General features: G+C 43.5%; 1 protein-coding gene across 1 annotated transcript; it reads left to right on the plus strand.

Moving 5' to 3' along the window:
- The first annotated feature begins 12,793 nt into the window (after window positions 1-12,793).
- On the plus strand, window positions 12,794-57,164 carry LOC147439830 (SNARE-like superfamily protein). The gene is made up of 7 exons (XM_086485570.1): window positions 12,794-12,959; window positions 13,355-13,453; window positions 13,781-13,831; window positions 54,692-54,865; window positions 54,970-55,029; window positions 56,260-56,329; window positions 56,744-57,164. The coding sequence occupies exons 1-6, from the start codon at window positions 12,957-12,959 to the stop codon at window positions 56,299-56,301; spliced, it is 429 nt and encodes a 142-aa protein (XP_086341696.1). The 5' UTR covers window positions 12,794-12,956; the 3' UTR covers window positions 56,302-56,329; window positions 56,744-57,164.
- The last annotated feature ends 14,925 nt before the right edge of the window (window positions 57,165-72,089 follow it).

Below are 72,089 nucleotides of genomic sequence, written 5' to 3' on the forward strand. Positions count from 1 at the left end.
ACTCGTCTTGTCATTATATGGCCAAAGAGAGAAAGGGGAAGCCGTATACGAGCCGCTCTCCAATCAAAAGGACCATGCTAAGAAGCAACAACCTTTGTAGGTATGATCCATGGTGATATTCTTTAAAGAGAAACAATCAGAGAGTGTGAGAGATTTTGCAAGTATTTGTGTGTGTGTGTGTGTGTGTGTGCATGCGTGCAAGCTAGCAACATCTATTTGATGGGCATTTTATGACTCATTTTGAATGGCTGAAAATGTCAGCCACTCTCTCAAAAATAAACTAAAAGTGCCAAAGAAGTAATAAAATGCTACAAATTTGAAAGGGAAGAGGACTCGGGGTGTAGAGAGGGCATAACACATGACAATGTGTGCGTGCGCATGTGCGTGCACCCATACCCCATAGCGGGAGAGCTCCACCTCCCTCTTCGTCATATACCATGGGTCACCCCCTCCTCCCTTTACCACATGACCACAAATTTGAAAAGAAGTGGAGTTGGTGTGCAGAGAGGGTGGAACCAATGTTGTGTGTGTGTGTGTGTGTGTGTGTGTGTGTGTGTGTGCACATGCTTATGCATACATGCGCATGCGTATCCACCCATAACCCCTATAGGTAGAGATCCACGCCCGTCTCCCTCATATATCATGGATCACCCCGCCCCCCCTTACCACATGACCACATTTGTTACTTTGTGCTTTGGTCCTTTCTCGATAGATGGGCCACACATGTATATTAGATTTGTATCATAGGCTGACTTTGGCCTCTAATAGAAGTAAAAAGATCTTTCTTTATTTTTATCTCTGTGTGTGTGTGTGTGTGTGCGTGTGTGTGTGTGAAAGCTATAGGCATTTATGTGACGGGAATATTACCAGTTTTTGGGGTGTTTGGTTCGTTTTGAACGGGTAAAAATGTTAGCTACTCATGAAAAAATACACTAAAATGCCAAAGAAGTAATGAAATGCTACAAATTTGAAAGGGAAGAGGATTTGGTGTGTAAAGAGGGCAAAACCAAGAAAGTGTGTATATGTGAGTGTGTGCATGCACCCATACCCTCTAGAGGTAGAGCTCCATCCCCCACTCCCTCATATACCATGGATCACCCCCTCCCCCCGTCCCATAGGATCACATTTTGTTCCTTTGTACTTTTGACCTTTCTCAATAGATGGAGGACACTCACACATATTTATTTTGGAGAGAGTAGAAACTTGAAATTACAACTCACACACCTGACCCCGTGAGGTGGAGTATCCCAGCTAGATAAGCTAGTCCAAACCACCGCATAGACTTGGGGAACAACCCCTAGGGGCTACATGTCACATGAGATGTCAAGGGGGTTTCAACCAAAGACCTCGAACACAACAGGCTCTTGCTCTATCAATTGAGTTAGCACTTGTTGACACACAAGTATATACTTGATTTGTCTAATAGGCCAACTTGGCCTCTAATAGATGTAAAAGGATCTTTCTTTCTTTTCTCTCTAATAGTAGGTGTGTGTGCTTGCATGTGTGCACCAAGAAGCCTTGCCTTAGCCCTAGGTAGGTTGCCTTATCAAGGAGCCAGCAGGTGTGCATGTGTCTGTGTGTGGCAATCTTACCCTATCTTGGTTGCCAATGGCCGCATGGAAATCTCCTTCCCTCATATCAAAAAGGTAGAAGAATTGTCTCTAGTCATGGCAGAATATAATAAAATAGAAGTGGAACCTAATGAGTCAAACATATCCATATTTTGCATGGGGCTGGCCATACTTGTGTGAGTGAGCCTTCTCCACACACCGCACCAGGTAGGTTGCCTTATCAAGGAGCCAACATGTGCAAGTGTGTGTGTGGCAATCTTACCCTATCTTGGTTGCCAATGGCCGCATGGAAATCTCCTTCCCTCATATCAAAAAGGTAGAAGAATTGTCTCTAGTCATGGCAGAATATAATAAAATAGAAGTGGAACCTAATGAGTCAAACATATCCATATTTTGCATGGGGCTGGCCATACTCGTGTGAGTGAGCCTTCTCCACACACCTCACCATCAACAACTTACTACATCACATTGATTTTCAAATTAAAAAAGAGATTCCCAATTTATACATTGATTTTGGGTTTTGTCCTATAATAGAACAACGTGGACGATAAAGGTGGGTTGCATTGTCCTGTACCGGGTGGGAGGAGAATGATAATTACACCTCGACCTTTGCCAAGCTTAACCAAGCCATTCACCCGAGCGAGTTTGATCCCAACCGAATCGAGAAGGTCCATCATGACAACCGCAACAACCAAGGCACTCTTGTCTCCAAAAAAAGAGAGGCGTGAATAACACTTTTGTAGCAAGCTTGACTACTCAAGGGCATCAAAATCTAGATAATTGAAGCCTTGATCCTCGGTCAACTCAAAATCAAGGAAAACAAGAACTTCAAAAGGTGCAAGATGCTCGAGAAGCAGGTAAATGGGCCATCTATTGAGGCGGCAAGGCCATTATTGAGGAGTTGTGAGTTCCAAAAACTCCTAGACTGCCCTCCCCTACCCGACCTCCCCTCACTCCCTAAGTGACATATGTCACATTTTTGTTGTATCCTCATCTAGTCATGTTTCCAATGCACCCTCTTGATAAGAGGCACCATGTATGTTTTCTTGGTCCCATAGGTCATATTTGAGCTCCGAGGACGATGCTGAAATCTATCTATCTATCTCTCTCTCGAGTGGAAGATGGAGGAGAGGTTGCACCCCCCCCCCCTTCTTTCTCTCTCTCTGTCTCTCTCTCTCTCTCTCTCTCTCTCTCTCAAGTGGAAGACAATGAAAGTAATATTTACATATACGTGGAGAATGTAAGGTGGTAGCTACTTGGCCCAATTCAATGATTGCAAGTAGTGGGACTTCTTGGCCATTATACTATAGTCTAGATGCACATGTCCATGACTAGCGCTCTACCATGGGCCCTCAATTTTGTATTCATGTACATCTATAGGACACCACTGGAAAAATATTCTATATATTATTCTTTATTTTTCAACTTTCAATTGTAGCCATTTCACCATAATGAAAGTACACCGAAGGCCCAATGCCTCTAACGCTTTGTATTTTTAGCAGGCCAAAAAAACCTGTCATCCAATCTATCCATAGTATCCTATTTACACATTATCTACGATGACTATTATTTACACATTTACATCAATTCACACATTGAGTACTACGACAAGACCAACCAAGCAAGCCTAGTTATTTGAATTTTGAAGCTCGGGTTCTAATGTGGAGTTGAGAGTCAATTGATCATTCAAAGCACGCACTTTACCTTTTTGACCTACAAATCTCTCTCTCTCTCTCTCTCTCTCTCTCTCTCTCTCTCTCTCTCTCTCTCTCAATCATAACTTCTTCATCCGAACTCCGATTTGGGTGATCTATAACCTCGATCAAAGAGCACGAAGCCCTCTACGCATTGATGTAAAGACATAAAATTTCAAAGTTATGGAAGGAATTTTTGTAACGCATTTCCGAAGTGAACAGGTTCAAGAAAATTGACTCTCATCTCTTATTTTACATACAATTTCTTCCAGCACTCGCAAGGGTTCTTCTTCTTCAACAAGGCCCACAACCATTGTGGAAAATTATCCAAGATCTCCTAAGTGTGGAGATAGCAACACAACCACCCAACCAACGACATCAAAAACCATGATCATGGCATACTTGGTATCATTGCAAGAGACCGTAAACAAACAAGGCGAAGACTTACGAGCACTTGCAATGGAGAATGGCACACTAAGGGTACTTGTGGTTGAGAATGAGAATCTCAAGAGGACACTTGAGATGCAAACAACACATTTGATGCAACTTGAAGAGGAAATCAAGGAATGTAAACGCTCTCTTGTGGACTTGAATGCTTTGAAGGAGCGGATGAGCAAAGCAGAGCATGACCATGTATTGAAAGAGGAGAAATTTGACACCAAGAGCCGGGATGTATGCGACATGAAAAATGCATGCACAAACAAGTATTGGGCTGATGTATGTGGTAGCAATGTGGTTGCTAATTCCTCACTCATGCAAGATATGGCTCAAACAAAGAATGTTGAGAATGTGGATGTGGAGGAGTTGAAGGAACGAAAACGACGTTCCAAGAACATTGTTATTCGTGGAATTCCCGAAGAGAAGCTAGAGACACCTACTTCTCTTGCCATTGTTATTGAAGATTTATTCAAAACCCACTTTGGCATGTCCTGAGTTATGGTCTATGGAGCACATAGAGTGGGGAAGCAAGGAGCTCCTCGCTCAGGAGAACGGCCAATTGTATGCACCATGTCGGATGAGACCAAGCGAAAGATTATCCTTGATAATAGTTGGATCTATTTGAGGGATACAAAATGTTTTGTATGTGAAGATCGCACTATTAAGCAACAAAATATGTGTCGCAAGGCATATGAGGAAAAGAATAAGAAAAGCAAGGAGATCTCTCGTGAAGAAAATGTGCCCAAGGAGGAGGCAAGTTCCTCGAGCAAATAGGGATGCGTGGCCTATGAGACCGAGTTACAATTGAAAATATGCTTTTGGAATTGTAATGGATACCCATGGAATGCGAGGGTTGGCATTGATGAACTAACAAGCAAAGCCGATGTTGTACTTCTTGTTGAAACTTGGGAGCATGATACACAAAGGATTAACAGCTTGGAGAATTACAATGTACATTCACTGATGTGGTCAAAGAATCTTAAGCAACGAAGAGGACAAGGAGGGGTAGCATGTATGGTTAAGAAAGGATTGGAAGATTTTGTATCAATTGTGAAAGATGACAAGTACAAACGTTATGTATGGCTGAAAATTATGACACCAAAAAGAGCACCCATTTTTGTAGTTGGTTGCTACATTCCTCATCATGATTCTCCCTTTTATGCTTGCATGGATAGAGATCAGCCATTTTTTGATTTAGAAGAGGACATTGCTTATTTCAAAGGTGAAAGTGATGTTATTGTATGTGGGGATATGAATGCTCGCACAAAAACATTGCAACATGAGACTCAACAATTTGATATGCCATACATTTCAAGGGAGTTGGAGGAAGTTCACTTGTATGATCGTTCTTCAATGGATGAGAAAGAGCCGGATCACTATGGAAAGTTACTTTTACACATGTGTAATAGCACGGATATGCTCATTGCAATTGGTGTATCTTTGTGGAGCGGAACCAATGGATTTACATGTAGGAGATATAATGGGGATAGTGTGATTGACTATATGCTACTCTCCGAAGCCATCATGTATCGTATAAAGAGTTTCATGTTTGGCCAATGGAGCCCAAAATCTAACCATCGTACCCTATGTATTGACCTTTCACGTGGAGAAGCAACTAAGCATGATAATCTCAGCCAAAGGAAAGAGAAATTATCATTATGTATGGATTTCAAATGGGCATCAATGTACATTGAAATGGTTGAGCAAAATTTATCGATGAAGAAGCTTCAATATGATGCACCATTGGAAACTAAATGGGAAGCTTTCAAGAAAGTTATTTTTTCTTGTGCCGAAGAATGCTTTGCTATAAAGCATCTCCTTGGTATCAACAAAGATAGATCACACAAAAGGTGGTTTGATAAAGAATGTCAAGATGCTCGAAGGTCCTTGATAAAGCTTGATGCAACTATGGACAAAGACAACTATCAAAGTCATTTTCATACATACAAGGTATTGATTCAAAAGAAGAGAAGAAGATGGGAAGTAAAGCAACAACTTTTAGTCCAAGAAAAGGCACATGCATGTGGAAGACTTTGGAGAAACTTGAGGGGCAAGCGGGTTGAGAATTTTGGTAACTTGAGTCTTGTGGATATGTACACACATTGTAGGCAATTATATGAGCAAGCAAATGCTAAAAAAAAAACCATTTTATGGTTCACTCCCATGTATGCCTTCTTTTTTTACTATTGAGGATGTATCGGTGGGCTTGAAAAGTTGGCCACTTGCAAAGCGGGAGATCTTCAAGGTATCAAGCCGGAGATGATCAAATGGATGGGAGATTTTACCCATGAGTGGATGTGTGATATTTTCAACCTTGCACTTCAACATGGTATGCCTTATGATTGGAGTACTAATTGGGTTAAGCCTTTGCACAAAGGAGGGGATGTAAAGAATGTAAACAACTACCGGACTATAATGATTGGGTCTCTTATGGGAAAGTTGTTTGGGTGCATAATGGAGATGAAATTGAGTGGTTGGGTTGAAGATAACGACAAGCGTGCAAAGGGACAAGCCGGTTTTTGTCGATGCCATAGCACCATTGATCATCTTGTCACTCTTCGTGCTCTCACGGAGGAAAATCGGTTGAAAGGCAAGCGATTGTATTGTTGTTTTGTGGACTTTAAGAAAGCCTTTGATATGATTCCACGTAACAATTTTTGGAGAAGGATGGAAGAACTCCAAGTGCCAAGTGAGTTTATGCGGTTTCTCGAATCTATGAGAAGGTGATTTGTCAATTGCGCATGGGAAGAGGAATTTCAGAAATTCTTGTAAGCACTATTGGGGTTAAACAAGGATGTCTGTTGTCACCAACTCTCTTTGGTCTATCCATCGATCAATTGGAACAAATGGTACTTGACTTTATGCAAGAAGAAGGCATTGAAGAGGTCACTATTTGCAATGCGGTAATCATGCTTTTGTTGTATGCGAATGATGTAGTGCTTCTATCTCACACTTTAGAAGATGCACAACATCTTATGGTTGTCCTTGAGAACTTTTGCTTGTATAGTGGGTTGATTGTGAATGGATGCAAGACATAAAGAAGTGGTTTGGGACATGGGATGCATTACACTGGTACGTGATGCTTCAATTGACTCCCAAGTGAATGAAGCTTTTCTACAACGCGAATGTATTACGGCTTGGGAGAAATCCGGTGGGTCATGCTTCATACATTACACCACCCATATTGCCCCCAACTACAAAACCATGTTCTTTGCTGAAAGAGGAAACCGTACTCACAGTTACATGCTTGAGCCTATCCCCTTGTTGGCGATACACACTATCACAGCCATTCGGCTTGGCTCCCATTTTCTTCGATGCGAGATAGGGCGTTGGGGCAATGGAGAAGAGTCAAATCGATTGTGCACATTATGCTCACAACAAGTTCGAGAGTCTGAGTACCACACACTACTAGAGTGCTCAGCTTTTGGTCAAATCCGAACTTGCTTCTCTCACATTTTCAGCCATAACTTAGACCTACACACTTTCCAGCCAAAGTGTGGGCTCTCCATTGCGACTCTCATCACCACAATTTTGGAGCTTCGAGAGTCACTCATCAGCCATACACATACTACATCACATGTAACTTTGGTCCCATAGGTCATCTTTGACCTCCGAGGACGATAATAAAATCTATCTATCTATCTATCTATCTCTCTCTCTCTCTCTCTATTTCTCTCTCTCACAAAGGATTACAAAGTTTTGAGGAGTTTAGGTACTTTTAGTGTGCGAATCACGCGCACGCACACACAGAGCTTATATATCTTTTTTGACCCAATATATTAATATAAGCAAGAAAATGAGGGCCATGCACATTAGTTAAAGCCCTTCCCACACTCCTTATCTTCTTCTCAGTGCTTTTGTGGACCCATGCAACGCAATACTTCACTCTCTTGCGAGGTCTCTTGACATTCTCTCTTGTTTATGTTGGAAATAGGGTTGCAAGGAAACACACACAACTTGGACAAATGAAGGAAGCTCAAGGCACACAATAGAGAGTGTATTACTTAGTATGCAATGGAAGGATATGAGCCCTAGAGTGATGGACGTATACAATGCACGGGGGAAAAAACCTCCTAGTGAGGGAAAAAATGCATCGATGGTCCTAAGTGTGTTCACACACCTCACTACCACATGTATATGGTTACCAATCCCCCTTGGGAGTGATGCAGTGAACAAGAGCTGGCACATAGAGTATAGGGAAGTGCCAGCCCTGAGGACAGGATCAATCCACAAAGGGGAGCAAGCCCAAATATTTGCGAAAAGCTTCAAACTTCTCACAAGACAATGCCTTGTCAAAAGATCTGCAAGGTTATCCTGTGTTGGCACATAAGCCAAGTTGATCTCTTCTGTTGAGAGTCTCTCCCTGACATAGTGATAATGCACCTCAATGTGCTTTGTGGGAGCATGAAAAATTGGGTTCCTTGCAACTACCAATGCGCTCTGTCTGTCAGTGTAGATGATGTTGGCAATGTCTTGTCCAACACCCAAATCAGCCATAAGGCGTCTGAGCCATACACACTCAACCGTAGCTTTGAAGGCTGCCTATACTCAGCCTCACACCTAGAAGCAGCCATAGTAGGTTGCTTCTTGCTCAACCATGATATACATGAACTGCCGAGCATGAAACAAAAATTACTCGTGGACACTCGTGTGTCAAAACAACCAGCCCAATCTAAGTCCAAAAAAGCATGTAAATATGGCGGCAATGATCCCCCTTGGGATAAAACAACCCAAGATGTAAAGTGCCACTCAAGTAGCGAAAGATCCTCTTGACAGCCTACCAATGCTTAGACCCTGGGCTATGCATAAATTTGCTAACCTGTGAGACTGCAAACTGAATATCCGGCCTCATATTGCATACATAAATATTAATGATGCAACAGTCCCCAAATCTTTTATCTTGAAAGTAGCATTAAAATCAGCCTTAAATTCAGCAATATGTGCCTCATTCGGACTAGTGATCAACAAATCATCCACATATAGAACAACGATGAGAAGTACATCCCCCTCATGTTCTACATACAAAGTGCTTTCTGTTGGACTGTTACGAAAGCCTCGCTTGACCAAATGAGTGTCAGCTTTCTCATACCAAGCATGAGGAGATTGCTTCAACGCATACAAAGCTTTCTTACACTTGCTCTTCCTGCCCTTTAATGACAAAACTGCGAGGCTGCGCTACATAAACTTCCTCAAATATGTCACCATTCAAGCAGGCAGTAACAAGGTCTGATTGATGTACATCCCAACCAAAATGAGCTACCAATGCACATAGAAATGCACAATAGTCATACGACAAGTGGGAGAAAAAACCTCTTTATAATCTATGCCTTTCTATTGTGCATAGCCTTTTGCAACAAGTCGAGACTTATAGCAATCAATTTCACCATTTGGCTTACACTTCAACTTCTAAACCCACTTCGTACCAATGACCTTTTTGCGAGGAGGCAAATCACATAAAGTCCATGTGTCATTTTCTCTAAGTGCATCATATTTTGATTGCATGTCAGCCATTCAATTTTCATAATTATGTGCTTCATCAAAAGACAGAGATTCCTCAACATCACATAAGCTAGACATAGCCAAAGCATAACAATCTGATGCATAAGATGCATGGCGAGAACCTGAACAAGTAAGACTAGACAAAGGTGCATCCAATTTACTATCACGCAAAGTATGCACTAGCCATTTTGGCAAACCTCTAGCCTTCTCCTCATTCTCAGGCCTTTCCTCATCAAGTACATTATGTACATTTGCATCAGAAGCTGAACGATCTATCACATTTTTAGAAACCCCAATAGGCTGTACATTTGCCTCATTTGAATTTACATTCAAACTTCCACCATTGATGAAAAGAGGCAACAAACTATCATAAATGTCATGTGAGCTTACATTACTGTCTCTCGTACATGACAACAAAGGCTGAACAAAATCTTCCACAAACGCAACATCATGTGAAACACAAACACAACATCCCGTGAAACACAAACACAAAATCTTCTACAAACACAACATCCCGTGAAACCAAGATACACTTTGTTTGCGGATGGTACAACCTGTAGCCTTTTTTTTCAACACTATAACCAACAAAAATGCACTTGACAACCTTGTCATCCAATTTTCTGCAGTGTGTTCGTGGCACCAAAGCATAAGCCAAACACCCAAAAACGTGCATGTGGTCAATAGATGGCCTTTTATCATGCCATGCTTCATATGGAGTCATAGACTGCAAAGCTTTTGTAGGACACCTGTTAAGTACATAAGTGGCACACATCATAGCCTCAAGCCAAAAGGCATGTGGCAAAGCTTGACTTTTGACCATACATCGTGCCATTTCCGTAAGTGACATGTTTAGCAACACCATTTTATTGAGGTGTATACGACAATGTATATTGGTGTTTTATCCCACAACTAGCCCAAAATGCATTAAATTCATGAGACATATACTCCCCCACTCGATCGGAACAAAGGGTGCCCATAGTACATTTGGAGACGTTTTCAGCCATAGCCAAAGATTGCTTAAATCATGTAAACACTTCGGAATTTGATTTAAGCGGATATACCCATGCATGCCTGGAGTCATCATCAATGACAGACACAAAGTAAAGGTAATCACCCAAGGATGGAGTTTGCATGGGCCCACAAACATCACTATGCACAAGTTGTAACCTGCATGTAGCTCTAACCCATCCTTTGAAAACGTCGAACATTGCATCTTACCCAAATATACAGTCTTCACAAACATGCTTCACAGGTGCTTCAAGAGGTGGCAAAGAAGCAATCATATCAGATTTTTGCAAACACAGCAAACTGGCAAAATTCAAATGCCCAAAACGTGCATGCCAAAGTTTTGCATTTGAAATAGCCTTAGAATCCACAACTGCATTTGCAAAATTCTGCCCACACATGTCATACAAAGTGAGCTTATATAGACCACGACATAAAATTCCTGATGCAACAATCTCATTACCAAAACTGAGATCATGAACTGTATGTCTGTCATCCACAAATTTCACAACAAGACCAAGTCTAGCAAGTGCAGATATAGACAAAAGGTTTTTCTTGATCCCAGGTACATAAAGTGCATCAACAAGTGTGAAAAAACTGCCATTCGCAGCAATAAGCACAATCTATCCAAGTCCCTTGACCGGATAAGAGGCATTGTTGGCACAAGTTATTGAATTCCCATGAGGGACAACCTCTAGAGAGGTAAACAAGTCACGATGAGAGGTAATGTGCTTTATAGCACCACTATCAAAGTACCACACATGAGCATCTACAACAATTGATATACATGCATCATGGACAGAAGGATCATAAGTACACTCTGAACTAAAATCCCATTCTGCATCTACATCAACATCACAATCTGATTTCATAGAAGACTCTACAATTGCTGCACTTGTAGTGGAACCAGCCTCTTTATTCTTAGTCTCTTTTGCCTTCAATTTCGGACAATGCTTGATCAAGTGATCCTTAGCTTTACTATAATGGCAACACATCTTCTTTTTGCCCTTTTCACCAGAATTCCTAGACGAGGTGTTGCGAGCAGAAGCATTGGAAACAGGTGATTTGCCACTCGTCGAAAAATCATGAGAAGTGAGTACATTGCTGTTACCACCTTTTCTTTGAGAAGCAATAAAAGCCCGTTCAACTGCATACTGTTTAGCCCCGATTTTTCTTGAAAGTGACTCTTGTAACAACAATATGCATAATGCATCAAACTTGACAACTTCAGGATTTCTTTGGGTCATAAGTCTCAAGTACTAGCAAAAGTCTTGTAAGAATCTGGCAACGCATTAAGAACTGTCTGCACAAGGGAATTGTCAAAAATGACTTGGCCTACATAAATAAGTTGCTCATTTATATCCTTGATACCAGCAAGGAAAGTGTCTATTTCATCTTTCTCATGCATAATCTTCGACTCCAACTCTTTACGTAGAAATGCACTTTTAGCCTCATTGCGACTTGCATATAGACCAACCAAAATATCCAAGCCTGTTTTGTAGATTTTGTAGAGCAAATATGAGGAGTAATAGTGCGCTTCGTAGACAACGCAATCAGTGCATGGGCCTGCGCATCTCTTACATCCCAACGAGCTTGCTTAGCCATAGGCAAAACAACTCTGGCAACAACAACCCTGCCACCAAAACCTGCAACATTCTCAACATCGCCTGCATCCTCAGAACCAGGGCGTACATCAATGCCCTACACAACATTCCAAACGCCCTTTGACACAAGTACATGTTGCATCACGTAAGCCTACAATTGGGTAATTGTCCCCATCCAATTTATCCTCAGTAGCAAACATCTTGAACAAATCTATGTTGTTGTCAGCCATGGCGAATGCCTGCACTTGATGTTCAATCTTAGGATGATTGACTTGCTACCTAAGAAGAGGGAATCATTGTTTCAATTCACAAAGAGACATTTAAATTGGCCCAATTCTCACAATCATCTCCAACAATGGGTTACAATAAACAAAAACAATTGAATACGGGCACAATACAATTTGAGCTTCAAAATCTTCTTTCTTTTTAGTTTGTCAATGGGTCCCTTCCTTTAAGAGCCTCATATGACTTTAATTCCTTTCCATTTTATTGTTTTAGAATGCCATTGCGAGCTTTTACCTTGTTTTCCATCTCAATTAGACATTCACCCGCACAACGTGTGTGATAACAATCTTAATAGGTTGCACTAGGCCTCCTTTTCTTTATGCAAGTGCGTGACCCATCTTCCAGACGGGGGAGAGGGAGGGAGAGAGAGCCTCGAGGGACATGTGGCGGGCGGTGAGCTCTGCATCGTTTTTGCCAGCTCTCTATCTTTTTGTATATGTATTCTATTCTATAACGGCAGTGAAAGTGCCCTTTACACATGTCGAGAGCTGCGAGCTCAAGGCTAAAGTCCAAAACGAGCCTCTGTGCATGATAAAGAGGGAGAGAGAAAGAGAGAGAGAGAGAGAGAGGGCCATACTAGTATACAGAATATAGATAGAGAGAAGAGAGGAGAGGAGAGATTCAGAAAAAATTGTATAAAGTTTCTTCATTGGGACTATCTTGCAAAAAAACTCAACCCTTGTTAATCTCACCAATACTAAGGGGACCCGGCTCTAAGTCGCAGGACAAAAAAGTTTCATTACTTCGATGACAGCTTACGTTTCGGCCTGCCTCTGATTCTCTCACAACCGGGGCAGGCCTTGTTTGCTTGGATCTGTGGTTCATCGCGCTTCAGCTTCTTCTACTTCTCCTTCCCCGCCATGGTGAGCACCTAGCTTCAGTCTGGCAAGTTTGAAGTCAAGTCAGCTTCTCTTCATTCAGTCGAGCAAAGCTCATTCTCCGTCAAGAAAATGCCACGATTTTGATTTTGGTCCCTGTTGCTAGTAGATTTGCTATTCTTTGCCTGTCCTAGCGTTTCTTTCCTGCATTCTTGGGGTAGTGCCACGGAGATTGTAATCTGGACACAAGTGCGTTAAGTAATTTTGCAATTATATGGTATTCCGCATGCAAATTTTTAACTCAGGAGTGCGCACGTAATTTCCCACATTCCCGAGCAGATATATAGCTTTCTCATTGTGTTTGAAGCAAAAAATTTTCAGAGATGTTTTGCTCTCGCTTGCTTCACAGAATATCCTTTAAACATTGTGTTTTTCTGCAGATTCGGTTCATTTTGCTGCAGAACCGGCAAGGCAAAACACGGCTTGCGAAATATTATATTCCTTTAGAGGATTCTGAGAAGCACAAGCTAGAGTATGAGGTAAATAATTACATTTGTTGCTACTCTTTCACAGGCATGCCATCACTGTGCCCTCTGAATAAAATTTTAACGTTAAAGTCTTGTCTTCTTTCTGTAGCAGTTTTGGGCTCATGTCACGTTGCTTCATAAAATTAAGGATGCATTGTTTTTATCTAAAGTGGAGAATTGTAACCCAAAGTCGTAGCATGACCAGAAACATTTGGATCGAGGTTTTATGTTTTTGGCTGTCGTGTAGTAGTTGACTGCATAGATAGTTTTAGAATGCATGTCTGTAAGATTCATCCCATCTCGTGTTTTAAAGTTCTCTTTTCATACATCTGTTTGCAGGTTCATCGGTTGGTTGTAAACAGAGATCCCAAATTCACAAATTTTGTAGAGGTGAGTTATATAATCTGTACAGCATTGTGATGGGAGCTGCCTGTGCACTGTCATAATGGGAAGAAGATTGATCGCTATTTGTTGACTGACTCTTGCGATTCATGCTGAATTAGTTTGTGACACTTGGTCCTGGCATATTGGTCTAGTGTGATCCTCCTACATGTTAGTGTGTAGTTGGCGGGCTACTTTGTGTTAAGAGGTCAGATGCCTATCTGTACTGCCTTGCGTTCGGGATTCCAATAGGAGGGGCATGACCTTGGTAGCCTAGGGCTGGCCATCCTTGAGTTTCCTCGGAGTTTGGATTTAGTTTCTGACCATTTTTTGGTCACTTTTTGCAGGTTCTTTCTGTTGTATATGAGAATTGCCTTGTCTATAGTTTCTACTTTTTATAAGTCTGAAGGGTTATGGTTTACTGAACATTCGCTTAAATTTCTGTAACTAACCCCCTCTCCCCCCCTCCCTCAAGTTCTAGTCATCATGGCTGATGACAAGCCAGCTAGTTTTATATTCTGTCTGTGTGCATCTTTTGATTTTCATTTTTGACAGTGGAAAAACCTCTATGATATCCAGTAATCACAAACCATAGGGAAATGCATGTGTGTGTGTGTGTCTTTTGATTTTCATTTTTGACAGTGGAAAAACCTCGATATCTAGTAATCACAAACCATAGGGAAAGTCTCCGGTGATAAAGATTTTCAAATTGGAGGTTTAAATCACAGAGCTGAAGTAAAAGATGGGAATTACTGGAATGTGGAACTGTGACCCAAACCATTATAATAGGCCACCCACGCATCTCAGCAGATAGCCTCGCAGATGTAAACATCATCGACCACCTTTTTGAGACCAAGGCAAACTAGGGTACTGCCTCTAGCCAGCCAACTGGGTGTGCATTTTCATAGCTGAACAGGCCCTGTGCAGGTACGTGTACTTCGTATTCGTCTGGGCACAGCGGCGAAACATCCTCCTTGTGCTGATATGGGATATTCCAGAGCCATCATTGGAGGGGTCAGAGAAGGTGAAACTCACACCCCCTCTCAGTTCGTGGACGTGGAATCAATTCAGGAGTACTGAAGGGTGAGTATCTGTTGAAGAAGAGGTCTTGTGAAGATGTCAGCGGGGTTATCAGAGGGCGAATGATACACAAGCTCAAATAGCACCATCCAAAGTTTTCTCTCAAAGACTCAAAACAAAGTGATATTGTATGTCTATATGCTTGTCTTGGATACCGGACTCCTCGCAACATCTATCGACTGTAGTTGTCCGAGTGAGTCAGCAGTTGTCTTGGATACTGGACTCCTCGCAACATCTATCGACTGTAGTTGTCCGAGTGAGTCAGCAGTTTGTTGTGGAAAATCGATCTCCAAAAGCAACTGCCTTATCTAAGAATTCCCACACAGAAAATTGAGGTCAAAACATGCGTTTAGTAAGCAAATGAGAGAACTGGCCAGTTTCTGATACATGGTAGCGTCTGTCAAAGTGGCAGTGGAAAAGCTGAATCGGATGATGAATAGGGCAGCATCCGGGCATTAATAATGCTGTTCGTGTGTGGACAGCCACCTGCACTTGAACAACTCGTTAGAGATCTTACTCCGAATCAGCCTGAACGAGCAAAACAACCCTTTGTGTAGGGATAAGACCTGCTTTGCTCTTAGGCCTCAACCTACACGACACAAACTGCACATGGATAATGAGGGGGAGATAGCAATCCCTAGACAGGGAAAACATAGATGCAAAGCGACAAAGGAGAGAGCATAAAGAGAGGGTGGGATCCTAGATAGGGAAAATTGGGGAGGAGAGTTCAAAACATTGGAGGAGTGTGTGTAGAGGGTCTGGTTGTATATGGCTAATGCCATACAAGTGTTGAGGGCAAGGGTCACCTATATACGGTAAAGGGGTATTTGCTTGTCTGAGGACCCGCGGGGGGGGGGGGGGGGGGCTCTGAGAACCCGCGTGTGCTTGCCCACATGGGTTCCACCCAATAGACACGAGTGATGTCTCTCAGGGCTGCCGTCTTGAGGATGCTTCGTTATTTGCAGCGGAAGTGATTGATGGTGAATGCTCAGGATGAGTGCTCGGTGGGGACTCAAGGTTCCTTTTACTTCATGAGAGATGCACAAAGACTAGAGAGAGAAGAGAGAATGATATTGCGAGTGAAGGTTCTGTGAGTGAAAGAGAGAGAAAAGAGTAACACCAGATGGGGTCCCAAACCCCCCTCCAAGGGCCCCCCTCCCTATTGCTACAGAGGTATTTGCTTTAGATTGCACAAAATTCACATGCTGATACAATGGTCCTAGATGCTGAGATGCTGATCGGATCTTGCGGTAGATGCTTGGATTTGCAAGGCTAAGGGTTGGAAACTAAAAACGCTAGGGCTGATCTGGCTTGGAATTGCGATCTGATGATGAAGCGATGAGCGACCTACTATCGCCAATGTTGGCGGTGAGCTGAAAACTGAAAAAACACTGGCTGATCTGAGGGCTGAATCTGAAAATGCTGGCTGATCAGCTGTCTTGGGCTGAAAACTGAAAACAGTGGTATTGATGGTTGGATCTGCGACGGTACAACGAGGTTATGGCTGAAAACGCTGGTGCTGATGGGATGCTGTAGGCTGATCTGATGCAGAAGCACCGGAGATTCTTAGGTACTGCGGGTATTTGGTGCTGGTATTGAGGGTATTGACTTATGCTTGAGAAGTAACCTGCTTCACGTGCATATAAATACCTAGGTTGGGTATACTAATGCAATTGTGGGAACACCCTCTAGTGCCAACACCTAGCAGACACTAGCTGTGCTCATGTCCAATCAAAGGGTATGGTGTAACGGGAACGAGCACACGGAAAAGAATAGACTGAACAACTTAAAGCACTTCAAATAACCACTGAACTGAAAGAGATACACGACACACGAGACGTGGAGTGGTGGAGTTCCACCCTTAGAGGAGCACTAGCCCCAAACCTTGGCGTCCCTTTCGATATTTCTTTATATTGCTTGAACTCAGTACAACACTGGTACTCCATCCCTTGCACCTCCATGCAGGAGCGTGCTAGAGAATGAGCCCTTGGCTCATATTTAAAGGCCCTTGGCCCTTCAAAAGCAGTTTACATGAAAAGCATGAAGTCTAAAGCATTTGGTCCCAAAAACTGACGCTAAAAGCTGCCAACGTGTTTCACGGAATTCGTACAACTGCCACGTCATCAAGCGTAAAATGTGAAAATCCGTTCATGTGCCACGTCAACATTGCAAACGCAATGTGTGGGTTGTTCATACAGGCCTGCCGCATCATCATCCACTTGCACTATTTGTTGTGTGTGTGTGTGGCATTGCCAACGTAATGTGTGGGTTGTTCGTACAGGCCTGCCGCATCATCATCCGCTTGCAATATTTGTTGTGTGTGTGTGTGTGTGTGGGTCTTGTTTTGCCTTTAGTCACTTGGGCCCCCATCGGATGGGGTCCCATAAGTTGGTGGGAACTCCTCTTTAAAAATAGGCCGCTCGGCAAGACTTTGCAAGTTGTTAAACCTCCTTCTACTGCTTCTTCTTAGGGTTTAGGCCCCTCGACCTGGATTTGCAAGTTGGCTCCGTTCTTCAGTGGCTTGACACGCTTTTAGCAGTTTGTGACATATGCAACTACTCTAAAGTGTTTGGGCATGTAGGTCCTGCATACAGGCTCACGAGGATGCTAGAACACTTCTTAGGCTGTCATGAACCCTAGAATTAGGAGTTACAGTTTGTCCACAGGCACATAGGGTTAGATGTGCATGTGACAACCAAGTTGTTAGAATAATAATATATCCACCCGCAATGCATCTGACAATGCATTTGACATTACATATCTCGTGTTGAACAATGCAAAATTCTTGGGGAATGACACGTCCATCCGAGGCATCTCCTTGACCAACTGCAGAGTTTGGTGCCATTGTAACAGGGAACGGGGGGAACACAGCCCAAACGTTCCGAAACGGTGTTCCGGACGAGTCCCTTTCCCGAAACAGAGATGGGAACGGAACGCCGTTCCGGAACAATTTTTCAGGGTCGACGCGAATTCCATCGTGAGTAATGATGTGACCCAAGTACAGAAGCTCTTTCTTAAAGAATTCACATTTAGAAGCCTTAGCATAAAGCTTCTGAGTTCTTAGTACTTTGAGAACAGTGCGTATATGCACTAGGTGTTCAGACAAACTTCAGCTATAGATCAAGATATCATCGAGAAATACAACAATGAAGTTGCCTAAAAATGGTCTCAGCAGATCATTCATCATCTGCTGGAACGTAGCTGGAGCATTGGTCAAACCAAAAGGCAAGACCAAAAACTCGTAGTGACCATAACGCGTATGGAAGCCTGTCTTAGGATTATCTTCCAGTTTGATCCGTATCTGATGATAGCTTAGTCGTAGGTCTATCTTCGTAAAATACAATGCTCCATGGAGCCGATCTATCAGATCGTCCACGCGCGGGAGCGGATACTTGTTCTTGACAATGAGTTTATTCAACCCCTTGTAATCCACGCAGAAGCGCATAGTGTTATCCTGCTTTCGAGAAAGTAGCACTGGCGCTCCCCCCGGGGATTTGCTAGGCCGAACAAAACCCCTGTCGAGATAATCCTTTAGCTGTCGCTGAATCTTGTCCTCCTCGGTTTTACTAAACCGATAGGGTTGCTTTGAGAAGGGCCGACTACCAGCCACCAACTCAATGCCATGATCTACTCCTCTCGAAGGCGGCAAGCCAGGAGGTAGATCATCAGGAAAAACATCCTTGAAATCAGTCATGATTTCTCGGATAAGGTTGGATTCGTCGGAATCCCTAAGTTCAACAGAAGAACATGAAACATTTTTACGAAATTCAGTGATAGAAGTACCAAGCACTAATGAATCAAACCAAGCAGATGGTACACATTGATAAAAGTCAACATCAGAAGACTTTGTTTCTTTATACATTTCCAAAGCAGTAACACCTGGTATTGCAAAACCATTATTTGCAGACTTCTGATTACAAAGCGACACAGATACATTAGGCATGTTCTGTTTAACAAAAACAAGAGAGTGACGTACATAGTCTATATACAATGAGTCTTGTTTATCATAAAACCATGGAATTCTTAAAATAACATTTGCTCTGTCCAGGCGCATGATGTGGAAATCCAGGTTCTCTTTGTAATTAGCCAGCTCGAGCGACAAGTCTGGAACCATCCGATTCCATACATCCGTATCCACGCCACGAGCCATCTTCACGCGATACTCATGGTCACTGTCCCGCGTCCGCAGGCTTAGTTTCTGCACCAATTTTGCATCCACAAAATTGTGTGAGCTTCCATTATCAAGGAGTACGGTCACGTCGTGACCATTGATCTTCCCGGGGAAACGGAGAAGATCGTGCTTATCAAACACTTTGGTGCTAAAAGTACAATTAGTGCATGACCTGTGCGCTAAATGATGGATTTCAACTTGAACAACGTCAGAGTTACCTGAGATCTCGTGGATTTGAACCGAAGGACGGAATTGCGGTTTCTGCGTCTTCTTCTTCTTGGGGCAATCCTTGATTTGGTGACCCGTCTGGCCACACCCGAAGCAAGCCCCCTTCTTCACTGCATCAGCAACTGAAGCATTTCTGGCTTTCTTCTTCTCCTGAGAAGATCTCGGCGGTGATTTGGACTTATGTTGGGTGGAACGTCCTGGCCTTTGCCACTGCATCCTCGACATCAATCGGGCCTTTATCCTTAATTAAGGCCCAACGGTAATCTTCATGTAATCCCAGCAGATACATGTGCACAGCATGCGTAGAATCCACCTTGCAGAAGGTGAGCGCCTCTTTGAAAGTTGTCGTATATTTATCAAAAGACAGAGTTTTCATCGAAAGACTCTGCAGTTTGGCATACGCTTTCAAAGGGTCCATTTTAGCGAAATCCCTCTTGAATTTCACACAAAAATCAGCCCACGTCGTAGGCTTTTCTGTCATGTCACGCCACTAGGTAAGCGCCTTGCTGCGCAGATAGAGAGGAATCGTCTGAATCCTCCGTTCATCATGCTCCCCATGGAGATCAAAGTATGTGGTCCACTGGTCCAGCCAGTTATTTACGGCCAATTCCGTACACTCCTCCTCTTCACTTGAGAAATTTGTAGTTTTGTACGGAATTGTGGTAGTCGGACCACTCTGCGAACGCCCAAAAGTAGCAATCTGCATCCGCAATTGCTGGAGATGGGTTTCCCCCTCGGAAATACGCGCAGTCGTCGACTCAGACATTTTCGAGAGTAGAAAGTTGGGAACTGAGCCCTTGTACGACCCCTTCGAGAGAGGCCAAGCGAAGGTTCGTTTGAACATTCGTGTTTTCCAGAGCGGTAACACGTTGGTCGAAACTCTGGAAAGTGCTTGTAATCCATGTGTAGAGAGCATGCGTGAATGGAATTTGGATGTTACCTGGCGCGTCGTGACGTTGCACATATGAGCTGGAGGAATCCATGGCGAAGTGTGTGAAAAACTGGAAAATTCACGCGAAACCGAGCCTTTTTTGCACTTTTCGATCGTGAAAAAGTGAAGTTCGAGGAGCTCCATGCGTCGGCGTGAGCGTCTGAAGGCGAGCAGGTGATGGCAGGAGCGCGGGAGCACGAGAGCGCGAGCAGGTGTGAGAGAGGAAGCGCGAGAGAGAAGCAAGAGACTGAAGAAATAAGGTCTTTGTAAGTTCCTGCAACTCTGTAAGTGAGTTTTTTTAATAATGTATGTAGGTTTCACACCCGACTTTAAAAATTAAAGTGTCTTGGCCATTAAAATGGAGCACTTAAGTTAAAGTGCCTTAAAAAAAAAGCTCTCGAGTAAAAATAACCCACGCAGACTGCCGGCGCAAAAAAAAAGACTACGCCATATGCCAGTGCTATTCAGCCGTCCATGTTGGAAAAGCCAGCACTGTCACGTTCCCCTACAATCCACGTTGGAGAAAAAAAAACGCCAGTTCCTCTTCATCTTCTGTTGCAGACTCAAGGCCCGCCCCACAAAGAGAGGTAGCTCTCTCTCTCTCTCTCTCTCTCTCTCTCTCTATGCTTCGCACAAAGGGACTTACCGAGAGAGGGATTTACACAGAGATGCTAAATGCGTTGTATGCTGAATTTAGTCTAAATTCAGTAAATTAAGAAGCAATTCTCTGATTTTCATCGAAAATCAGTAAAATTTATCAGAAACCTTTCAATTTCCAGCACTCCCATCTGCTAGATTGCTGAATTCTATAAAAAATCACCGAGCAACAGACTGCCAGCGCAAAAAAAAAGACTACGCCATATGCCAGCGCTATTAAGCCGTCCATGTTGGAAAAGCCAGCACTGTCACGTTCCCCTGCAATCCACGTTGGAGAAAAAAACAACGCCAGTTCCTCTTCATCTTCTGTTGCAGACTCAAGGCCCGCCCCACAAAGAGAGGTAGCTCTCTCTCTCTCTCTCTCTCTCTCTCTCTCTCTCTCTCTATGCTTCGCACAAAGGGACTTACACAGAGAGGGATTTACACAGAGATGTTAAATGCGTTGTATGCTGAATTTAGTCTAAATTCAGTAAATTAAGAAGCAATTCTCTGATTTTCATCGAAAATCAGTAAAATTTATCAGAAACCTTTCAATTTCCAGCACTCCCATCTGCTAGATTGCTGAATTCTATAAAAAATCACCGAGCAACCCATTAAATTTCACCTGCACACAAGCTTATGAGAAGAAAATAATCAGTTAAACAGTTAATTCATCAAAAATTGCATAAAACAATGATTATCTGACTCGAACCAGCCTGTAGGTGTGCACACAATCTCTCGTGTAGCCAAGCTGGCTCTGATACCATGAAACGAACGAGGTGAAAGGATCTGCCGGCTACACACACTGCCTACAGATACGCGTCGGCTACACACACTGCCTACAGATACGCGTCGGACGAACCACCCGACCATAGCCACCATCCGACACTCCTGTCACCAGCCAGTGGCAATTCCATTTTTGTTTATTTTCTCTTTCTTTGGGGAATTTCGTTTGTTTTACCTTTTGGAAACACCCCTCTGGAAATCTAACTGCCGTGCATTGCATAGCCAGTGTGGAACTGTTCAGAGAGAGTCCAGGCCTGAGGGCTAAAGAGCACTAAGGTTGGACAAGGACTATGGTTAGCCAAAGTGGGGTCATTGGCCAGCCAAAGCGGAATCCTTTGCTACATAGGCTACATTTCATTTCTGGGTGTGGCTGCAGTGTACAAAGAGGGTCAAATGACGTAGAAGAATGCAATGGCAGAAACTCCTAAATTTTAGGGATTGCTATTTTTGGACGGCAAAATGTCTTCGCATCATTACGTGCAATTTGACATGGGGATCATTTTGTTACTCTGTGGCCAAGTCAACAGAGGCTACATGTGAGATATTTTTAGACCCGAGGGTCTAAAGCGGGAAAATGCACAAATGAGTGACACTTGGCACTTTGAGGCCAGTTTACTGCTTAGAGAAGGCAAAAACGTGATTTTCAGCTGTGAGCTCGTTTTTGAGTGCTGTCACAGGTGGGAGAGCTTCAATGGAGTGTTGGCTTACCCGTACAGTGAGGTGCAGGATGTCATGACCTGCACACCTCTCACTGCTCTCTCTCCCCTATTCTTTATGGTTATGCCCCTCTAGTGGGCTCATCAGATTGACCATGTACAGTCTTGTGGTTTGATGCTCTATTGCTGAGGCAAGAGCCTCCCTGAACAGGAACAGGAGTAGCTAACTGCTACTCCAAAGCAGGGAAACGAGAGGGTGATAACCTCTCAAGTAAACACACAAAAATCAGCACTGTTTTATTGCTGATTTTGGGCTGTTTTGGGACTGTTTTGTGCTCGGAATCATGCCAGAATCAAGGGGCACGTAGTCCAAGGCATTGGAAACAGTGCAGGGACAGTCGACAACTGAAATTAGGTCAAAAACAGGTCCTAACCAGAAAATACAGCGGTCTGAAATTTACTGTTTTGCAGCCGTATGGATGCCAAATGCATTGGGAACAATGCCCAATTGTCAGAGAACACTTTTGGGAAGTGTTGGGGCTCAAAACAAGTGAAAAACCAGAAATTCCAACGAGCTGTAATTGCTCTTTTTGAGTTGGAATCAAAGGGTTTATGCCAGTGGAAGTGAGTTCCAGCAGGGGAATTGGTTTCGCGCAAGTTTTGGGGTTGTTATGCTAACGAAATTTGGCCAAATCAAGTGGTATCTAGTTGGATATAGACAAAGGATTCTCAGGACTCTACTTTGTAAATTTACCCTCTCAAAGTATAAAGAAATACCGAAAGGGGTGCCAATTTTGGGGCCTACAGGTTGTCGGCGTTTACTCGGGGCATTCTAGCTTCCGAGCCGTGTGTGTATTCAAGTGTTAATTCCCGTCGCAGGTTTCCTTTGCAAAGTTCTCTGTGTGTGTCTCTAAAGTAAAGAATTTTGGGTCAATTTTGGAGCCGTTGTGCTGCCAAAATTTAGGCAAAACAGGTGTTGTATTGCTGGATACAGATTAGGATTCCCGGAACTCTGATTTTTGTAGGTTTGGGGCTGTTTCGATGCCCTAAATCCTTCCAGATTCAAGGGGCAACTAGCCCAAGGTGCATGGAACAGTGCAGGGGCTATAGGGAGCTGAAAACAAAGAAAAACCAGTCAATAACCAGAAATTACAGAGGCTGGTTATGCTCTGTTTTGGTCAATTAAAGGTGGAATCGGGACAAGGACAGTGGTCTCCTTAGGATTCCCTACTTGCAGATTGTTTTGGGCAGGGTTCTGCGTTCTTATGTTGCCCAAATTCCTCCAAACAGGATAGAAACTGCAGGATACAGGATAAGAACTACGGGATATGTGCTATAAGCACTCTTTGTACTTCCTCTTAACTGTAAAAGAATAAAGAAATACCGAAAGGGACGCCTATTTAGGGGCCAATCTAGTGTCTGACTCGCATACGAATGCATTCTAGCATCTGTATCCCATTCCCCTCTCTTGTGTCATTATAGCACAGGTAGAATAGACGACTAATAACGGGTGAAAGCTAAATCAAGGTTTGAAGTAAAGTCTACCGCCCTTTTTGAAGTTAACAGGCCAGTTACTGGTTCCATCGACGGGATTAAATCACTTTAGCCTTGGTCAGTTTGGGTTAAAGGCACAGAGAGAGTTTGGGATGACCTTGAAAACACAGAGAGTTTGAAAGTAGATCGAGTGGATTTACATGTGAGAAAGGCTACGAGAGTCTTTCTTTGGATACAGGTGAGAAAGGCTACGAGTCTTTGTGTGGATTTACAGGTGAGAAAGGCTACCAGAGTTTTTCTTTGGATACAGGTGAGAAAGGCTACGAGTCTTTCTTTGGATACAGGATGGATGGCAACAAGGAAGAGGGTTCCTCTTCAGAGGATAGACGGCCTATTCCAACTGCACATGAAATTGGCGAGAGTTCAGGCAAAGCAGAGAAAGCTTTGCAGGTTGTTATTGCTGTGACCATGTTCAAGCAATCCAAGATTTATGGAGTTCATACAATCTTCATCAATAGCACATCAAGTTCAAGGCAGTTTTGGCATGCCAGGAACAGTGTTTAGGGGTATGCAAGGCATGGTGCCCAACCCCATGTATGCAAACATTGGTTTGCACCCAGGATTTCAGGGCACACAAGGTCAGTTTGGGGTGTCACAAGGCAACTTGGGTATGGCTGGTTTTTCAATCCCATCAGTGAATATGACACCTGAACATCAACATGTTACTGGCCAGGGAGTACAGATGGCTCCCACAGGTGTACCCATTATGCAAACTGTCTCTTTTGACAATTTGGAGTCAATGGATAAGCTAAAGCCATACAAAGAAGATGATCAGTGAGTCCATTGACACATTCAATGGCTTTGATGAGAGGACAAAGGTTTTCTCTTTCCTCGAACAGTTTGACAAAGCATTTGTTGGAAGGAGCATTTAAAGTCAGAAAAGCTGCCACTTTTCTGAAAAAAAAAATGCAAGTCAGTGGTGGAATACACTGTTGTTACAAGGACAGACTCCTTCCACTTGGAATGATTTCATACAGGTACTAAATTAGCTAAAGGCTAATTCAAAACAGGTACAGGATTATTTAACAAGATTTCTTGCGAGAAATCTCGTGTAAATCAAAGGGCAAGTAGTCCTACTGATGCAGAAGATCAAAGGCAACGAATTGGTGCGATTGGCACGCAAAACAGAGCCTGAAAGAAGAAAATACAGCTTGCTGTATTTTTCTGCAGATTTAGGGTTTTGACCCTATTTGATGCCTTTTTGTCCCAAGAGCTTCAGCGAAGCTAGAGGACAGTAATACAAGTGATCTGGAGCATTTTAGGAGCTAAAAGCAGAGAATTCAGCGTGCTGAATTTCCAGGACAGGTTTGCAAAAGTGCTCTATTATGCGTGGATGATTAATCACTTGGATATGTGGATTTTTGGTTGTGAAGGTTTCTACTACAGTTATGCTGCCAAAATTGGGTCAAAAAGAAAATTCTCAGCCCAATAAAAGTGACAGTATAAGGGTAGATCACAGGTTAATCTCCAAAGATCAAGATGAAGAGTAGAGAAAGATTGTTTTCGATGCTCAGTATGCAAATCAGTGAATTGCATAAAGGCTGAAATTGCTTGAGAGTTGGAAGATTCACAATGCGTTTCACGTGAGTCTTCTCAGACCCTATGTGGGTGATGTGCTAGAAGATATGCCAGCTGAAGATTAGCCGGAAGCCGAGGAACTTGACAAGATCTTGGTCTCGGAACAGATTTTGGCACATAAAGAAAGAAAAGAAAAGGTAAGGTTGCAAGGTGCTGTTTGGTAAAGTTCAAAAGCTATTCACCTCTGGATGCCAAGTGGATGGAAAAAAGTGAACTTGCAGAGTCATTAAAAGTATGGGAACTTAAAACCTTGGTTTGCAACCTACCTTGACCCCTTGAGATTCAGAGCTACATGGATTGTTAGTGTGACAATGGCTTCTGAAATAAATGATGTACATGCTACTTACAGTGAGCTCAAATGAAGTGCATGTTACATGAATGTTAGAGCTGTACAGATTGTCAGTTTGGCAATTGCTCTTATGGAATGTCCAAAAGTTTGTTTAGTGCTATAGAAGTGAGTATTTCTTGTCAGTTTGTCAAGGGTAACAACAATTATTTCTATTGAAGAGTACATGTGTAATTGCATTCTTAAACTGTTGGTTTGGGTATGCTCGAAAGGTTACTGGATCCAACGTGTACTAAAAGACAGTGGCAAAATGTGACGCTTCCATTTTGTCATTGGAAAGTTATCGACTCAAAGCAATGACAGAGTGTGACGCTTCCACTATGTCATTGGGACAGGGATCACACGCAGGCAATACATGTGTCAACAAGGTGTTGACTATGAGCATGTATGTGTCGTACATGTGTCGACACGGTGTTCGGACATCCGAGTGGTGACTGTAAGCATGTACGACATAGGTGCAAACGAGGACGTTTGAGATTTCAAGAGGGGGGTATGTCACCATCCAGTGGCAATTCCATTTTTGTTTATTTTCTTTCTTTGGGGAATTTCGTTTGTTTTACCTTTTGGAAACACCCCTCTGGAAATCTAACTGCCCTGCATTGCATAGCCAGTGTGGAACTGTTCAGAGAGAGTCCAGGCCTGAGCGCTAAAGAGCACTAAGGTTGGACAAGGACTATGGTTAGCCAAAGTGGGGTCATTGGCTAGCCAAAGCGGAATCCTTTGCTATATAGGCTACATTTCAGTTCTGGGTGTGGCTGCAGTGTACAAAGAGGGTCAGATGACCTAGAAGAATGTAATGGTAGAAACTACTAAATTTTAGGGATTGCTATTTTTGGACGACAAAATGTCTTTGCGTCATTACGTGCAGTTTGACATGGGGATCATTTTGTTACTCTGTGGCCAAGTCAACAGAGGCTACAGGTGTGATATTTTTAGACCCGAGGGTCTAGAGCGGGAAAATGCACAAATGAGTGACACTTGGCACTCTGAGGCCAGTTTACTGCTTAAAGAGAAGGCAAAAACGTGATTTTCAGCTGTGAGCTCGTTTTTGAGTGCTGTCACAGGTGGGAGAGCTTCAATGGAGTGTTGGCTTACCCTCTATGTACAGTGAGGTGCAGGATGTCATGACCTGCACACCTCTCACTGCTCTCTCTCCCCTATTCTTTATGGTTATGCCCCTCTAGTGGGCTCATCAGATTGACCATGTACAGTCTTGTGGTTTGATGCTCTATTGCTGAGGCAAGAGCCTCCCTGAACAGGAACAGGAGTAGCTAACTGCTACTCCAAAGCAGGGAAACGAGAGGGTGATAACCTCTCAAGTAAACACACAAAAATCAGCACTGTTTTATTGCTGATTTTGGGCTGTTTTGGGACTGTTTTGTGCTCGGAATCATGCCAGAATCAAGGGGCACGTAGTCCAAGGCATTGGGAACAGTGCAGGGACAGTCGACAACTGAAATTAGGTCAAAAACAGGTCCTAACCAGAAAATACAGCGGTCTGAAATTTACTGTTTTGCAGCCGTATGGATGCCAAATGCATTGGGAACAATGCCCAATTGTCAGAGAACACTTTTGGAAAGTGTTGGGGCTCAAAACAAGTGAAAAACCAGAAATTCCAACGAGCTGTAATTGCTCTTTTTGGGTTGGAATCAAAGGGTTTATGCCAGTGGAAGTGAGTTCCAGCAGGGGAATTGGTTTCGCGCAAGTTTTGGGGTTGTTATGCTACCGAAATTTGGCCAAATCAAGTGGTATCTAGTTGGATATAGACAAAGCATTCCCAAGACTCTACTTTGTAAATTTACCCTCTCAAAGTATAAAGAAATACCGAAAGGGGTGCCAATTTTGGGGCCTACAGGTTGTCGGCGTCTACTCGGGGCATTCTAGCTTCCGAGCCGTGTGTGTATTCAAGTGTTAATTCCCGTCGCAGGTTTCCTTTGCAAAGTTCTCTGTGTGTGTCTCTAAAGTAAAGAATTTTGGGTCAATTTTGGAGCCGTTGTGCAACCAAAATTTAGGCAAAACAGGTGTTGTATTGCTGGATACAGATTAGGATTCCCGGAACTCTGATTTTTGTAGGTTTGGGGCTGTTTCGATGCCCTAAATCCTTCCAGATTCAAGGGGCAACTAGCCCAAGGTGCAGGGAATAGTGCAGGGGCTATAGGGAGCTGAAAACAAAGAAAAACCAGTCAATAACCAGAAATTACAGAGGCTGGTTATGCCCTGTTTTGGTCAATTAAAGGTGGAATCGGGACAAGGACAGTGGTCTCCTTAGGATTCCCTACTTGCAGACTATTTTGGGCAGGGTTCTGCATTGTTATGCTGTCCAAATTCCTCCAAACAGGATAGAAACTGCGGGCTACAGGTTAAGAACTACGGGATACGTGCTATAAGCACTCTTTGTACTTCCTCTTAACTGTAAAAGAATAAAGAAATACCGAAAGGGGCGCCTATTTAGGGGCCAATCTAGCGTCTGACTCGCGTACAAATTCATTCTAGCATGTGTATCCCATTCCCCTCTCTTGTGTCATTATAGCACAGGTAGAATAGACGACTAATAATGGGTGAAAGCTAAATCAAGGTTTGAAGTAAAGTCTACCGCCCTTTTTGAAGTTAACAGGCCGGTTACAGCTCCCCCGTGCTGGGCCAGCGTCCGAGGACGTAGGCGTGCACCTGTAAGACCGAGTGTCCCATTCCACCCGGCCTCACCTCCTCGAGGTGACCTCGCGCTCTCATGGCCTCGTGGGCTAACCACTGGCACTCTGCCAATGGGGGTCGATAACTGTAAATGAGGCCTTGGCCTCCCTTTTATAATAATGGCCGGCCACACTGGCCGTGCTGTGTTCACACTACGTCCGGCCGGATACTGGACGTCTATCCCGACAGCATCTGGGCTAGATCCCCTCTCGTGTGAGCGGGACATAACAGGTTCCTTTTACTTACGGAAGGGAGGGCCTTCCGTTCCTTTAGAGAGAGAGTGTAATGATCACAAACAAAGCGAATGCTATTGTGAATGAATGTGCTGAGACTGAGAGAAGAGAGAGAAGAATACGACACCAAACGGTTCTCAAACCCTCCTCCAAGGCCCCCCCTCTATGGCGAGAGAGGTCTATGCTATAGATTGCATAAATCTGGTACAATGGTCTAGATGCAATGGACTTTGCCGATGATGTCGACAATGACGGCGACGACGAGGACAGGCTGAAAACTGAAAACTCTAGGGCTGAAAAGTTGAAATTTGCAAAATGTTGACTTTCTGCTAATCTCTGACACTTTGTGGGCAAGGATGGCGACTCGATGATGATGCGCTGAAAACGCAAATGCTGAAAACTGAAAACAGCGAGCTGAAACTGTAAAGGCTGGCTGACTCGACGGTACGGCGAAGATCTGCTGTGGGTAGTATCTACCACGACAACACCAAATAACCACTTCAAAACAGTTCATAGTTCACATGAAACATTTGGTCATCAGGGTCCGAGCTCTTAGAAGAGGATGAATCCTTTTCAGAACTGTCAGAAAGTTTTCGAGATCTTCGGTGGGATCGGTTTTTCTTGGTCGTCTTCTTGTTCTTCGGTGTTTTGGATCTTTCGTCATTTCTTGCCCTTTCTGTCCTCATCACTGGAATCAAAAGAGGAAGAGCTGTCGGAGCTACCAGAAGAAGATGAGGACGAGCTAGATACACCCTCGAAGCGTACACGCTTCTTGGCTTTTTGTGCATTTGCAAAAGAAGACTGTCGACCCAAATAACCAGGGTAGTCTGTTCTCTTGCTGTGTCTCTTTGAATGCTTCGTGGTCTGCAATATTGGTTGACTCGTCGCTCGATCACATCATTAAGTTCATCTTCAATGAACATCCGCGGGGTAGGTGTTTTCTTCAACACTTGTCAATAAAGCACACGGGGTGGACTCGAGGGATCAATGGCCCAAGTTACTCCCACCGTTGATCTGGGCTTGGTTTAAGACAATGTAGGAAGTGTTCTAACTTCTGGCACCCTTCTGAGCATGTATGCACCCTTCTGAGCATGTACACAGGACCTACATGATTAGGCACTTTAGAGTAGTTGCATACCCTTTGATTGCACATGAGCACGACCAGTGTCTGCTAGTAGGTGTAGGCACTGGGGAGTGTTCCCATACTGATCGTTAGTATGCGGCCTAGGTAGTATCTGCATATGAGCACCGCTTATAAGTGAGTTTAATAACTTATTTTTATAAGTGACATATATCAACATTTTAGCAAGTCGTGGGTTTTTTTATGAGCTTGCTCGACTTAGCTACTTTTACCTATGTAGGGTCACCTCTCCACTCATATTCCAAGTACTTGTAGTACAAGTATCCGCATCACAAGCACTCCTTGGCGTTTTTCCAACAGTACCATCAGCATCTCTGTCGTTTTGCCATTATCATTGTTACGAGTTTGTGGCAACTTTACTTGTTGATTTCTTTTTGGGGGTATTTTATTTGACTTGTTTTAAAGCACCCCTGTGGAAGTAAAGTTTGTGGCAACTTTACTTGTTGATTTCTTTTTGGGGGTATTTTATTTGACTTGTTTTAAAGCGCCCCTTTGGGCATCCCTTGTAACTTTAAATAAGTGGTTTGGGCATTCACTTCTCAGAGCATCTGGACGTAGAGTCTGAGAGTGAATCCCGACCCACTCTCTTGTACTTTGAACTGATAAATACAAAAAGAAGCACCGAAAGGGGCGCCAGTCTTTGGGGCCAATATCTCTAGGCACGGAACTCCACCGGGCCAGTGCAATCTATTGTGATCTGTGAATTGTTTTGAAGTGGTTATTTGGTGCTGTCGCGATTGATTCCTGACTTGGAGTGTCCAAGTCTTCAAAGCACGGCCGATTTCTCTTCTACGGGAAATCCGATCCCAATCTTTTTTTCCGCGGCACCTATGGCTTCACGCAAGGATCAGTCGATTCCCTCTGCATTTGGAGATGCGGGCAGGGATCACAACGAAGATTTAGACAGAGAGTATGGCCCGCCTCGGCTGTCACGTGACACATCCCAACCCTATGTGTCCGTAGACAAGCTACACCACAGCAGGGTTCAGTCAGTTCAGATTTAGCAGTGTTCTGGCACTTTTGTGAGTCTATTCGTAGACCGTGCATGCCCAGTCACTTAGCATAGATGCATATCCTCCGGTTGCACACAACATGATCATCGGAATTCCCATCAGAATCCATTAGCATCAGTTAGGGGAATTTTCCAGTGCATTTAGCCTATTTTCCTATTTATTGGGATTTTCACTTATTATTTTTAAGTGACTTTCCTACAAAAGTAGGTAGGGCAATTTTGCTAAGTTTCTATATAAGCAAACCCAAGTTAGCACTTTTTGGCAGAAGAGGCAACAGGAGCACCTTGCTCAACAGGCAACTTCTCAGCAAGACCAACCCCCGCGACTACTCTGGCGTTTTCTCCACAGAAGACCTAGCGTTTTTGCATCAGATCAGCCTTGGCGATTTGTGCACAGCAGATCAGCCCCGGCGTCATCACGACACAGCAGATCAGCCTAGCGTTTTTGCATTTGCAGAACCCCGGCGACAGAAGGACCAATTTCAGCCCCTGGCGTTTTTGGATTTCAGCAGCAAATTAAGACCGGCATTATTCACCTAAAGTGTAGCAGATTCAGCCCGTAAAGACCATCAGTTTTCAGCCCTAAGAAACCTCATTTTTCAGCCAAGAAAACGCAGCCAAAACAGTCATTTTCAGCCACCGAAACAGTCCCGAATTCAGCGATTAGAAGATCCCAGATGTCAGCCATCAAGTCGTCGTCATCATCACCGTCGTCGTCATCGGCATAGCCCAACTTGCATCAGTCCATTGCATTCGCATTGTACACCTTTGTGCAATCAAAGAATAGACCACTCTCGTTGACGAGAGTGGGGCCTTCGGAGGAGGGTTTTACAACCTCTCGGGTGTTGTATCTCTTCTCTCTCCTTCTCTTAGTCTCATTCACTTGTACGCACAATATCCACTCACTTTGTTCGTGACCACAACACTCTACAAGACGGAAAGCTCTCTCGTTCCCTAAAGAACTAGAAGGAACCTTGAGCAATAAAGATCACTAATCTTGAGAAAATACAACATTCATTCCGTTGCACCTAACATTGGTATCAGAGCTTTGGAAGTGTTCTGCATTACTCAAGGAAAGAACCACAAGAACCACAATAATTTTTTTGCTTGTTGTGATCGCACGAACCCAAGTTTACTTGGGCGTGGCGATTCCTAATCGTGTTTTGTTGAAGAGTGACAGGAATCCCAAGAAAGAAGGGCTTGTCCAGCCTCCCCTTGTGTCTCTTTTCACTCATTGAGAGTGGACTGTGTACTTAGTGGCCGGCCAATCGACGTGAGGTGGGAAAAAGCAACCTTGGTGTGAGCGCAAGGCCGCCAAGGGGTGCGCCCGCAGAAAAGGGTAGAACTCGGGTGAAGAGAAGATTCTTCTCCAACGCGATTTGCAAGCGAAAGAAAACCTCAAGAACCCAAGACCCGCACCGCAAGAACCCAAGACCCGCAAGAACCCAAGACCCCCAAGAACCCAAGTTCCTCGTGAACTTAAGAACCCAAGATCCGCAAGAACCCAAGTTCCTCCTGAACTTAAGACCCCAAGACCCACAAGAACCCACGACTTCAGAATGGTCATCACTCGAAGCGAAATGGATACTTCGCTTGGAAGTGATGAGCATGAGAGAGGCGAAGAAGAATTTTCCCCACCAGGAGGTTTTTCTGACCCTTCCCCATCTATGACACCGATTGCACTAACTCCTATGGAGGCTTTCGACAAGAGGATGATTGACAAGAAGTTAGCAGACAAAGCAAGAGATGCCGAACGAAAAGCAGAAATAGAGTGTGACTACGAGGAAAAGATGGCAGCCATAGAGCGTCAGTCCCAAGAAAGAATGGGAGCCATAGCGCGTAAGAGCGAGAAAGCACGCTTGGAAGCCAAAGCAAGAGAAGCAGAAATGGATCGCAGACACGCAAAAGACAAAGCAGAAAAAAAAGCAATACAAGAACAGAGCGACCAACAAAACAAAGAGATGTTGCGACTTTTTTCTCAAGTACAGGCGTACTTTGCACAGAATCAGGGAAAGGAGACTGTCTCAGTCTCTTCTTCTCCAAAGGATGATACACAGGATTTGCATGATTGTGTGAAGCATGATGATGATTTGAATGATAATGATTTGCATGATGATTTGAAGCACAATGATAAGCATGATGATTTGGATGACAATGACAAGCATGATGATTTGCATGATCAAGATGTGATTTCTCACAAGCATGATGAGTCGCATGAAGAAGATGTGATTGTTCACAAGGATGATGTGTTAGTTGATGCTTTTTCTAGCGAAGCTAACCTCGTCGCCGATTCAATCAATCACGAAGATCCGATCTTGGCTTTCGAGTCGAGGTCTAAAGAACCCCCACAGGACGATTCCATCATTCAGGACGAAGCGATCTTGGCTCTCGAGCCTTGGTCCAAAGAACCATCACAGGATGTGTTCGCATGATTGATACGCACGCATTGTTCGAGTGTTTCATTCGTGAAGGTTTCCTGTATTTTAGTCAACATCATTATGTGATCCCTTTTCCTAGGCATGACATATTGTATGTTGAGCACGTTTCTCTCATGGATGAGCACGAATGTATGCGGATTGTTCATGAAAAGCTGAAAAGTTTGTATGTCACGAAGTCACATTCCATGTCTCTTCCTTGGCATGACACAGTGTCCGAAAGAGCACATGATAGTATGAGCACCAAGCATGGACATTTCCATTGTGATTTGCCACAGTTGATTGATTTCGATTAAACAGAAAAGATTCGACCGCATTGTTTGCATGTGTTTGATGAACGGGTGGTCACTCCGTCTCTTTGTTCATCTACATTGCATACACACTCTTTAGAGAAGACAAGATTTTTTTCCTTCACTTTACATGGAATAGGTATGTTCATGGTTTTGTGTTGGAGATTGTTTCAGGAATTTTCAGCCATGGAGATTCTTGAAGACGAAAGAAGCAGGACTCTAGACGAAGTTGAAGCATCGAAGGAGCCACAAAAGACCTTGAGTCGCTTTCGGCGCGGCCCAAAGAAAGAAGCGTTGCAGACCTTTATGAAGTTCAAGTACCGCACGACCCACACATCAGAGTGGGCCGGCGAAGAGTCCCTTCGAGGATTCCGGATGCTGTTGGCGATCTCCCTCGACGCCATACAGCTCGGTACCAGTACCTCACTTTGAAAAGGAGGGGATGTCACGTGACACATCCCAACCCTATGTGTCCGTAGACAAGCTACACCACAGCAGGGTTCAGTCAGTTCAGATTTAGCAGTGTTCTGGCACTTTTGTGAGTCTATTCGTAGACCGTGCATGCCCAGTCACTTAGCATAGATGCATATCCTCCGGTTGCACACAACATGATCATCGGAATTCCCATCAGAATCCATTAGCATCAGTTAGGGGAATTTTCCAGTGCATTTAGCCTATTTTCCTATTTATTGGGATTTTCACTTATTATTTTTAAGTGACTTTCCTACAAAAGTAGGTAGGGCAATTTTGCTAAGTTTCTATATAAGCAAACCCAAGTTAGCACTTTCTGGCAGAAGAGGCAACAGGAGCACCTTGCTCAACAGGCAACTTCTCAGCAAGACCAACCCCCGCGACTACTCTGGCGTTTTCTCCACAGAAGACCTAGCGTTTTTGCATCAGATCAGCCTTGGCGATTTGTGCACAGCAGATCAGCCCCGGCGTCATCACGACACAGCAGATCAGCCTAGCGTTTTTGCATTTGCAGAACCCCGGCGACAGAAGGACCAATTTCAGCCCCTGGCGTTTTTGGATTTCAGCAGCAAATTAAGACCGGCATTATTCACCTAAAGTGTAGCAGATTCAGCCCGTAAAGACCATCAGTTTTCAGCCCTAAGAAACCTCATTTTTCAGCCAAGAAAACGCAGCCAAAACAGTCATTTTCAGCCACCGAAACAGTCCCGAATTCAGCGATTAGAAGATCCCAGATGTCAGCCATCAAGTCGTCGTCATCATCACCGTCGTCGTCATCGGCATAGCCCAACTTGCATCAGTCCATTGCATTCGCATTGTACACCTTTGTGCAATCAAAGAATAGACCACTCTCGTTGACGAGAGTGGGGCCTTCGGAGGAGGGTTTTACAACCTCTCGGGTGTTGTATCTCTTCTCTCTCCTTCTCTTAGTCTCATTCACTTGTACGCACAATATCCACTCACTTTGTTCGTGACCACAACACTCTACAAGACGGAAAGCTCTCTCGTTCCCTAAAGAACTAGAAGGAACCTTGAGCAATAAAGATCACTAATCTTGAGAAAATACAACATTCATTCCGTTGCACCTAACATTGGTATCAGAGCTTTGGAAGTGTTCTGCATTACTCAAGGAAAGAACCACAAGAACCACAATAATTTTTTTGCTTGTTGTGATCGCACGAACCCAAGTTTACTTGGGCGTGGCGATTCCTAATCGTGTTTTGTTGAAGAGTGACAGGAATCCCAAGAAAGAAGGGCTTGTCCAGCCTCCCCTTGTGTCTCTTTTCACTCATTGAGAGTGGACTGTGTACTTAGTGGCCGGCCAATCGACGTGAGGTGGGAAAAAGCAACCTTGGTGTGAGCGCAAGGCCGCCAAGGGGTGCGCCCGCAGAAAAGGGTAGAACTCGGGTGAAGAGAAGATTCTTCTCCAACGCGATTTGCAAGCGAAAGAAAACCTCAAGAACCCAAGACCCGCACCGCAAGAACCCAAGACCCGCAAGAACCCAAGACCCCCAAGAACCCAAGTTCCTCGTGAACTTAAGAACCCAAGATCCGCAAGAACCCAAGTTCCTCCTGAACTTAAGACCCCAAGACCCACAAGAACCCACGACTTCAGAATGGTCATCACTCGAAGCGAAATGGATACTTCGCTTGGAAGTGATGAGCATGAGAGAGGCGAAGAAGAATTTTCCCCACCAGGAGGTTTTTCTGACCCTTCCCCATCTATGACACCGATTGCACTAACTCCTATGGAGGCTTTCGACAAGAGGATGATTGACAAGAAGTTAGCAGACAAAGCAAGAGATGCCGAACGAAAAGCAGAAATAGAGTGTGACTACGAGGAAAAGATGGCAGCCATAGAGCGTCAGTCCCAAGAAAGAATGGGAGCCATAGCGCGTAAGAGCGAGAAAGCACGCTTGGAAGCCAAAGCAAGAGAAGCAGAAATGGATCGCAGACACGCAAAAGACAAAGCAGAAAAAAAAGCAATACAAGAACAGAGCGACCAACAAAACAAAGAGATGTTGCGACTTTTTTCTCAAGTACAGGCGTACTTTGCACAGAATCAGGGAAAGGAGACTGTCTCAGTCTCTTCTTCTCCAAAGGATGATACACAGGATTTGCATGATTGTGTGAAGCATGATGATGATTTGAATGATAATGATTTGCATGATGATTTGAAGCACAATGATAAGCATGATGATTTGGATGACAATGACAAGCATGATGATTTGCATGATCAAGATGTGATTTCTCACAAGCATGATGAGTCGCATGAAGAAGATGTGATTGTTCACAAGGATGATGTGTTAGTTGATGCTTTTTCTAGCGAAGCTAACCTCGTCGCCGATTCAATCAATCACGAAGATCCGATCTTGGCTTTCGAGTCGAGGTCTAAAGAACCCCCACAGGACGATTCCATCATTCAGGACGAAGCGATCTTGGCTCTCGAGCCTTGGTCCAAAGAACCATCACAGGATGTGTTCGCATGATTGATACGCACGCATTGTTCGAGTGTTTCATTCGTGAAGGTTTCCTGTATTTTAGTCAACATCATTATGTGATCCCTTTTCCTAGGCATGACATATTGTATGTTGAGCACGTTTCTCTCATGGATGAGCACGAATGTATGCGGATTGTTCATGAAAAGCTGAAAAGTTTGTATGTCACGAAGTCACATTCCATGTCTCTTCCTTGGCATGACACAGTGTCCGAAAGAGCACATGATAGTATGAGCACCAAGCATGGACATTTCCATTGTGATTTGCCACAGTTGATTGATTTCGATTAAACAGAAAAGATTCGACCGCATTGTTTGCATGTGTTTGATGAACGGGTGGTCACTCCGTCTCTTTGTTCATCTACATTGCATACACACTCTTTAGAGAAGACAAGATTTTTTTCCTTCACTTTACATGGAATAGGTATGTTCATGGTTTTGTGTTGGAGATTGTTTCAGGAATTTTCAGCCATGGAGATTCTTGAAGACGAAAGAAGCAGGACTCTAGACGAAGTTGAAGCATCGAAGGAGCCACAAAAGACCTTGAGTCGCTTTCGGCGCGGCCCAAAGAAAGAAGCGTTGCAGACCTTTATGAAGTTCAAGTACCGCACGACCCACACATCAGAGTGGGCCGGCGAAGAGTCCCTTCGAGGATTCCTGATGCTGTTGGCGATCTCCCTCGACGCCATACAGCTCGGTACCAGTACCTCACTTTGAAAAGGAGGGGATGTCACGTGACACATCCCAACCCTATGTGTCCGTAGACAAGCTACACCACAGCAGGGTTCAGTCAGTTCAGATTTAGCAGTGTTCTGGCACTTTTGTGAGTCTATTCGTAGACCGTGCATGCCCAGTCACTTAGCATAGATGCATATCCTCCGGTTGCACACAACATGATCATCGGAATTCCCATCAGAATCCATTAGCATCAGTTAGGGGAATTTTCCAGTGCATTTAGCCTATTTTCCTATTTATTGGGATTTTCACTTATTATTTTTAAGTGACTTTCCTACAAAAGTAGGTAGGGCAATTTTGCTAAGTTTCTATATAAGCAAACCCAAGTTAGCACTTTCTGGCAGAAGAGGCAACAGGAGCACCTTGCTCAACAGGCAACTTCTCAGCAAGACCAACCCCCGCGACTACTCTGGCGTTTTCTCCACAGAAGACCTAGCGTTTTTGCATCAGATCAGCCTTGGCGATTTGTGCACAGCAGATCAGCCCCGGCGTCATCACGACACAGCAGATCAGCCTAGCGTTTTTGCATTTGCAGAACCCCGGCGACAGAAGGACCAATTTCAGCCCCTGGCGTTTTTGGATTTCAGCAGCAAATTAAGACCGGCATTATTCACCTAAAGTGTAGCAGATTCAGCCCGTAAAGACCATCAGTTTTCAGCCCTAAGAAACCTCATTTTTCAGCCAAGAAAACGCAGCCAAAACAGTCATTTTCAGCCACCGAAACAGTCCCGAATTCAGCGATTAGAAGATCCCAGATGTCAGCCATCAAGTCGTCGTCATCATCACCGTCGTCGTCATCGGCATAGCCCAACTTGCATCAGTCCATTGCATTCGCATTGTACACCTTTGTGCAATCAAAGAATAGACCACTCTCGTTGACGAGAGTGGGGCCTTCGGAGGAGGGTTTTACAACCTCTCGGGTGTTGTATCTCTTCTCTCTCTTTCTCTTAGTCTCATTCACTTGCACGCACAATATCCACTCACTTTGTTCGTGACCGCATCACTCTACAAGATGGAAAGCTCTCTCTTTCCCTAAAGAACTAGAAGGAACCTTGAGCAATAAAAATCACTAATCTTGAGAAAATACAACATTCATTCCGCTGCACCTAACATTGCCTACTCAGGCGGAGTAAAGAGAGATGAAGCGTCGTCAATTGATCGGGGATGCAACAAAGATGATGCTCAATTTTGCGAAGGATCCGAAATTGGCAAAATATATGAGTGAGACTTCTTTTCAGGAACTGCATGCACAGTGGCAGAAAACCACTACACCACCCCTGAAACCCCCTCTCAAGAAATCTTATGATCACAAACAATATACAGAGAAGGAATTACAAGAGGTGGTTGATGCATGGATTGCTCAGCTTTTTGACGTGCAAAAGAAAGCCAAAAAGCACGGCAAAAAGCAGAAGAAAAGCACCGACTTCCCGGGATATTTGGGTTGTCAATCGACTTTGACAAGGCAAAGAAACAGAAGAAGCGTGTTCAATTTGAAGGAGTACCCAGTTCTTCTTCTTCTTCTAACAGTTCTTCTAGCTCTTCAGATTCGAGCGAAGACGACAGAAAAGGTAAAAAGCGAAGCAAGAAACAAAGCTTCGGAAAGGACAAGAAAAAGGCAAAGAAGGCTAAATCTCGCCCAGAGCCTGACAATTCTACTGAGGACTCGTCTATAGACAGCTCAGATTCTGATGATAGAAACTTCTATGCAAACAAGAAGAGTTTTTACAAAGCCAACCAGTATGACTTTCTCGAAGATAAAAGCAAGAAAGTCCGAGTGGCCACTCGATCAAGTTTGATACTTTTTCAGGATATTCAGATGCTTCGAAGGCTTTGTCTTTTATACAGTAGTTTGACATCGCTTTCGCGGACGGACGCTATTCAGAGCACTCCAAGATTCGGAGAGCTGCCTCTTACTTCAAGGGGGATGCTCGTACTTGGTGGTCCACGCTTCTTTTAAACAAGACTGCGCCAATTAAATGGCTGAAATTTAAGAAGCTTTTTATTTCTTCTTGGTTGACGCAAGAACGAGATGTACGAGCTTGGAACTATCTTCGGATGACCAAGAAAGATACAATCAATGCTTACTGTGAAAGATACTGGAGCTCTTTTCTATCCGCCTCTTCATTCAAGAAGATCTCGTTCAGAGAACAGATTGAGCGGTTTACCTTGGGTCTACCTACAGAGATCCGAGATCACTGCTTGGAACGGAAGTCAGCTTCTATTCAGGAGTTGATGAGTTATGCGAAGCAGGGCTTTGCCATTCACTCTGGCAGTCTGACTTACCCCACAGATGAGAACATGACACAACGAGCCGAACAGACTTCTGGGAATGAAAGTAGAAAGAAAAAGAGCAACCCAGAGAAAAAGGATGCACGACCCAAGCTTGCTCCTTAGGAGCGAGCTCGATTCATCAAAGAGGGGAAGTGCTTTGGATGCGGGGAACAGGGACATATCTCCGCGAAGTGCCCTAAAAAGGCACAGAAAGAACAGGATGATAAAGATGATGACAGGCTTAAGAGTTCGAGAGCTGCTGAGGAACGTGGTAGAAAAGGCAGATAGAAAAGCAGAACTGGTACCACATGGCGTGGGATTTGCACCGAACCTATTGAATGAAAGTACAAACTTTGCCGCTTTTGGGGTAAAGTGAAGGATCAGGAAGCTCTTTTGAAGGAGCCAAAGCCAACTTCTTTTCACTTGGAATTGGCGGCTCGATTTGGAATTACGCCCGACAGACTGACGCCACAGGCGGAGGTAGTTCGACTAGCACTTGGATGGGATGTTGCCATTACACCGAGCATTGGCAAACTTCGTTTGCAATGGCAGAGGTGTTCAGGGCACGCGAGTGACGTTCTACTCAGGATCCCTTGGTACCACAAGAACTACGCCGTGGTTGACTACCGGGCCGAGAAAGCGACTTGATAAATGAAGGGCTTAGAGATTGTACTTGATGAACTTCAGTTTCTTTAATCATTCTTTTGGGAGAGAACTGAACGATGGATAAAGGTTGAATATGTTTTGACCTGATCAAAAGAACGCCAAGATTTTTCTCCACACTCATGCCGATTGTTTTTCAGAGGGCCTAAAGATCAGACCATTGACCTGATATCTGGAAGCACGCCACCGAACCGTGTGAGCCGAGTACAGAATGAAAAGATTATGAACCCAGTGAAAGACCTCTTGTAAAAGGGTCTTGTCCAGCATAGTACTTCACCGTATTGCTCTCCACTGTTGTTGGATTTGAAGAAAGACGGATCTTGGAGAATGAGCATCGATTATAGCGCTCTCAACAAAATCACCATCAAGAACAGATTTCCGATTCATAGGATCGATGATATACTCGACAGGTTACAGGGATCCTCGTGCTTTAGTAGGATTGACTTGAAGAGTGGATATCATCAGATCCGAATCGCGCCGGGAGACGTCTACAAGACAGCCTTTTAGACGACTTTTGGGTTATTTGAGTTTTTGGTGATGCCTTTTGGCTTAACCAATGCTCCTTCGACATTTAACTGGATGATGGCCAGGATTTTTCGAGAGTACAGGTTGTTTGTTGGCACTTTCTTTGATGATATCATTGTTTCTCCAAGAATGAGGTGGACACAGAGATCATCTGCTTCAGAGACTTTTTGGGACACTTTGTCTCAGCAGCAGGAGTGCAAGTGGATTCGGCCAAGATAGAGACTATATGTGATTGGCCCGATTTGAAGAATCTGTTCGTCCTACAGGCGGTTCATACGAAAGTTTGCAGAGGTTGCTTCCCCTTTGCATATCTTGATATAGAAAGGAGTCCTTTTCTCGAGGGGATCCACAGAGGTGACTGCCTTTCTGACATTGAAAGAGAAATTGACTACAGGACCAGATTTGACTTTGCCGGATTTGCAGAAGTCATTTGAAGTATATTGTGATGCTTGTGGTCGTAGTCTGGGTGCGGTCTTGATGCAAGAAGGCCATGTCATTGCTTACGAGAGCCGATTGTTCTCTAGGCTGGAGATGACAGCACAGATTTATGAGAAATAGCTTTTGGTGATTATCCATGCTCTTACTCAGTACCTACTTGGAGCGGATTTTACTGCCTTTACAGACCATCAAAGTTTGCGCTACTTTTTGTCACAGAAGCAGCTTTAGGAAAAGCAGATGCGGTGGGCGAACATTTGTCACAGTTTTACTTCCAGATTGTCCATGTGCAAGGACAGAAGAATGTGGTGGCAGATGCTTTGTTTCGAAAGCCGTTGGTTCTGGCTTTTTCTGCGATACATCATAGGAGCTTCGAGGATATGGTCGACCAGTACGCCACAGATACAAATTTTACAGATATTTTCACGCGGATACGGGATGGGGAGACAGTAGCTACTTGATGAGAAAGACTGTGTTGTGCGTTACACAGCCGTTGAGGGAAAAGGTTATGACTGAATGCCACTGTCCACCTTTTACGGGGCACCGCGGCATTGCTACCACCATGAAGGGGGTAGAGAGATACTTCTTCTGGCCGAGACTCAAAAAGGATGTGGAAGAGTTTGTGGGCAGTTGCTTAGTATGCCAGAAGGTCAAGTTTGACAGGCATAAGTCACAGGGATTGTTACAGCCTTTACCCATACCCACCCGCCCCTGGGAAAGTATTGCAATGATTTCATTTTTGATCTCCCGAGAACACAGAATGATCACGATGATTTTCCGATTACATGGCAGGTCTGAGACGATTGTCTCCGACAGAGACCCTAGATTGATGAGTTTGTTTTGGAAGGCAATTTGGGAGAACATTGGCACGCGGTTGCAGTTCTTGTCATCGTTCCACTTGCAGACTGACGAGCAATCTGAGATTGCCAATTCAGTGGTTTTAGATTTAGTGAAGTCTTGTATCTCGGATCAGAAGACTCAATGGGAAAAGAACTTACCTTTGGTGGAATTTGCCTACAATAACAAGATACACTCTTCGACGGGGAAGACGCCATTTGAGATTGTTGAAAGTGCTACGAAGGTTCCATCCTTCCTGAGGACGAAAAATTAGATATTTGAAGCGGATGAATATTCGCGAGATTTGGATACGGCTTTTGCCAAGGTTCGCGAGACTTTGCAGAAGTCTCAAGAACGACAGAAATAGGCAGCGGATCGCCATTGTCGCGACTTGAAATTGAAGGAGGATGATTGGGTGCTCTTACGTTTTGAGAAGGCAGGCCTAAGAAAGAAAAAGGGAAAGGAGAGGCTTTTTCCAAAGCTTAGTATGCGATACTACGGACCTTTCGAGATCACTGAAAAGATAAATGATGTCTCCTTCCGATTGAAACTGCCAGATACTTGGAGGATTCACAATGCATTCCATGTGAGTCTCTTGAAACCTTTTAAGGGTGACGTGCCTGATGATGGGGAGCCTGATGAGCAACCTGAAGTGGAAGAAAACGAGGAGATCCTTGTTCTTGAACAGATTTTGGCACATAAGGATACGAAGACTAATGGTAAAGTCCGAAGGCGGTTCTTGGTTAAGTTCAAGAACTATCCTGCACTTGATGCGAAGTGGATGGAGGAGGAGGACCTAGCAGATACTCCTCTCATCGTGAAACTTTACCTCGATGTTTTGGTTTAGCATAGTCTACTCCAAACGGAACCCATAAATTCAGCTTGGCCGTAGATCTGGTGCAGTGGGATGCAGAAGAGGGGAGTTACTCCGCTCCTTTATCAACAGATGCATTGATTATGATACTAAAGTCATTGATGTCTCTTTGAGCTTCAGGGATACTGAGAGCTGACAGTATTCTGCTGGATGACTTTATGAAATGGAATTCCTGATTATGATATTGATTTGTTCTTGCTTCTTTTGAGTGCAGGAACTGATAGACGAAATGACTGCAGCATTTTGTTTTGATTGATCTCGAATAGAGATGGTTGCAATAGGGGTTAGTCAATCGGACATCGATGAGGTCCCGATTGGACCTAGATGTGATTGCTAGCTACATTGCCGATAAATCATGGTCTAAGATCTGAATGCATGTTGAATGTCATGTGATGTCTAGTGGTGTCCTGTGATGTGACTATTGATTTGGTACATGTGCTAGATATGTGTCCCTAGTACGTAGGTACTAATAGTCAGTGTCTGCTAAAACGGTTTATGGCTTTTGTCGGTTTTGCAGGCGTAATCGCGGTCGATTACAATGCTTTCAAGAGGGGGGTATGTCACAAAGTGATGACGTGGCTACCGACAACAGAAACCCTAATTTTTGGAAATCGCGGAGTTGGAATTTTGAAATTTTTCTTTTTCGGTTTTTTTTTTAGCGACGCAAATCTCAGCTTTTGGCTATGTTTTGGAAGAGAAAGGCATAATTGCTTTTTGTTGCTCTCATTGAGAGAGAGTGAATCTGCTTTTGCTTTCAAGTTTTTGGGGCTCTGCTTTTGGGCATCCCTTGTAACTTTAAATAAGTGGTTTGGGCATTCACTTCTCAGAGCATCTGGACGCAGAGTTTGAGAGTGAATCCCGACCCACTCTCTTGTACTTTGAACTGATAAATACAAAAAGAAATACCGAAAGGGGCGCCAGTCTTTGGGGCCAATATCTCTAGGCACGGAACTCTGCCGGGCCGGTGCAAATCTATTGTGATCTGTGAATTGTTTTGAAGTGGTTATTTGGTGCTGTCACGATTGATTCTTGACTTAGAGTGTCCAAGTCTCTTACATTAAGGTTAGCCACGGTGGGGCTACGAGTGTAAATCACCTGATAGCTGGTGGACATTGCATTTTTCGATGTGGTTCCAGTGGTGATTGATGGTCAGACGACCCGTGTGAGTGCCATGGAAGCATCTCCTAAAATTTAGGGAATTGCTATTTTGGACCTGAAAATGTGTTCGCGTCATTAGCTTTGGAATGACAAGGGGAACATTTTATTGCTCTGCTGCCAAGTCAACTGACGCGCCGGTTGGGATATTTTTAGCCAAGTTGGCCAAAGTCGGAAATTGGGCGAGGTGTCAGCTCGTGAGCAATTCTGCCACTCTGGAAGAGCTGGGCGAGTTGGTTATTAGCAAAGGGGGCGCCATTTTCAGATTTCAAGTGGATTTTAACAAGTACAAGAGCTATGGAATGCTTGCTTACCCTCTTATGTACAGTGCGGTGCCAGCAGTGATGCCCTGCACGCTACGCACTGCTCTCTCTCTCCCCTACGAGCAGTTATGTTATGCCCCTCAAGTGGGCTTCTCATTTGACCAATGTACAGCTGTGGGGATTTATGCTTTTGTGCCGAGGCAAGAGCCTCTCTGAACATGAACGGGTGTAGCTAATTGCTACACCAAAGCAAGCACCGGTGAGGGTGATAACCTCTCCACACAGGTGCGTTTTCAGCACTTTGTACACGCTGAATTTGGACTGTTTTGCAGCCGTCATGATGCCGGGAGCATTGGGAACAGTGCTCCACTGTTAGACGACAATTCGGGGGACTGTTTAGGGCAGAGCTTGGGAAAGTGTCGAGGGCAAGCTTTGGGGCCGTTATGTTACCAAAATTTTGCTTGCACAGGTACCATCTTGCTGGATATACGTAAAGGTCTCAAGGACTCTGGTTTTTGTAGTTTATTCCTCATTCTTGAAAGATAATAAAGAAATACCGAAAGGGGCGCCAACCTTTGGGGCCTACAGGTGTCACTGTCTGCTTGGGAGCATTCTAGCTTCCTGGCGGTGTTTTTGTTTTCAAGTGTAATTCCAGTCTCAGTTATAGGTTCCTTTTAAAGTCTCTGCTTTGTGTCATTAAAGTCCAAGTGTTAAAGATCGGGTGAAAGCTAAAGTCTACCGCCCTACGGGCCGGTTTCAATCATCACCAGATCCATCAGCTTCCCTAGCGTTAATAGTTTCAGCCCGCATATTTCAGCCAATGTTTTGCATCAACATTCAGCCCGTTACCATCGGTTGCAGATTTCGGCCATGCCTCATTAGCATCACTATAGATCCAAGTTGTCACCACTAGCGTTTTCAGTTTTCAGCCCTTAGCCTCTTATATCCAAGCATCAGTAGCAAGATCCCATCAACATCTTAGCATCTAGGACTATTGTATCAGCATTTGTGCAATGTAAAGCAAATACCTCTCTAGCGATAGAGAGGGGGTCCCTTGGGGGGGGTGGGGGTTGGCACCCCATTCGGTGTTAGTCTTCTTCTCTCTCTCTATCACTCACAGAACCTTCACTTGAGTATTATTCTCTCCTCTCTCTCTCTAGTCTTTGCAGATCTCTCAAGAAGTCATGAAGTAAAAGGAACTCTCTCATTTAGTACAAGGAACCTTGAGTACGCATTGAGCACTCATCCTGAGTATTCACCATCAATCACTTCCGCTGCACATTACGAATGATGTGACAGCTCTAAGACCTTGTTCTTGTTGCACGCCACAAGCGTAATGACGACTCTTATTGACACCTCCCATGAGAGAAGGAGAAGCCAGTCAAGGGATCCATAGCCTCATCTTCCTTGGCCAACACCAAGAAAATATGGAGTGTGATGGTCCAACATTTTTCTTTCTGTTGCCAAGGTGCCTCGTGAGAGAAGTCAAAGTTTGATTTATAGGTACTTATAATATATTTTAAAGCCTAAAATTAAGAACACTTCGGGAGGTTCATAATATGTTCATAAATATCACCCAAAAAATTAACCCAAATTAAGCTTGCCATAACTATAAAATTTGAGGCTTTTACACAACTGCTCGATATTTGTGGACCCCTTTAGACATGTAGATTCCAACACTAAACATTTAGAATTTGTCCAAGACATACAAGGCTTCAGTTAACTCTCAACTGTTAACAGCATTAGACATACAACAACAACAAACTCCAAAAACTTCAGATTACGTAGTGGATGATAGTCAAATCATAGATAATAAGTTCATCGAAATAACAAGATGATAGTCTCTTTGTATTCTGTTTAGTAAGGGTCTACAAGCGCCTAAAAGCCCTAAATAAGAGCGCTCACACACATGGCCGCCAAAAGAAGCCCCCCCCCCCCACCCCACCAAAAAAAAAGAAAAAAGAAGAACGCACGGATCATTCAGTACATACGGGTCCCCATATAGTACGGCCGCGTTGTACGAATGGATCCGAACATACCTACAAATCCTACCTTGCAACAAGGGATGCACCACAAAGAGGCTGCCCACTCTGTGCTAGCAGGGACAAGGTGAAAGGGATGAACGAGCGCATGGTTGAGATAGAGGAGGAGGGAAGTTATGCGGGAAGGGATGGATGGTTGCCGGGCGCGTGGGTGAAGGTAGAGGAACTTGGGGATTGGGAGTGGAAGAGGGGGGAGTAGTAGTTGGTGGTGGCATAGCAGCTAAAAAACGCGTTTTTTAAATAGAGTACAGAACAAGATGTTTAAAAACGTCAGTACGTTGCTTTGTTAAAAAATGTGGACGGTTTATAGACTTTAATAAAAGTTGGCTTGCCTTAGAGTTCAGGGTCTATAAATATCAACTATGCGTTTAATTATGTGCAACATTTGACTTCAATAAATTATATACCAACCCTTGTAATAATATAATACTTGTAAATTATATATATTTGAAAAAAACCAACGTATTTAATTCGGATCCACGAAAAATACGTCTAGTACGTGTATTAAACGCCCCGTATAAAATGTCTCGTCCCGTACCTTAGCTGCTATGGGAGGTGGAGGTGGTGGATGAGTGGATGATGAAGACTCGACTGTTTGGTGGAGCTGCTCCCTTCTCTCTGACAGGTGCAGCCTGGGGATGAGTGGATGACGAAGACTCGACAGGTTGGTGGAGCTGCGCCCTGCTCCCTGACAGGTGCAAGTGAGTCGAAATGCTTCTTATTAGGAACCCATTGTGGCTGATCTCCCCGAGGCATTCGCTAGGTGTCCCATGTGATGAGCGTCCTCAACCCGTTGCTTGACCTATCCACCCACCCACGGTCCACCATTGGAATCTCCTTTGGGAGTGGGGATCTCAAATGGAAATTTGAAGGGTAGGAATCGTTGCCGCCTTAGCGGTAACAGAAGGAGAAGTCTTGGGGGACTCAATGTAGGACCCAAAGAGATCCCCCATCCGAGGAAGTAAAGCTTCTTGGCAATCACATTGCGTGGTCAAAGCCATGTCGCCAATGCGGCAAGTAGACCTGCGTAGTCCTTGTAACAGACTTGGACACTCCAAGTCAAGAATCAACCGCGACAGCACCAAATAACCACTTCAAAACAAGTCACAGATCACAATAGATTTACATTGGCCCGGCGGAGTTCCGTGCCTAGAGATATTGGCCCCAAAGATTGGCGCCCCTTTTGGTATTTCTTTTTATATTAATCAGATCAAAGTACAAGAGAGTTGCTATGGTTTCACTCTCAGACTCTGCGTACAGATCCTTTGAGAAGTGAAACCCTCACCACCTTTTTAAAGGTTACAAGGGATGCCCAAAAGCAGAGCCCCAAAAGCTTCAAAATCAAAAGCATCAGCTCTCTCTCTCTCTCTCTCTCTCTCTCTCTCTCTCTCTCTCTCTGAGAGTTTAATTAAAACAAAAGCAATTTCTCTCTTTCTCATTGCGTAGAGTCCAAAAAGCAGGCTGCCGTAATTTGCGCCGCAAAACGCGGAATTCCGTACCAGCTGCCTCGTCAGCATCTCGCCAGCAGTTTTAGGGTTTGCTGACTTTAGGGTTTCAGCCAGGAATTAGGGTTTGCTGCAAATTACGGGTTTTGGCAGTTTTTAGGGTTTGCAGGAATTTTAGGGTTTCAGCCAGAAATTAGGGTTTTTGCTGGCCGCCACGTCATCACTTTGTGACATACCCCCCTCTTGAAAGCATTGTAATCGACCGCGATTACGCCTGCAAAACCGACAGAAGCCATAAACCGTCTTAGCAGACACTGATTGTTAGTATCTACGTACTAGGAACACACATCTAGCACATGTACCAAATCGACAGTCACATCACACGACATCACATGACATTCAACATTCATTCGGATCTTAGACCATGATTTATCGGCAATGTAGCTAGCAATCACATCTAGGTCCAATCGGGACCTCATCGATGTCCGATTGACTAACCCCTATTGCAACCATGTCTATTCGAGATCAAGTAGACCAAAATGCTGCAGTCATTTCGTCTATCAGTTCCTGCACTCACAAGAAGTCAAGAACAAATCAGTATCATAATCAAGAATTCCATTTCATAAAGTCATACAGCAGAATACTGTCAGCTCTCAGTATCCTTGAAGCTCAAAGAGACATCAGTGACTCTAGTATCTAAATGAAGGCATCTGTTGACAAAGGGACTCCCCTCTTGTGCATCCCACTGCACCAGATCTCCAACCAAGTTGAATTCTGGGTTTCATTTGGAGTAGACTATGCTAAACCAAAAGCATCGAGGTAAAGTTTCACAATCTGAGGAGTATCTGCTAGGTCCTCCTCCTCCATCCACTTCGCATCTAATGCAGGATAATTCTTGAACTTAACCAAGAACCGCCTTCGGACTTTACCTTTATTCTTCGTATCCTTATGTGCCAAAATCTGTTCAGGATCAAGGATCTCCTCGTTTTCTTCCACTTCAGGTTGCTCATCAGGCTCCCCATCATCAGGCACATCACCTTTAAAAGGTTTCAAGAGACTCACATGAAATGCATTGTGAATCCTCCAAGTATCTGGCAGTTTCAATCGGAAGGAGACATCATTTATCTTTTCAGTGATCTGGAAAGGTTCGTAGTATCGCATACTAAGCTTTGGAAAAAGCCTCTCCTTCACCTTTTTCTTTCGTAGGCGTGCCTTCTCAAAACATAAGAGCACCCAATCATCCTCCTTCAGTTTCAAGTCGCGACGATGGCGATCCGCTGCCTTTTTCTGTCGTTCTTGAGACTTCTGCAAAGTCTCGCGAACCTTGGCAAAAGCCGTATCTAAATCTCGCGAATATTCATCCGCTTCAAATATCTAATCTTTCGTGCTCAGGAAGGATGGAACCTTCGCAGCACTTTCAACAATCTCAAATGGCGTCTTCCCCATCGAAGAGTGTATCTTGTTATTGTAGGCAAATTCCACCAAAGGTAAGTTCTTTTCCCATTGAGTCTTCTGATCTGAGATACAAGACTTCAATAAATCTAAAACCATTGAATTGGCAATCTCAGATTGCCCGTCAGTGTGCAAGTGGAACGTTGACCAGAACTGCAACCGTGTGCCAATGTTCTTCCAAATTGCCTTCCAAAATAAACTCGTAAATCTGGGGTCTCTGTCGGAGACAATCGTCTCAGGCATGCCATGTAATCTGAAAATCTAGGCCACAAACAGTCTTGCTAAATGATCCGGCTTGACTGTTTTTTTCACTGGGATGAAATGAGCCTATTTGCTAAATCTGTCAATAACAGTCCAGATACCATCGTGACCACTCTGTGTTCTCGAGAGATCAAAAATGAAATCCATTGCTATACTTTCCTGGGGCGAGTGGGTATGGGTAAAGGCTGTAACAATCCCTGTGCCTTATGCCTGTCAAACTTGACCTTCTGGCATACCAAGCAACTGCGCACAAATTCTTCCACATTCATCTTGAGTCTCGGCCAGAAGAAGTATCTCTCAACCCCTTTCATGGTGGTAGCAATGCCACGATGACCTGTAAAAGGTGGACAGTGGCATTCAGTCATAACCTTTTCCCTCAACGGCTGTGTAACGCACAACATAGTCTTTTTCATCAAGTAGCCTTCCCGAAGGGAGTATCCAGCTATTGTCTCTCCATCCCGTATCCGTGTGAAAATATATGCAAAATATGTATCTGTGGCATACTGATCGACCATATCCTCGAAGCTCCTATGATGTATCGCGGAAATAGCCAGAACCAACGGTTTTCGAGACAAAGCATCTGCCACCACATTCTTCTGTCCCTGCACGTGGACAATTTGGAGGTGGAACTGTGACAAGATGTTCGCCCACCGCATCTGCTTTTCCGAAAGCTGCTTCTGTGACAAGGAGCGTAAACTCTGATGGTCTGTAAAGGCAGTAAAATCCGCTCCAAGTAGGTAATGCCGCCATTGAGTAAGAGCATGGATAATCGCCAAAAGCTCTTTCTCATAGATCTGTGCTGTCATCTCCGGCCTAGAGAACAAACGGCTCTCGTAAGCTATGACATGGCCTTCTTGCATCAAGACCGCACCCAGACTACGACCACGAGCATCACAATATACTTCAAATGACTTCTGCAAGTCCGGCAAAGTCAAAATTGGTCCCGTAGTCAATTTCTGTTTCAATGTCTGAAAGGAAGTCACCTCTGTGGGTCTCCACGAGAAAGGTACTCCTTTCTGTGTCAAGATATGCAAAGGGGAAGCAACCTCTGCAAACTTTCGAATGAACCGCCTGTAGTATGAACACAGTCCCAAGAAGCTTCTAACTTCATGGACAGTCCTCAAGTCGGGCCAATCCCGGATAGTCTCTATCTTGGCCGGATCCATTTGCACTCCTGTTGCTGACACAATGTGTCCCAAAAAGTGTATCTCTGGTAGAAAAAATTCACTTTTCTTTGCATTAATCACTAACTTGTGATCTCGTAATGCTTGAAAGACCTGAAGCAGATGATCTCTGTGTTCCGCCTCATTCTTGGAGAAAATAATGATGTCGTTAAAGAAAGTGCCAACAAATAGCCTGTACTCTCGAAAATCCTGTCCATCATCCGGTTAAATGTCGCAGGAGCATTGGTTAAGCCAAAAGGCATCACCAAAAACTCAAATAACCCAAAAGTCGTCCGAAAAGCTGTCTTGTAGACGTCTCCTGATCTGTTGATATCCACTCTTCAAGTCAATCCTGCTAAAGCACGAGGATCCCTGTAACCTGTCGAGTATATCATCGATCCTAGGGATCGGAAATCTGTTCTTGATGGTGATTTTGTTGAGAGCTCTATAATCGATGCACATTCTCCAAGATCCGTCTTTCTTCAAAACCAACAATACTGGAGAGCAATACGGTGAAGTATTAGGCTGGACAAGACCCTTTTCCAAGAGGTCTTTAACTTGGTTCATAATCTCTTCATTCTGTGCTCGGCTCACACGGTAGGGTGGTCGGTTCGGTGGTGTGCTTCCAGATATCACATCAATGGTATGATCTTCAGGAGGAGCAGGTGGTAACTCACCTGGCAGGCCTTCTGAGAAGCAATCGGCATGAGTGTGGAGAAAAATCTTGGCGTTCTTTTGTTCAGGTCAAAACATATTCAACCTTTATCCATCGTTCAGTTCTCTCCCAAAAGACTGAGTAAAGAAACTGAAGTTCATCAAGTACAATTCTCTGAGCCCTTCATTTATCAAAGTCGCTTTCTCGGCCCGGTAGTCAACCACGGGGTAGTTCTTGTGGTACCAAGGGATCCTGAGTAGAACGTCACTCGCATGCCCTGAACACCCCTGCCATTGCAAACGAAGTTTGCCAATGCTCGTTGTAATGGCAACATCCCATCCGAGTGCCAGTCGAACTACCTCCGCTTGTGGCGTCAGTCTGTCGGGCTTAATTCCAAATCGAGCCGCCAATTCCAAGTGAAAAGAAGTTGGCCTTGGCTCCTTCAAAAGAGCTTCCTGATCCTTCACTTTGTCCCAAAAGCGGCAAAGTTTGTACTTTCATTCATTAGATTCGGTGCAAGTCCCACGCCATGTGGTACCAATTCTGCTTTTCTATCTGCCTTTTCTGCCACGTTCCTCAACTGCTCTCGAACACGCAGGCCTGTCGTCGTCTTTATCATTCTGTTCGTTCTGTGCCTTTTTAGGGCACTTCGCGGGGATATGTCCCTGTTCCCCGCATCCAAAGCACTTCCCCTCTCTGATGAAGCGAGCTCTCCCCTCAGGAGTAAGCTTGGGTCGTGCATCCTTTTTCTCTTGGTTGGTCTTTTTCTTTCTACTTTCATTCCCAGAAGTCTGTTCGGCTCGTTGTGCCATGGCCTCATCTGTGGGGTAGGTCAGATTGCCAGAGTGAATGGCAAAGCCCCGTTTCGCATGACTCATCAACTCCTGAATAGAAGCTGACTTCTGTTCCAAGCAGTGATCTCGGATCTCTGTAGGTAGACCCAAGGTAAACCGCTCAATCTGTTCTCTGAACGAGATCTTCTTGAATGAAGAGGCGGGTAGAAAAGAGCTCCAGAATCTTTCACAGTAAGAATTCACTGTGTCGCTCTTGGTCATCCGGAGATGGTTCCAAGCAGCTCATATATCTCGTTCAAACTCTTGTCAACCAAGAAGAAATAAAAAGCCTCTTGAATTTCAGCCATGTAACTGGCACAGTCTTGCTTAATAGAAGCGTGGACCACCAAGTGCGAGCATTCCCCTTAAAATAAGAGGCAGCTCTCCGAATCTTGGAGTGCTTTGAATAGCGTCCTCCCGCGAAAGCGATGTCAAACTGCTGTATAAAAGACGAAGCCTTCGAAGCATCATCGGAGTATTCCGAAAAAGTATCAAACTTGAGTGCTTGGCCACCTTCCTTTAACTCTCGGACTTTCTTGCTTTTATCTTCGAGAAAGTCATGCTGGTTGGCTTTGTAAAAATTCTTCTTGTTCGCATAAAAGTTTCCGTTGTCAGAGTCTGAACTGTCCGTAGACGAGTCCTCTGTAGAAGTGTCACTCATTGGGCGAGAATTAGACTTCTTTGCTTCGCTTTTTGCTTTTTCTGTCTTCTTCGCTCGAGTCTGAAGAGCTAGAAGAATTAGGTAAGCCTTCAAACTTGACACGCTTCTTCAATTTCTTTGCCTTGTCGAATGTCGATCGACGACCCAAATATCCCGGGAAGTCAGTGCCTTTCTTCTGCTTTTTGTCTTTCTTTTGCACGTCGAAAAGCTGAGCAATCCGTGCATCAACCACGTTCTCCAGTTCCTTCTCCGTATATTTCTTGGAGGTAGAAGGTTTCTTGAGAGCGGGTTCCGGGAGTGGTGTTGTGGTTCTCTGCCACTCCGTCTGTACCTCTTCCAAAGAGGTCTGGTTCATATATTTTGCCATCTTCGGGTCCCTGGCAAAATTGAGCATCATCTTTGTTGCATCATCAATCAATTGACGACGCTCCATCTCTCGCTGCTCCGCCTGAGTAGGCCTAGGCGGGCCATACTCCGTGCCGGAATCTTCGTTGTGATCCCTGCCCGCATCTCGAGATGCAGAGGGAGTCGACTGATCATTGCCTGAAGCCATAGGTGTCGCGGGAAAAAAATTCGGGGATCGGATTTCCCGTAGAAGAGAAATCGGCCGTGCTCTGATACCACTGTAACAGACTTGGACACTCCAAGTCAAGAATCAACCGCGACAGCACCAAATAACCACTTCAAAACAAGTCACAGATCACAATAGATTTACACTGGCCCGGCGGAGTTCCGTGCCTAGAGATATTGGCCCCAAAGACTGGCGCCCCTTTCGGTATTTCTTTTTATATTAATCAGGTCAAAGTACAAGAGAGTGGCTATGGTTTCACTCTCAGACTCTGCGTCAAGATCCTCTGAGAAGTTAAACCCTCACCACCTTTTTAAAGGTTACAAGGGATGCCCAAAAGCAGAGCCCCAAAAGCTTCAAAATCAAAAGCATCAGCTTTCTCTCTCTCTTAGAGAGTTTAATTAAAACAAAAGCAATTTCTCTCTTTCTCATTGCGTAGAGTCCAAAAAGCAGGCTGCCGTAATTTGTGCCGCAAAACACGGAATTCCATACCAGCTGCCACGTCAGCATCCCGCCAGCAGTTTTAGGGTTTTCTGACTTTAGGGTTTCAGCCAGGAATTAGGGTTTGCTGCAAATTAGGGTTTCTGGCAGTTTTTAGGGTTTGCAGGAATTTTAGGGTTTCAGCCAGAAATTAGGGTTTCTGCTGTCCGCCACGTCATCACTTTGTGACAGTCCCCCAAAGCCACGGGGCTCATCTAAAGCACCTCAGTCACCATATTTTGCCACTCAAACTCTACCTGATTATACCTGGCCAATAATTTGTACATTCATGAGCTTGTCTTTTCCGGTAGGCGGGCCGCGGGAAGCACCAAATCTCGAACTTCCTGTCTACTTGGATGTGCGCTGACAATCTTTCAAACAATTGAGTTCGCATGGGGCTAGTTGACCTCAGCTGCTAGGCTCCTCTCTGCTTCGTTGACACAGAAAGCTGAATGGTGGGCTCAATGGGGTGGGCGAGGGGGCTGCACCAGTCCTTCTGAGACAAAGCGTCCGAGTTGCTGCAAAGAAGCCCTCGTGCAAGATCCAAACCTCGAAGTACCTGTTGGCAAAAACCAAAAATGAGGTGAACTGGGAGAGCACAGGTAACATGGGGGGAAGGGTGTGTGTGTGAGAGAGAAGAGGGGGTGCAAAATGGGAGCAATGGTGAGAGATAGAGCAGCGAGCCTCTGGATACTTTAATGCTTAATGGCTTGATTATATGTGGCCTTCTTTTGACAAGAAGTTTGTTGAATTTATCAAACAATCATTACACAGAGAAAGAGAGAGCTTATAACTTGCTTGTTCTGGATGTGCAGTTTCGAACACACAAAGTAATTTACCGAAGATATGCAGGTCTTTTCTTCTCCATGTGTGTGGACATCACTGACAATGAACTTGTCTACTTGGAAAGCATCCATCTCTTTGTAGAAATTCTGGATCATTTCTTCAGCAATGTGTGTGAACTTGACTTGGTTTTCAATTTTCACAAGGCAAGGTTCTTTGTCTCCCTATTCTGAGTTGATTCAGCATCTTTGAATCAAGTCTTCAAACAAATGTGTACAGAAGTTTCAGTGTTTGTAGCATTTGGTTTCAGGTGTATCTGATATTGGACGAGTTTATCCTTGCTGGCGAACTGCAAGAAACTAGTAAAAAGGTCCTTTTAATTCTGTCGACTGATTACATCATTTTTTGTTTAGGTGATAGAAAATCATTCTGGCACCATTTGCGCTTCTGAAATGAATATATATTCAAAAGCAATATAAAGTTTCTCACTTGCTTGAGAAGATCATCTAGAAAATTCTTTCCATTTGTTAATGAGTTGTAGCCACCCAAATCAAGTCATAATACTGGCTATAACTTGGTGTTTGAGCTATACTACTCATTCTAGGCCAGTGATATTTATTGATGCAGATTGTGTCTGAAGTTGCATTGTCGGTAATTCCTTGTGTTATCAACATTGCAATGCTTGCTTTAGTTTATGATGTATGATTTGCTGATTGACAAGGGGCTGCATGTGTGCATAATATGCATATTATACTTAAAATACACAACTTCATGTTTTTTTCGTGTATAGTACATAGCATTCATAAAAAATGTGTACGTTTTTGAACCTTGGAAAGTCATGGCAACAGGCCTTTTATGGTTTTGCTTCAGAAGTTAAGTTTTAGTATCAACTTTTAAGTTCTGAATCTTGTTAATTTGGTTATCAAAAGTTGAAAGTTGAATTTGAATATGAATTTGGGTGTTATGTCATATAATGCATAAAACATATATCATACCTAACTTATATCTAGGGCTATGCAAGAACATTTCAAAATAAAAAGACCACGTTTTTTATCTGGGGTCCTTGAGAAAGACACACATTATACTTCGATGAATAGTATGTCCTGTCCTGTACCTGGCTGCTATGCATGTGCGGGTCATTCAGGTGTTGTACTGGTGTGTAAAAGGGAGAAGCATATAATGGTTTGTGGTGAACGACTCCTAGGGTATGTGCTGAAACATGTATCTTACCGGGTTGATTGCTATACAAGATGCTGCCCGCATAATAAAACATATGCGGGCCAAAATGTACGGGAATGTACATAGAGGGTGGTTTAGGGTTTAAGGTGCTGCATTGTGCTACACATGTTGCAGATGATATAGCAAGGCTGTAGTACCTAATGAACCCTAAAGCAGATAACCTACTTTTCTTCTGGTCGGTTAGTTTTGGTGAAGCTCAGGTAGGGCTTGTGATTTGAACTCATGTTATGCTTAATAACTGACTTTTGTGAATGTTTGTAATTCTTCCTGGTAGTAGGGGAGAAGCTTGTTTGTGTTTTCTAAGGAACCTTCATTTGGGTTAGTCTTTTTGTTTGCCCATGTTCATCAAGATGTTCTACAGGCAATCATTGAGAGGATGGCTGAGCTGGAGCGGCAAGAGTAGCTTGACTCTCATCATTGTATTTAGACAAGTAAGTATTTTATTGAAGAATGGAGTTCAAAAGCTGGCTTTATGTGTGTAACAGACCGAAATTCCAGCTTCCTGAATATAACAGACTCGAACGTCTAGTTGCATAAGTCTAAATCATAGTTACCCGAGACTCCCCAAAACTCCATTTTTTTCTCGCTTCCATGTTTCTGTTTCCACTCCCCTCACTCCCTTAATCTACTGGAACTCGCCAAAACTCTAAATTTTTGCCGTTTCTGTTTCCATTCTTGTTCCTGTTTGCCATAACCATCAGTCAAATAGCTTATATTGCATTAATCTTTAAGGTGCAACTCAATGAGGATCAGTTGAGGAGAACAGTTATGATGTTTTAGTGTTGGGTCTCAAAGGTCGATTATAGAAACGGCGCTATTTTTTATTAGTCCATGGTTTCCTTCAGGTTTGTGCGAGATGGACTTACTCAAGGCAGCCAGATGACTAAGGGAATGCCAGGATTTTATTGAAAGTGTACCTTGCATGAAAGTGCCTCGAATAACACATTACATTTTTGAGGCGGATATCGTCTTGCAATTGAGCAATACCAAGGGAGTGGCCAGCGCTAGCTGTATTCTATGTTTGATTCCAGTTATCCGAGGTTCACAACATTGGCAACAAACATACATCCTTCTCAGGTGTTCAAAGTTGAGAGAGTGCATCAGTCGCAATTGGTGTTGTAACAGTAGCCCAGAAAAATAAAATGTTAAATGGTTTTTTTCCTGTGTGCATGTTATTGATATTTTGTGCAAAAGTTAGCCTTAAAGCTCGATATACAAAGTACACTAATGATTTCTGGTCAATACAAAAGCTCCTGGATTTGGAAATGAGCAAGCTCCTAGTAGGATCTGGATACGCCACGATGCCCAGTTCAGTGTCATGAATTGTGGTGGTAATTCTAATTGGCTCTTCAGTATTGTGTGTCCAGAAGTCGGTAAGAATGGACAGGTGTGGCATGTAGAAACAAAAAGAGACTACTGATTTTGCTTTTGTGCATGTGATGACATGGAAATTCTAGTATTTGTGATGATGATTCTTTTGATGTGTTCTTGCAAACAACATTATTGCCATTCTCCTACATCTCAGCCAAGTGAGCAAAGTGAAAAATGTTTTCAGCCAAGATTGATTGCATGCTATGGCGTTTGGAAGGATGTTTATTAGCCATATCGAACAAGAACATGAAGGCTCATATTTGCACAACTTGTGGAGGATGTCACACATTTTGACATGTTAATATGAACAGCAATGCTGACATATCAAGGCTCCCCAACTATGGCTGTACAGTGCTATCATTAAAGTTCAAGGATTGCTGAGATGTAGGAAGTTTTCGAGGCTGGTTGTGCAAGCAAAGCATTGTCACCCATGTGATGAGACATGGCATAGGGGGATGTTTCTGCTCAAGCATAGGTGTCTAGATGAGTGTACTTGTGTTTTTTTTCTTTTTTGGGGGGGGGGGGGGGGAGGGGGGGGGGGGGGAGATGCTAAAGATTTTTTAAGTTTCCTAGAAACAAAATGCATTGAGGATGTTATGTCACCTAGATGAAGTCCAAGTTATGGCATCAGGTGGCCTTGGAAGTGTGTACAATGCTTGTTAAGAAACAGAGCTCAATCATTTTTGAAAAGAGGATTTTAAATATATGTGTGGTAACAAGGTGGGATATAGGTTTCTCACAACAATCTTTTGAGGTGACCATCTATTGATCTTGGACTAAATTAGTTATATTGTTCATGCATAAAGCACTGAGAGAGAGAGAGAGAGAGAGAGAGAGAGAGAGAGAGAGATTGTTGTCTGGTCTTACGCTTGGAGAAAAGGAAAGTCGTTAAGATGTCCTTTATGCGACTGATAGTGGAATGATGACAAAGTGTGCAAAATAAAAGAGAGTGATTGCTTAACATGTGGGTACATAGTCAAGTGTTGAAGCAACATCCAAGCACATGAAACATGGGTTTTTTGGTGGAATTAAGTATTACAAGTCCTCGAGCTACATGATTTCATTGGGATTAGGTTCAATTAGGTGCAACAGCATAGTCTTGATATGGTAAATTTGATTCCACTTTGTAATTGGGGGAGCATGTGATCTCTTATAGGGTAGGATTTATGTACTCATTAACTTGTGCACTCTTGTATTTTGTAATTGAACTGTGTTACATGCAAATATATTTGAATACAGTAGGCTTTTCAATGGTACATCCCCGCTTGGCATTTGGCCACTCTCAAGTGAAAGGAGCTTAAAACAACCTTTTTTTAGAGCATATATGTCAAAAGGGTAGATTTTTTAAATCCACAGAAGTGAAGATTTTGAGTGTTTTTAGTGGCGAAGAGGCGTATTTATGAAGAGCTTGGACTACCAACAACCAAATACTTGTTTTGGAAAGAGTGTAGGAGAGAGTCAAATTAACATACATATCCAAAACAAACAACCAAGAGTTGCCGCGAGCGAGGACTACGAACAGGGACTAGGATGGTAATTTCAAGCACCGATAGTATGTTGGCACGACCATTGAATGGAGCAATGTTGCGAGCCACACACATCACATTCTCCTCGTCTTCCAAATCAACAATCAATGCATCCAGTCGCCTTTGCGAGAGTTCACAAAGCTCACCTACAAAACCACCATGTAAGCAACCAATCACGGTAGATTCACGTGGAACCAAGCAACATGAAGCTAGTGCACTCACAATAGCTCGATCATCAGGCAATGGCCCGTCTGCAACCAAAAATTCACCTAGTTGTGCTCCTGCTTTGGATTGAAGATTTTGCAAAATAATGACCGCCAAATTGCCCAAAGTGGCTCCCCTCCTTATTGGTGGTGGTGGTTTTGCTTGTTTCCTCGAAGAAGGATATAATAGAAGTCTCGGGAAAGAAAGACAATGCCATTGGGAAGGGTTCTGCCTTTGTCACTAATGTCGAGGCATTGACATGCAAAGAACAAGATTCTGTACCCCCATTCCTTCCTGTTTTATTTATGCCTTTATTTATTAAATTACTTCAATTAGGAAAAATAGTATAAGTAGATGAAGCATTTCTTATCATAGAATTAACTCCCTTTTTCTTGAAACAATACGTAATTGCTTTTGGTTGGCTGTTGCTAGGTTGTTGGGGAAACTCTCTCTCTCTCTCTCTCTCTCTCTCTCTCTCACGTTGGTGCCCCATGTGAGGATGTAACAAATTTTTGGCAGGTGAGTTCCTCCTTTTGTCACATACTATCCTTGGGGTGGTAAGAGAGTGGCAATGGATGAACTGAGCTTTCAATTCTTCTACATCCATCATGCCCTTCCATTTGGGCTATTCAAGGCCCATGCTCACAAAAAACCACGGTTTAGTGTATTTTTAAATGGATAAATTTACAAAATGGAGGCTAGATTTCAAGCTTGCCTTGAAGAAAACCGACAAAATTTTGCAAGTTTTAGCATAAATATTGGCAATTCTTCAAATTTTGACCTAAAAAACGGAAGTGCTTTTTATGTGCCTTTATATATTTCCAATGTTTGTAAAAACCTAGGGTTTAATATATTGTCAACCAGTTAAAATTGCAAAATCTTGGCTAGATTCCAAGCTTTTCCTTGAAAAAAATTGGAAACATTTCGTAAATTTTAGTAATTCTCAAATTTTGGCCTAAGAGCCAAAAGAGTTTTAATTGTGCCCTTCTTACTTCAAGTACAAGTTTTTTTTGGCAAGACCAGTAAATTACTTCGATTAGAAAAATGTTTTTAGCAAGCCTTGTTTGAGACCTTGCGTGCCGCATGTTTATGTTGTCCCATGTGAGGCACATGTAATGCCAACCCGACTTTTTGACACCATCCGACTTTGCCTCTTTGAGTGAAGTTGTAGCATGTGGTGTGCACGTCCTTGGGGTTAGTAGAATAGTGACGCGTATAGGTGCCTAGCACAAGGTTTTCGTTGAGCATTGCCCGACGAGCGGAATCGTGGAGAGCTCAGCACGTGCTATATATCTTAGGTCTTCTTCTTCTTTTGCTTTATATGGTTCATGGTGCGTGTTATATGGACACAATGTTCTTCAATGTGATGAGATGGCCCTGTGGTGGCACCAATACATGTACATGGTTATGGGTTAGGCTTCCTTGTAAATAGCCTTGTAAGTTCACATGGTCGGTTGTGTTTTCTCCCCATGGAAATTTCTCGGTATGAGGTGGTGGTGGTTTTAATCTATTAACCATTCTAAGTATTGCTATAATCAAATAAAATGATAAACTATCAAAAGAGAATCACCCTTCAAATTTTAGGGCTCCAAGTGGATTTGTGTAGAAAGAAAAGGGGGTTTTCTTTATGGAATTCAAAAGAAAAAATAGAGCCACTCTTCAAATCACCTTCCAGAGGAAAAATAGAGTCACCCTGTTGGAATTAGGGTTGCAAAGAAATGCACACATCTTAGAGAAGACGAAGAAAGCTCAAGGCACACAATAGAGAGTGTGTTACTTAGTGTGCAATGGAAAGATAGATAGCCCTAGAGTGATGGCTTATATACAATGCACGGGGGAAAAAACCTCCCAAAGAGGGAAAAAATGCCCTGGCGGTCCTAGTGTGTTCACACACATCACTACCACATGTATATGGTAACAAATCCCCCCTGGAGTGATGCGGTGAATGAGAGCTGGCATATGAGTAAAGGGAAGTGCCATGCCCTGAGGACATGATCAGTCCACAAAGGGGAGCAAGACCAAAGCTTTGCGGAAAGCTTTGAGCTTCTCACGAAACAATGCCTTTGTGAAAAGATCTGCAAGGTTGTCCTGTGTTGGCACATAAGCCAAACTGATCTCTCCTGCTGAGAGCCTCTCCTTGACATAATGGTAATGCACCTCAATGTGCTTTGTGCGAGCATGAAAAACTGAGTTTCTCGCAACTGCCAATGCGCTCTCACTGTCAATGTAGATAGTGTTGGCAGTGTCTTGTCCAACACCCAAATCAGCCATAAGGCGTCTGAGCCATACACTCTCAACCGTAGCTATGAAGACTGCCCTGTACTCAGCCTCACAACTGGAAGTGGCCACAGTAGGTTGCTTCTTGCTCAACCATGATATACATGAACTGCCAAGCATGAAACAAAAACTACTTGTGGACACTCTCGTGTCAAAACAACCAGCCCAATCTGAGTCTGAAAAAGCATGTAAGTCTGGCGGCAATGATCTCCCCTTGGGATAAAACAAGCCAAGATGTAAAGTGCCACTAAGGTAGCGGAAAATTCTCTCGACAGCCTGCCAATGCTTAGACCTTGGACTATGCATAAATCTGCTGACTTGTGAGACTGCAAACTGAATATCTGGCCTCATGTTGCATACATAAATGAGGCAGCCAACAGCAGTTTGGTAAAGAGTGACATCAGCAGGATCGCCAACATCATGTAGACTCAACTTCAAACCTGTTTCCATGGGAGTGGCAATAGGTTTGCAATCCTCAAGTCCAAACTTACATAGTAATGTCTCTATGTAACTTTTCTGACACAAGGAAATACCACCATCACACTGCTTAAACTGTATACCGAAGTAATGATGCAACAGCCCCAAATCTTTCATCTTGAAAGTAGCATTCAAATCAGCCTTAAATTCAGCAATATGTCTCTCATTTGGTCCAGTGATCAACAAATCATCAACATAAAGAACCACAATGAGAAGTACATCACCCTCATGCTTTACATACAATGTGCTTTCTGTTGGACTGTTATGAAAGCCTCGTTTAACCAAATGAGTGTCAGCTTTCTCATACCAAGCACGAGGAGATTGCTTCAACCCATACAAAGCCTTGTTACATTTGCACACTTTGTCCTCTTGTCCTTTTATGACAAAACCGCGAGGCTGCGTTACATAAACTTCCTCAAATATGTCACCATTCAAGAAAGCAGTAACAATGTCTGATTGATGTACATCCCAACCAAAATGAGCTGCCAATGCACATAGAAAACGCACAATAGTCATACGACAAGTGGGAGCAAAGGTCTCTTCATAATCTATGCCTTTTTGCTGTGCATAACCCTTTGCAACAAGTCGAGCCTTATGGAGATCGATCTCACCATCCGGCTTGCGTTTCAACTTGTAAACCCACTTCGTACCAATGGCCTTTTTGCCAGGAGGCAAAATACATAAAGTCCATGTGTCATTTTCTATAAGTGCATCATATTCTGATTGCATGGCAGCCATCCAATTTTCTGAATTCTATGCTTCATCAAAAGACAGAGTCTCCTCAACATCATGTAAGCTAGACACAGCCAAAGCATAACAATCAGATGCATAAGATGCATGGCGAGAGCCTGAACGAGTAGGACTAGACAAAGGTGCATCCAATTTACTGTCACGCAAAGTGTGCACCGGCCATTTTGGCATACCTCTAGCTTGCTCATTTTCAGCCCTTTCCTCATCAAGCACATCATGTACATCTGCATCAATAATGGGCTGATCTGTAACATTTTCAGGAACCCCCATAGGCTGTACATTTGCCTCATTGGAACTTACATTCGTATTTCCACCACTGAAAGGAGGCAACAAAGTGTCATAAATGTCATGTGAGCGTACATTACTGTCTCTAGTACATGACGGCAAGGGATGAACAGAATGTTCCACAGGCACTACATCCCGTGAAACCAGAATACGCTTTGTTTGCAGATGATATAACCTGTAACCTTTGCTTTCAGCACTATAACCAACAAAAATACATTTGACAGCCTTATCATCCAATTTTTTGCGCTGTGTTTGTGGCATCAAAGCATATGCCAAACAGCCAAAAACACGCCTGTGCTCAATAGAAGGCTTTCTATCATGCCATGCTTCATATGGAGTAATAGACAGCAAAGCTTTCGTAGGACACCTGTTAAGTACATAAGTGGCACACATGATCGCCTCAAGCCAAAAAGAATGCGGCAAAGCTTGACTTTTGACCATACATCATGCCATTTTCGTCAGTGACCTGATTTTCCTCTCAGCAACACCATTTTGCTGAGGTGTGTAAGGAACTGTACATTGGTGTTTTATCCCATGACTAGCCAGAAATGCATCGAATTCATGAGACATATACTCCCCCCCTCGATCGGAACGGAGGGTGCCCATAGTACATTTCGAGACATTTTCAACCATAGCGAGAAATTGTTTGAAGCACATAAAAACTTCGGACTTCGCTTTAAGCGGAAATACCCATGCATGCCTGGAGTAATCATCAATGAAAGTCACGAAGTACAGGTAATTGCCCAAGGACAGAGTTTGCATGGGCCCACAAACATCACTATGCACAAGCTACAACCTGCATGTGGCCCGAACTGAACCATCCTTTGGATACTTAGAATGCTGCATTTTACCCAAAATACAGCCTTCACAAACATGTTTGACAGGTGCTTCAAGAGGCGGCAAAGAAGCAACCATATAAGATTTCTGCAAACGTAGCAAACTGACAGAATTCAGATGACCAAAATGTGCATGCCAAAGTTTTGCATCTGAAATAGCCCTTGAATTTGCAACAACATTTGCAAAATTTTGTCCACACTTGTCATACAAAGTGAGCTTATACAGCCCACGGCACAAAAGGCCAGATGCAACAATTTCATCACCAAAACTGAGATCATGAACTGAACATCTGTCATCCACAAATTTGACTACAAGTCCAAGTCTAGCAAGTGCGGATACAGACAAGAGATTCTTCTTGATTCCAGGTACATAAAGCACAATCTTTCCAACTCCATGAACCGGATAAGAGGCATTGTTGGCACAAGTGACTGAATTCCCATGAGGGATAGACTCGAGAGAGGTAAACAATTCACGATGTGAGGTAATGTGCTTTGTAGCACCACTGTCAAAATACCACACATGTGAATCTGTAGCAACTGAAAAGCATGCATCATGGACAACAAGATTGTAAGTGCACTTTGCGCTAAAAGCCCATTCTGCATCAACATCAGCAACATAGTCTCCTTTCACAGAAGACTCAAAAATGGCTGCATTTGTAGTGGAACCAGCATTTGCTGTGGAACCACCCTCTTTCTTCTTAGCCTCTTTGGCCTTCAACTTTGGACATGACTTGATCAAGTGATCATGAGCTTTACAATAATGGCAACACATCTTCTTTTTGCCCTTATCACCATAATTTCCAGACGAATTGCAGAAGCATTAGGAACAAAATTTTTGCCACTCGCAGCAGAACCATAAGAAGTGGCTGCATTGCTGTTACCACTCTTTCTTTGAGAAGCAATAAAAGCGTGTTCAACTGCACGCTGCCTAGTCCTGTTTTTTCTGGAAAGTGACTCTTGCAACAACAATGTGCATAATGCATCAAACTTGACAACTTCAGGATTTCCTTGGGTTATAAGTCTCCAAGTACTAGCAAAAGTCTGGTAAGAATCTGGTAAGGCATCAAGAACAGTCTGCACTAGGGAACTGTCTGAAATGACCACCTGTAGAAATCAGTTGCTCATTGATATCCTTGATACTAGCAAGGAAAGTGTCCATATCATCTTCCTCATGCATAATCTTCGACTCTAGCTCTTTACGCAGCAAAGCAATTTTAGCGTCATTGCGACTTGCATAAAGACCAACCAAAATATCCCAAGCTTGTTTTGCAGATTTTGCTGAACGGATGTGAGGAACAATGGTGCGCTTCACAGACAACGCAATCAAAGCATGAGCCTGCGCATCCTTAACATCCCAACGAGCTTGTTCTGTCGTAGGAAAAACAACGCTAACAGCAGCAATCCTTGCAGCAAGACCTGCAACATCCTCAACATCGCCTACATCCTCAGAACCAGGACGTACATCAATGCCCTGCACAATGTTCCAGACGCCCTTTGACACAAGAACATGTTGCATCATATAAGCCCACATAGGGTAATTGTCCCCATCCAACCTGTCCTCAACAACACATCTGTAGATGTGTTGTTGTTGTCAGCCATGGTAAATGCTGCACCTGATGTGAAAAATTTCCAAAAATAGGAGAAATGAAACGGGAACAACACGTGCTATATAGCACAAACCGTAGAAGACTGTAAGGCACCTGTTATGCAAAAAACGGCACTGACAGAAATTCTGCACAAAATGACAAGATTGCTTGTGCAGACCTACCTGTAGTTAAACGGAGGCCGAAATGATCCCAAACTCTCGCCAAACCTCAGTGTAATCGGAGAAAGTGAGCAGGCGTGTGCTGGAGCAGCTGGCGACTAAGCCCGGGAGGACGTAACCTGCTCTGATACCAATTGTTGGAATTAGGGTTGCAGAGAAACGCACATAGCTTGGAGAAGACGAAGAAAGCTCAAGGCACACAATAGAGAGTGTGTTACTTAGTGTGCAATGGAAAGATAGATAGCCCTAGAGTGATGGGCGTATATACAATGCACGGGGGAAAAAACCTCATAAAGAGGGGAAAAATGCCCCGGCTGTCCTAGTGTGTTCACACACATCATTACCACATGTATATGGTAACACACCCTTCATCGAAAAATGTTGATGCATCTGGGGCTCATCTATCTCTCTCTCTCTCTCTCTCTCTCTCTCTCTCTCTCTCTCTCTCTCTCTCTCTCTCTCTCTCAATGTCAGACAAAACTCGCAAGGGTGGAAAATCCAGACTCGCCATGGAGAATGATGCAAAATCTCTAAGGAATTTGGATGCTAATCCAACCACATCGTCTATAACAACGGAAGCAATGATCATGGCTTACTTGATCTCATTACAAGAAATCGTCAACAAGCAAGGTGAAGAGTTGCGCGCACTTGCAATGGAGAATGGCACTTTAAGAGTTCTCGTTGTGGAGAATGAGCACCTCAAGAAGGTTCTTGAAATGAAAACAACACGCTTGATGCATCTTGAGAATGAATTTCAAGAATGTAAACGCTCTCTTGTTGACATGAATGTATTGAAAGAGTGCTTGAGCAAAGTTGAGAGTGATCATGTATTGAAAGAGGAAACAATAGATACAATACAACATGATGTATGTGAGATGAGAAATGCATCCAAATCATGGGCTGATATATTTAAGGATAATGTGGTTTCTACATCTCCTATCATGCAAGCCGTTGTCCAAGCAAAAAATGTAGAGAATGTGGACACTCAAGAATTGCAAGAACGACAAAAACGCTCAAAGAACATCGTCATTCGTGGAATCAAGGAGGAAAGCATGGAAACACCCCAATCTCTTGTGGTTGCTATTGAAGAGTTTTTTGCTACACACTTTGGCATGTCACAAATCATGGCTTATGGTGCACATCGAGTTGGAAAACAAGGAGTCCCTCACTCCGGAGAAAGACCTATTGTATGTACCCTGGCTGATGATGTAAAGAGAAAGATCATCCTTGACAATAGTTGGATCTACCTCAAAGGAACGGGTTGTAATGTATATGAGGATCGCACTCTTATGCAACAAAACGTATGTCGCAAATCATATGAGGAAAGAAGGAAGAAGGTTAAGGTGTCATCTCAAGAAGAAAAGCCACTTGAGGAGGATGCAAGCCCACCCAACAAATAGGGACACATGATCTATGAGACCAACTCACGCTAGCGAACACACTTTTGGAATTGTAACGGGTATCCATGGAATGTGGGAATTGGCATTGATGAGCTTACCAATGACTTAGATGTGATACTTCTTGTCGAAACATGGGAGCATGATGCGCAACAATTTCTTGGATTTGACAAATAAGATGTGCATTCTTTGATGTGGGCGAAAAATGCAAAGCAACGAAGAGGCCAAGGAGGCTAGCATGTATGACCAAAAAGGGTTTGAAAGATGTTTCCATTGTCAAAGAACATAAGTATAAACGCTACTTATGGCTGAAAATCAACCCACCAAATGGTCAAGTCATATTTGTGGCTGGTTGCTACATTCCTCACTATGGGGACTCCAACTTTTATGCTCGCTTCGATATGGATAGAGATCAGCCCTTTGTTGAATTAGAGGAAGACATTTCTCATTACAAGGATCAAGGTGAAGTCATTGTTTTTGGAGACATGAATGCTCGCACAAATACGTTACAACACGACGCACAACAAGTCGACATGCCGCATGTCTCAAGAAGAATGGATGACTCATACATGTATAATCAAAGTTCTAATGATGCAAAAGAACTGGATCACTATGGAAAGTCACTTCTACATGTGTGCAATAGTACCAGAATGCTCATTGCAAATGGTGTGTCTCTATGGCAAGGCACCAATGACTTTACATGTATAAAGCACAATGGTGATAGCGTGATTGACTATATGTTGTTCTCGGAAGCCACTCTAGAATGCATACAAAGCTTTACACTTGGTGAATGGAATTTGGAATCGGATCATAGGATGTTATGCATTGACCCCAAGTGTGGTAAACGGCCCAAGCATGTAGCCTCCAATCATGATGTGAATCATTTGTACCTACGTCTAGACTTCAAACGAGCACTTATATATATTGATATGGTGGACCAAATGTTAAGCATGGTAGAGCATCAAGAGAGCCCAACATTAGAATGCAAGTGGAAAGTTTTCAAAGAAGTAATTTACTCTTGTGCGAAGGAATGCTTTTCGGTGAAACACGTGTCTTGCAAAAGGTCTAAGAAGGGTAGCACCAAGAAGAAATGGTTTGACATGGAATGTAGTCAAGCCCGAAAACACTTGCTAAAATTGGATGCAAGCAAAGACAAGGAAGTTTACTTGGAATGTTCACACACATACAAAGCACTTGTTCAAAAGAAGAGGAGAAGCTGGGAAGTAAAAAAACAACTTCTTTTAGCGCAAGAGAAAACACATGCATGTGGCAAGTTTTGGCAAAATCTAAAAGGCAAGCGCGTTGAGAGCTTTGGTGACTTGACTCTAGAGGATATGTATATGCATTGCAAGAACCTCTACGAGCAACCCAATGTTGATAAGATGGAGTGTTGTAGCTCCCTTCCGTTTATGCCTGCCTTCTTTACCATTGAAGATGTATGCTGCGTGCTTGAGAAACTTGCTACTCGCAAGGCAGGGGACCTTCAAAGTGTCAAGGCTGAAATGATTAAATGGACAAGCAAGAAAACATGATATTGGATATGCGATATGCTTAACCTTGCACTTCAGCATGGCATGCCTCATGATTGGAGTGTAAATTGGATCAAACCTTTGCACAAAGGAGGAGATGTAAACAATGTGAACAACTATCGCACTATAATGGTTGGTTCTTTGATGGCAAAGTTATTTGGACGTATCATGGAGATGAAGATAAGTGAATGGGCTAAAAATAATGGCAAACGTGCGCTTGGCCAAGCAGGTTTTCGAAAGCATCATAGCACTATTGATCACCTTGTCACTCTTCAAGTCTATATGGAAGCGTCTCGATTGAAAGGAAAAAAGTTGTATTGTTGCTTTGTGGATTTCAAGAAAGATTTTGACATGGTACCGCGAGGAAATATTTGGAGACGTATGCAAAGCCTTCAAGTGCCGAGATAATTTATGCATGCAGTCTTTCGCATCTACCAAAAAGTGATATGTCGATTACGTATGGGAGATGGAATTTCAGAATTTTTTACAAGCACCATTGGTGTCAAACAAGGATGTCCACTTTCCCCAACCCTCTTTGGGTTACTCATTGATGAATTGGAATGCATGGTTCTTGATTTTATGCAGCAAGAAGGCATAGAAGAGGTTAAGATCGGAAATGTGGTGATCATGCTTTTGCTTTATGCTGATGTTGTAGTGCTCTTGGAACATACCTTAGTAGATGCACAAAAGCTTATGAGCGTCTTGGAATGCTTTTGCCTACATAGCGGCCTACTGATCGTGAATGGATCCAAAACCAAGGTTATGCTTGTAAAAACCCTCAATGATGAAAATCCATGCATTTTATACAACAATGAGCAACTTGAAGTGGTAGATCACTTCAAGTACCTTGGCCTTGAGGTTCCATTTAATCATAAATGAAAGGATTGTGCAGTTCCTAACTTGGAAGCCGGAAAGAGGGCTTATTATGCATTTGAGAACATGTGCAATGCTGGAGAGATCAAGTGTTGGGCTCTCAAAAACTACCTCTTTGACACATTGGTGACACCAGTGCTTCTTTATGGAGTGGAGGTGTGGGTGGAAGCATCGGGAAGTCTACTTGGAAAGAGTTTGAGAATGTCCAAAAGCATGTCTCACCAACTTTCTCCAAGTCAAGACACAAACACCCTACATGCTCTTACTTCTTGAGTCCGGATCGCTTCCCATTGAGGTCTTGGACATGCAAAGGGTTGTGGAGTACATGCTTAAGACACAACGTAGCCCTTTGCATCGACTTCTTAGAATCGCATATGAAGCAAGTCAAAAGGTCCAAAAGACATGCAAGAGAAAAATACTAAGTTCGGGGTGGATGCTTGACATCAAGAAATGGTTTGGAAGATGGAATGCATGTCACTTGGTCAAGGATGCGTCAATCCACTCCCAAGTTAATGAGGCCTTCTTACAACGCCAATGTATCACGGCTTGGGAGGAATCCGGAGGTTCTTGCTTCAGCCATTAGACCACACATACACATGTTGCCCCAAACTACAAATCTCTCTTCTTCTCTGAACGAGGTAACCTAACCCATCCCTACATCCTTGAGCCCATCCCGTTGAGTGCGATCCGCACCATTGCCTCCATTGGTCTTAGCTCCCATTCTCTACAATGCGAGACAGGACATTGGGGCATTGGCGAGGAGTCTCATCGACTTTGCACCTTATGCCCTCGTCAAGTGCGAGAGAGTGAGTACCACACAATACTTGAGTGCTCATCTTTTGACCAATTAGGTCCTCTTTTCCCTATATATTCAGCCATGAGCTCTCCCTACATACCTTCCTCTCCCAATCACGATGTGGACTCTCTATTGCGACGCTCATTTCAGCCATATTTGAGCATCAAGAGTCACTTATGACCTCCACTCACACCACGTGACATGTTCATTTGGTCCCATAGGTCATATTTGACCTCCGAGGATGATAATATAACTATCTATCTATCTATCTCTCACTCTCATGCCAGTGTTGCATGTGAGGATGTAATATATTTTTGACATGTGCACCCTTCCTCTCTTTGCAAAGCATGTCCTCGAGGTGGGGAGAGTGATCCTGGATGTACTAAGCATCTAACTTTTCCATGTATGTCATCCCTTTCCATTTTGGGGCTATTCAAAATCAGAGTTTGTAAAAGAATGAGGATTAATGTATTTTTAACCAGCTTAAATTATAAAATCCCAGATAGAAGCTTATCTTGAAGAAAACCATCAAAAGTTTGCAAGTTTTAGTATAAATACAATCGATTCTTCAAATTTTGACCTACAAATCCAAAAAGTTTTTAGTGTGCCCTTTATTTACTTCAAAATTATTTTGATCAAGAAAAAAGATTTGGCCTCCTTTTGCTTCACTTCAAGCTCACAATTAAGCTAGCAATATCACAAAAATGCCACCAAATCTTCTTTCCATATTATGAACGGCCTTGAGCTCCCTAAAAATACTTGAAGCTCTAGTTGTGGCATTCAAATTTAGGTCTGGTTTTAATTTTGTTATTCTTAAGTCTCACCTTGAAATGTGTGACGAGGCTCAATGCAATTTTGGCCCATTGTAAAGACGGTGTGAGAGAGAGAGAGAGAGAGAGAGAGAGAGAGAGAGAGAGAGAGAGAGAGAGAGAGAGAGAGAGAGAGAGAGAGGGTGGGGGGGGGGGGGGGGGGGGGGGGGGGGGGCTATGGGTAGAAATGCATGTTGAAGGTGATGGCTTTTATCCTTTGTTCCACGATTATGTCTACCCTTGCCATGGGTCTCATAGATAAGTGACAAAAGCAATAGACGACATGAGCATTTATGGAGGGAGGGGGTGGTGATGGCCCTACCATCTCCTACCATTGAAGTTGCCCCTCCTCCAAGTCTTCGAGTCAACAACAATAGCCAACAACAACAACTTAGGACTACATTATATGTTATCGCTTCCTCACACAAGCTCACAATCCCTTTTCATTAGCAGCGGCAAGGACATCAACACTATGTTGACTGCTTTAAATATCTTTCACAAGCCCTTTGATCTGCATCATTGATCCTCATCAAGCTACACAATAGGACAATAATTTATGCACTCCACAAAGAGTGAGAGAGTAGCAAAGAACGCATTGATTATTGTGATACCAAGTAGACCCAATAATCATTGCCTCCACAAAGAGTGAGAGAGTAGCAAAGAACACCATTGATTATTGTGATACCGAGTAGACCCAATAATCATTGCCTCGGAGAAGGTCCATTTTTTTTGTTAAGTATGAAGATCGATTTATCCTTGTAAGTTTTTATTCTAGAAAAAAATATTTGTAAGGACCCCGTTATGAGGAGAAGCCATCATGCATGATAAAAATAACTTGCTGGAAAACCAAATTGAATCATTGAAATATTCCCTTTTCACCAAAATATCTTGGCCGGACGGTGGGTAGGAAGTGGCCGGTGGATACATGGCCGGTGCTTAATGGCCAATGGTCTGTGAGCAGCGATCAATGGTCAGTGCTGTTGGTTGATGGGCATGTCTACACATGGGCGGCTATCTCTCATGTGAGAGGGCAGCTCATAGAGGCTCCTTTGCATATATAAAAAGAGGCCTCTTCTACACATGATGGACAAGCAAGAAGTGCAAGCTAGGGAGAGATTCATGCGAGATGACCATTAAGGGCTTCTAAATCGAAGTATAAAGCCAGTGAATGGTTGCTTTCCTGTGGATGTAGCCCACACTTGGGTGAACCATGTATATCTCATGCATGTTCTCTTTCTTGTGTGTGTTATATCTCTCTCCAATATATACATCACTCTAATTGCTTCTTATTAACCA

Source organism: Adiantum capillus-veneris, chromosome 16 (genome assembly GCF_014529385.1).
Source record: "Adiantum capillus-veneris isolate H3 chromosome 16, ASM1452938v2, whole genome shotgun sequence".
NCBI lineage: Eukaryota > Viridiplantae > Streptophyta > Polypodiopsida > Polypodiales > Pteridaceae > Adiantum > Adiantum capillus-veneris.

What these genes read in the sequence shown, in the direction of transcription:
- LOC147439830 (XM_086485570.1), top strand. An exon ending in TGGTTTTCAATTTTCACAAG is followed by an intron (nt 54,866 to 54,969) that starts GCAAGGTTCTTT and finishes ATTTGGTTTCAG; the next exon opens with GTGTATCTGATATTGGACGA. An exon ending in TGCAAGAAACTAGTAAAAAG is followed by an intron (nt 55,030 to 56,259) that starts GTCCTTTTAATT and finishes GATGTTCTACAG; the next exon opens with GCAATCATTGAGAGGATGGC.